The sequence below is a fragment of the Aethalodelphis obliquidens genome, unplaced genomic scaffold (genome assembly GCF_003676395.1).
Source record: "Aethalodelphis obliquidens isolate GAN/ISIS:26980383/991018 unplaced genomic scaffold, ASM367639v1 scaffold66, whole genome shotgun sequence".
NCBI classification, from domain to species: Eukaryota; Metazoa; Chordata; class Mammalia; order Artiodactyla; family Delphinidae; genus Aethalodelphis; species Aethalodelphis obliquidens.
This window is the reverse complement of record NW_020838010.1, coordinates 5,181,742-5,253,830: the sequence shown is the minus strand read 5'-3', so window position 1 is coordinate 5,253,830 and position 72,089 is coordinate 5,181,742. Positions and strand designations below refer to the sequence as shown.

General features: G+C 40.8%; 1 protein-coding gene across 2 annotated transcripts; it reads left to right on the top strand.

Annotated features, from left to right (window-relative positions):
- Positions 1-16,503: 16,503 nt before the first annotated feature.
- Positions 16,504-67,920, top strand: LHFPL1 (LHFPL tetraspan subfamily member 1). Of its 2 annotated transcripts, XM_027089545.1 has the most exons (4): positions 16,504-16,823; positions 24,351-24,746; positions 35,918-36,016; positions 67,531-67,920. In XM_027089545.1, the coding sequence occupies exons 2-4, from the start codon at positions 24,365-24,367 to the stop codon at positions 67,710-67,712; spliced, it is 663 nt and encodes a 220-aa protein (XP_026945346.1). In that variant the 5' UTR covers positions 16,504-16,823; positions 24,351-24,364; the 3' UTR covers positions 67,713-67,920. The 2 variants fall into 2 exon arrangements, with proteins under 2 accessions (XP_026945346.1, XP_026945345.1); XM_027089544.1 differs by lacking the exon at positions 16,504-16,823 and having other exon boundaries at positions 24,225-24,746.
- The last annotated feature ends 4,169 nt before the right edge of the window (positions 67,921-72,089 follow it).

The following is a 72,089-nucleotide window of genomic DNA, read 5'->3' as shown; positions in this document are numbered from 1 at the left end:
TATATACTCTACACTTTTTATACCTTGATGTATATATTGAAAGCTCAATTTTTATAGAAATTACATAGAGTAAGAAAAAGAGCACCTGGAGACTGGATATGTGGGAATTTCACAAAGGGAAGATCAGGTCACATGGATCATGTATCAGTTGCCTTCTTAGGAATCATGAAGAAAAGCTGATGCAAGCTTCAGTTAAAGGTACAGTCCATCTGTGAGTCAAAAATTTGATTGTCATCTCTTATTCTGGGCTAAAATGGAAGCTCTGAAGAGGCAGCTGTTGCTTTGTGTAACAACCCACATTTTAATGATTTCTAGCCAAGCTCGGACCAGATGACCTTCAGGACAATTGGCCCATTAATCAGCAGGATGCCTCATGATTATTTGATGTCATTCAGCTCTTTATTTTCACACAAAACTCTATTATTAGCCTTGTTTCTATCAAAGAGCCACAGGCACAAAGCCAGCTATGGTCAACCTGAATATTTGCATTTATAGGAAGATGTTGTTCTGCAAAGGATGGAAGTCAGTGAGAACTAAAGCTGGCTGTGGTATGAGGGATAAAATTGGAAGTGCATGTCATTGGTAGACTGATAGCTTCAGCAGCTAGTTTTCCTGCCACTGCCCTGGCTTGTAAGTGGTCTTCCCTATAGACAGTGCTCTCAGAGATTGCTTTGAAGAGCTCAGGAAGTAGCCTTGGAAGCTAAGTACTCAGATGTGGGTAACGAGGTTCATTCTGAAAGCAGAGTCTTATGTCAGTTCAGAGGACTTGAGTTTCAGAAAAGTTGATTACAGATCTAGCAAGAATTCTCATTTTATACTTTTCATTCTTCCTCACAGGAAAAACTTAAAAGACCTCCACAAGCCTTGACCACAGCCAACTCTGGATTTTAAGGTCACAGAGCACTCTTGGCAAAAGATGAGATGAAGGAGGTTCAAAGGGTTGAGAGTCCTTTATGCTCCATTCTATTTCAGTGGTAAGAAATATCAGAGACCCTTACAAAAGGACTTGAGTTGTTGAAGCACCATCTCATTGGTCAGAACAGAGGAGCAGTGGGAGGTTTTAGAGAAATGGCCTTATGAATGTACAGGCAAGACACTCTGATAATCTACCAACCTCCTTCTCTGAGGGGGGCTAACCAGACCCCTGGACAACTATATAGAACTTGCTCTTTAGTTCACTAATTTATGGGAAAAAATAAAAAAAAAGTCTTAGTAGCACACACCTAACTTCTAGAAGGAACTCAAGTCACCCATTCTCACTCCACAGGAGGATGCCTGAAGGGAGATAGTGCAATGTGGGTAGCTAAAAGTAAGGGCTATGATGTAAATGGTAGGCAAAAGAGAACAAGGATGACCATAAAAATATCAGACAAAATAGACTTTAAGTCAAAAGCTGTTCCAAGAGACAAAGAAGGACATTGTATAATGATAAATGGGTCAATTCAGCAAGAAAATATAGTAATTATAAATATTTATGCACCAACTTCAGAGCTTCAAAATAAATTTTGATAGAATTGAAGATAGAAATAGATAATAGTACAATATTAGTAGATTTGAATACCCACTTTCAATAATGTATAGAAAAATCAGAAGATGAATAAGGAAACAGAGGACTTGAACAACACCATAGACCAGTTAGATCTAATAAACATATGCAGAACATTTCATCCAACAATAGCAGAATATACATTCCCCTCAGGTACACGTGGAACATACTCCAGGATAGACATAAGTTAGGCCACAAAACAAGTCTTAATCAAAAAGATTGAAATCGTACAATGTATCTTTTCTGATCACAATGGAATGAAAGTAGAAATCAAGAGCAGAAGGAAAACTGGAAAATCCACAAATATGTGGAAATTAAACAATACATTCTTAAACAACCAATAGGTCAAAAAAGAAGTCACAGGAGAAATTAGAAAATACCTTGAGACAAATGAAATGAAAACACAACATACCAAAATTTATATGATGCAACAAAAGCAATGATTAGAGGGAAGTTTATAGCTGTAAATGTGTACATAAAAAAGATCTCAAATCAACAATCTAACATTGCATATCAAGAAATTGGGATAGATTGGGAGTTTGGTATTGACATATACACACTGCTATATTTAAAATAGATAACCAACAATGAACTACTGTAAAAAAATAAATAAATGAAAACACGTTGACCCTAAAGGGATATAAAAAATAAATAAATTGAGAAAAAACAAACAAGCAAAAAAAAAGAAATTATAAGAAGGAAAACAAAATAAATCCAAAGCTAGGAGAAGGAAGAAAATAATAAAGATTAGCACAGAGACAAATAAAATAGAGAACAGAAAAATAATAGAACAAGTCAATTAAATGAAGTGTTTGCTTTTTCAAAAGATCAACAAAATTGACTAACCTTTAGCTAGCTTAACTTAGAAACAAAGAAGATTTAACTAACTAAAATCAGAAATAAGAGAGGAGAGATTACAAGTGATAGCAGAGAAAAAAAGCTTATAAAATAATACTCTGAACAATTATGTACCAAAAAATTGGATAACCTAGAAAAAAAGATAAATTCCTAGAAACACACAGCCTACCAAGACTGAATAATGAAAAAATAACAAATCTGAACTTACTGAATACAAGTTAGAAATTACAATCAGTAATTAAAAACTTCCAAAAACAAAAGCCCAAGACCAGATGGCTTCACTGCAAATTTCTACCAAATATTTAAAGAAGAATTAATACCAATCTTCCTGAAACTCTTCTGAAAAACAGAAATAGAAGGAATACTTCTAAGGTCATTCTATGAGGTCAGTATTACCTTGATATCAAAGCCAAACAAAAACATTACAAGAAAAAAAAATAGACCAACATCTCTGATGAATATTGATGCAAGAATTCTCAACAAAATAGTAGCAAACCAAATTCCACGGCACATTAAAAGGATTATACATCATGATCAAGTGGAATTTATTCCTTGAATGCAAAGATGGTTCAACATACACAAATCAATAAATGTAATACAACACATTAGCATTATGAGTGACAACACATACATGATTATCTCAATGCAGAAAAAGCATTTGACAAGAACCAATATCCTCTTATGATAAAAGCACTCAATAAACCAGGAATAGAAGTAAACTACCTCAAAATAATAAAGACTATATATGAAAAGCTCACAGCTAACATCATACTTAATGGTGAAAACTGAAAGCTTTTCCTCTAAGATCAGCAATAAGGCATGGATGCCCACTCTCACCACTTCTATCCGACATAGTACTGGAAGTTCTAGTCAGAGCAGTTAAGCAATAAGAATAAGTAAAAGGCATCCAAATCAGAAGGGTGAAGTAAAATAATCCCTGTTTGTAGATGACATGATTTTAAATGTAGAAAACCCTAAAGATTCCACACAAAAAAACTGTTAGAAATAATAAACTATTTCAGCAAAGTTGTTGGATACAAAATCAACATGCAAAAGTATGTTGCATTTTTATACACTAACAAACAATCCATAAATGCAACTAAGAAAACAATTCCATTTACAATAGCATCAAAAATAATAAAATACTAGGGCTTCCCTGGTGGCGCAGTGGTTGAGAGTCTGCCTGCCGATGCAGGGGACGTGGGTTCGTGCCCCTGTCTGGGAAGATCCCACACGCTGTGGAGCAGCTGAGCCCGTGAGCCATGACCACTGAGCCTGCACATCGGGAGCCTGTGCTCTGCAACGGGAGAGGCCACAACAGTGAGAGGCCCGCATACCACAAAAAAAATAAAAATAAAAATAAAATAAAATACTTAAGAATAAACCTAACCATGGAGTTGAAAGACTTACACACTGAAAACAACAAAACAGTGGTGAAAAAAATTTTTAAAGGCAAAAATAAATGGAAAGACAGCCATGTTCATGGATTGTAAGACTTAATATTGTTAAGATGTCCACATTACCCACAGCAATCTACAGATTCAATGCAATTTTTATCAAAATCCCCATAGCAATTTTGCAGAAAAGGAGTCAAAGAAGTTCATTATATATTGTAGTTATTAACCTTTTAGCAGATGTATGATGTGCAAATATTTTTCCCCTTCCATAGGTAGCATTTTCACCCTGTTGTTTGTGTCCTTTGATGTACAAAAGTTGCTAAGTTTGATGTAGTCCCATTTGTCTAAAAATAGACAAAATTTTTTTTTCTATTTTTTTCTATTTTTCTGCAAAAATGCAGAAAAAATTATCCTAAAATTCATACGGAATTTCAAGGGATCCCAAATAGCAAAACAATTTTGGAAAAGTACAAAGTTGGAGGCCTCACACTTCCTGATTTTAAAACATAATACAAAGCCACAGCAATCAAAACAGTGTGTTACTGACATAAAGACAGGCATATAGACAGATGGAATAGAATATAGAGCCTAGAAATAAAACCTCATGTGTATGGTGAAATGATCTTTGACAAGGGTCCCAACACCACTCAATGGGGACAGGATAGTCTCTTCAACAACTGTATTTGGAAAACTGAGTATCCACATGAAAAAGAATGAAGTTATACACTTATCTTACACTATATACAAAAATTAATTAAAAACGGATTAAAGACCTAAGCATAAGACCCCAAACTATAAAACTGCTAGAATAAAATATAGGGGAAATCTTCATGACATTGGATTTGGTGATGATTTATTATACATGACACTAAGAGCAAAACAGTCAAATGGGACTACATCAAACTTAACAAGTTTTGTACATTGAAGGACACAATCAAAACAGAGTGAAAAATCAAACTTTAGAGTGGGAGAAAATATTTGCAAATCATATGTCTGCTAAGGGGTTAATATCAATAATATATAATTAACTCCTAAAACTCAAAAATATCAAATAACCCAATTTAAAAAATGAGCAAAGTACCTGAATAGACACTCTTTCAATGATGACATACAGGTGGCCAACAAGCATGTAAAAAGTTGCTAAACATTTCTAATTATAAGAGAAATGCAAATCAAAACCATAATGAGATATTACTTCACACTCATTAGGACGGCTACTATTAAGAAAAACAAACAGAAAGTAACAAGTGTTGGTAAGGATGTGAAGAAATCTGGACCATTGTGCACCATTGGTGGGACTGTAAAATGTTACAACCACTATAAAAAACATTATGGAGCTTCCTCAAAAAATTGAAAATAGAATTACTATATGATTTAACAATCTTCTAGGAATATATCCAAAAGAATTGAAAGCAGGATCTTGAAGAGATATTTTCATACCTGAGTTCATAGCACTATTCACAATAGCCAGGAGGTGCAAGCAGCCCAAATGTCCTTCAACAGATAAATGGATAAACAAAATGTGGTATATACATTGCTATAGACTGAATGTTTGTGTCCCCACCCACCAAATTCTTATGCTAAATCCTAATTCCCAATATAATGGTATTTGGAGGTGGAGGCTTTGGGGGGTGATTAGGTCATGGGTGGAACTCTTACGAATGGGATTAGTGCCTTTATATAAGAGACCCTAAAGAGCTTCATTGCCCTTTCTTTCAAGTGAAGACACAGCAAGAAGATGGCCATCTATGAACCAGGAAGTGGGCCCTCACCAGAGACTAAATCTGCTAGCACCTTGATCTTGGACTTCCTAGCCTCCAGAACTGTGAGAAATAAATATCTGTTGTTTAAGCCACCCAGTTTATGGTACTGTATTTTGTTATAGCAGCTTTAACAGACTAAGACATACATATAGTGGAATATTATTCAGCCTTAAAAAGGAAGGAAATCTTGTCACATGATACAACATGAATGAACCTTGAAAGCAGCATGCTCAGTGAAATAAGCCAGTAACAAAAACAGACATATTGTAGAAATACACTTACATAAGCTATCTAAACTAATCAAATTTATAGAAATAGAAAGTAGAGTGATGATTAATAGGGGTTTTGGGGAGGAGAAAGGGAAGTTTTTGTTTAACTGGTATAGAGCTTCAGTTTTGCAAAATGAAAAAGTTCTGGAGATCTTTTGCACAGCAATGTGAAAATACTTAACACTGTTAAACTGTACACTTGAAAATGGTTAAGATGGAAATTGTTACTTAAGTGTTTTTACCATAACTCTTTTAAAAAACCTTTAAAAAGTCAAGGGCTCTGAGATCTGACTGACTGAAAGTGGATATTGGCTTCAGTATTTTCATGAGCTGAGAGATCTAGGACAAGTTTGTTCTAGCTATGTTTCAGTACTTCCAATTATAAAAAAGAGGATAACACAGTATCTCCTACACAAGGTTGCTGTCCGGATCTAATGAGATAAACTATGTAAAAGCACTTACCACAGTGCTTACTAGATAGTAAGTGCTTAGTATTTTTAGCAATGATTGCTATCTAAGGACACCTTTAAGCTACAGTTCTAGAGTAAAGTTGTTTATGTGATGAGGGAAACCATGCCTGAACTCTGATGACCAACATACACTTCTCTTTTCTCACAGACCTTAAAGGGTCAGAGAAGCAGCACCATGAATGTGTACAGACAGGTCGTTTCTAATAACTCTGCCTATCTCCTTTAAAGCAGCCAGCTACACCTCTGGTTGACCAAAATGTTGTCTATTTAGCCCACTAAATTTACCAGAGAAAGAATAAAAGGTGTTAGGAGCATACTCCTAACTTCTAGAAGGATCTCAATGCCCCCTCTTCTAACACCACAAAGAGGAGCACTCCTGGGGGTCAGAGGAGGCAGGGTAGTATGATGTGGAGCTTAAGAGCAAGTTTAGATTGACAGAACTTTGGTACTCTTTCTTATCTATGAAATCTTAGGCAAGGATTTCACCCAGCTATGCCTCAGTTTCCTCTGTTGTCAAATTGGGGATACAAATGTGTAAAATCCTCACTGGATTGTTGTGTGGATCAAATGAGATAACCTATATGAATTTATCTAACATAATGCCTGGCACAGAGTAAGCATTTAATAAAGTGTAGCTGTTAATGTTAGCAAGGGGTTCCTTGAGCCACAGTTCCGGACAGTAGAGCTTTTGATGTTATGCAGTTGGAACCATTAAACTTCCATGTCCTTGGAACAAGCATACTGTATCCTCTCTCCATTACTTTCAATTGGGGAAAGCATTCTCTTTCCCCAAGTTAGAGGGTTCTCTGATCTTTGATTTTAGAGACCTTGGGTCTAGCACAGAGAGGCCAAAGAAGCTGCTCAGCCTACATTTATCATTATAAGCTTTAGATCTGCATGAAACCTTAGGACGATGGTATCCTCAGGTAATTTACATCTCTGCCCCTTCTATCACTTTCCCTCACTATTGTCCTATAACAGCCTGCTTTTTTGTGATTACAGCTTTTTGGTATATAATTCACATACCATTCAATTCACTCATTTAAAATGATTTTCAGTATAAACACAGAGCTGTGACACTGACACCTTCACCATTATCTAGTTATGGAATATTTCATCATTCCTAAAAGAAACAATGCATATTGAGTAATCACTCCTCCATCCCCTCCCCCCAGCCCCTAGCAAACAATAATCTTCTTTCTGTCTCTATAAATTTGCCTATTCTGGACATTTCATATAAATGAAATCATATTATATATGATCTTTTGTGTCTGGCTTATTTCATTCAGCATAATGACATCCATGTGTCAGAATTTCATTCCTTTTATAGGTGTTTAATATTCCATTGATGGCTATAACACAATTTGCTTATCTATTCATCAATTGATGGATAGCTGGGTTATTTAAACCTTTTGGCAACTATGAAAAGTGCTGCTGTGAATATTCATGCACAATTTTTTAATACTTGTTTTTATTTTTGGGGGGGAGTCATATAGGTAGGAGTAGAATTGCTGGATTATATGATGACTATGTGTTTAACTTTTTTGAGGAATTGCTAAGCTCTTTTCCATGGCAGCTGCATGATTTTACATTCACACCAGCTTATTGACGATTTACATATTTTCTTTGGAGAAATATTTACTCAAGTCCTTTGCCCATTTTAAAATTAGGTTGTTTGTCTTTTTGTTGTTGAGTTGTAAGTGTTCTTTATATATTCTGAATACTAGGCCCTTACCAGATATATGATTTGTAAACATTTCCCTCCATTCCGTGGGTTGTCTTCTCACTTTCTTTTTCTTTCTTTCTTTTTTTTTTTTTTGAACCCAGGCCCCCTGCAGTGGAAGCACAGAGTCCTAACCACTGGACAGCCAGGGAACTCCCTCTTCTCACTAACTTGATTGTATCCTTTGATGCACAAAAGTTTTTAATTCTGATGAAGTCCAGTTTATTTTTTCCTTTGTTGCTTGTGTTTTTGGTGTCATATCTAAGACACAGTGCATAACCCAAGGTCAAGAAGGTTTATGTTTAAGTATTCTTCTATGAATTTTATGCTCTTTGCTCTTATATTTAGATATTTAATCCATTTTGGGTTCATTTTTGTTTATGGTATGACGTGAAGTAGGGGTTCAACTTCTGTCTTTTGCATATGGACATCCAGTTGTCCTTAACCTGCTTTCAATTCCTTAAATACTCCGAGCATTTTTATGACTTAAAGCCTCTTAATTTTCTGTGTCCTCTGCCTCTACTTTCCCTCTGGGGAAGATTTTTACCTTGGCTCTTTGCATGCCTGGCTCCTTCTGATCTTTCATGTCTTGACAAATACCAGCTCGGAGCCTCTCCCAACTACTTCATCTAAACTAAAGTTGCCCTTATTCCCACCCCAACACCCTTTCTTATGATCAAATTTTATTTTTGCTTTAGACCTTATCATTCTACTTCATTAATTGTTCACTTTTTAAAAAATATCTTCCTCACTAGAATGTGAGCTTGGTGAGAGCAAGGGCCTTCTCTGTCTGATACAATTTATCACTGTATTTCCAGTGCCTTATACATAACAAATGGTCAACAATTCATTGTAGAATGAACAGAATGGTTCCATCAGTAGTATAATACTGACAACAATGTCCTCCAAGTCATTTTGGAACTTAATAAATGATCTGTTTCCACTGTGGATGAGGCTGGTTTTTAATTTTCTAAAATATTTCCCTAGATAGGAAAATTAAGTTCTGGGAAGGATATAAGTGACTCCCCAAGATCAAACAGAGAGTCTTTTATTTGTGGAGTGATTCCCAGAGCATTAATTTAGCTTGTGGTATCCCACAAGAGTAAAGGAAAAAGGCACAGGAGACTGTTCAAGGTCAAATCCAAGGTGCTTGAACCTGCTTTCAGCCTCCCTGCCATTCCTCGAAATTTCTCTAAACTCAAAAAAGAAAACCAGGTGGTACCAGAGTTGGTGGCTCTTTGCCAAGCACAGCAAGCATCAGCTACTGAGTGGCCCCTTAAAACTCATTAAAAATGAAAGAGACTTGTTAAACAAGCTGGAAATACTGTCGCATTTGAGTGAGATTGGCTTCTCACAGCTCATCCCTGGTTACCTCCAGACAATGGTTGGTCGATAAAGCACTTAACACTGAAGGATTTTTAACCGCTGTCTGCCTCAACCTCCATATCCCCACATCCTTCCTGAGCCAGTTCTTCCTGAGCCAGCTCTTGTTCTTGAGAGGTTGTGGTGTGTGGGAAACAGGATGGTAAGGGAAGGACTGAGCAATTTGTGTCTCCTTCATAGGTCCTTGTCTCTTTACCCATCCTTTAAATGTGGGGATAACCTTTATCAGGGTTATTCATGTCCTTGGCCATAATGTTTGACAAACATCTTGGTCTTGTAATCCACTCTTAGGGCTTGTGTCTTCCACACTTGAACTCTCAGTCCAGAACTTCCCTCTGAGCACCAGACTCATATAACTATTTACTATGTACTAGGATGTTCCAGAGATGCTTCTAACCTAATAGCCAAGCTGAACTCAATTATTCCCTGCTCTTCACTGTCCATCACCAAAGAGAAGGGGTGTAGGGAGGTCACACTGCAATTTGCCTTTATTCTTATTTTAATAAAGGCTATCTGCATGTACCTGGTTTCTCAAAGTAGAAATGTAGGGTTCATGCCATATTTCTTCCTTTCCCTCATACCCGTTTTGGCCCCTCCCCTCTTTTCCCATGCAACCTGTCTTCTGTCTCCAAGTGTTTTCCTGAATATGTCATCTTAGAGTTCTGTGGCTTTGGGAAAATCGTTTAACATTTCTAAGCCCCAGTTTTCTGCCCTGAAAATGGAGATAATGTCTACTTCATAAGGCTGTTGTGAGGATCAACTTTACTATTCAAATTTAAGGGTCAGGTACTAAGTAAAAGGCAAGTCCTGCTTGCAAAGATTAGGCAATGTTTGCTCCAAATGCCCAGCAAATATCCATGACGACAGCCTTATGGGCAGTTCTAGATAGAAGTCATTTTAGAATCACAGATGTGCCTATGATGTCCCCAGAAAGCAGAATTACATCCCAGGAAGAGAATGAACAAAGTTTTTTTGGCTGCCAGTTGTATTTTATCCACAGCTAACAAGAAAACATGGTATATAGTGCAGGTCACTAGGCAAATGCTCAGATATGCCCCGGGGGTGATTTTACCCCAGTACCCAAATACTTACCCAGAGAACAAAGCCAAGGTTCATAGAGAAGGGCCTTTCTTATTGTGTGGTCCTTCCTTCCTGCAGCTGTTGCTTCATGGGATTTTGTGGGCAAGTAGTCTGGCCCGTAGCACTGTCTCCACTGGCCAGCCACTAGCCCTGTCAGATTACCCCTGTGGAAAAGGCTGTTGTGTATTTCCTGAGCTCTACATCTCATTTCCTGAGCATTTTTTGGTTATCCTGTAACCCTCAGTTTTCCTTCAGCCTCTAAGCCAGCACTGAACTGGCAGGAGGTACACTTATCCTTTCAGCTCTTTTAATGTCCTTCTGTAGTGTGATTGCTCAGGTGTTTTGGGGCAGCCTGGCTGGCTACACCATTCAGCAAGGCCAGGAAAGGGTAGTAATGCTGTGATAACCAATTAAATGCCCAGAAACAAATCTTTGTGAGTGAGGTCCCCAAACTGACAAAACTCTGTGACTTGCTTCAGGAATCAGAGGCAAGGATAGCAAGGATTTCTTGGTTCTGGAATGCTGCTTCTTGTTTCACTGAAACTCATAACCCAGTTAGAGTATCCTTTGGGAAATGAATCAGGGTGGTTTAGAAAATCAGTTATGCTACCAGAGGCCACTCTCCCACATGGTTTGGCCAACTGTGAAGATAGGGGTCTTAGTGCTAGGAAGGCTTCAAAAGACACTGATGGCTTTGTGGTAAGAGAGGTGAGGTGGAGAAGGAGAGAGGAAATACTGTTGAGAGACTTGGGAGGAGACCGTTTGTTCTTTCAGCTGTGTGGACCATCATTTAGGACATTGCCCTAGGAATAGAATTCTAGTCAAACTTTGATTAACTGGAGCATGAGAAAGTGGACCTTCTGTTCCTAGGCAAATCAATCTCATAATTAGTCAGCAGTGGGGTACCTTGAATGCAGGGGCCAAAAGGGAAATGAAAAGTGAAGTTTGGCTGTTGTAAATGCAAGATGATCTCCGAGAGAAGATGAAAGCTTTTGAGGAAGACCTGGGGCCTGGAAATGCTAATATTACAAATTTTTATACTTTAAAAGAAGACAGTTTCCAAATATAAATCAGATAATCCTTTAAACCACACAGTGTCTTCCCATTGCTCTGAGCTGGGCAGATCAGAAAGGCGGGTCAAGGGTCAAAGACTGGTGAGGATAATGACTTAGACTAGGTCAAGGCAGCTTAAGTGATAAAGTAGTAAATCTCAGGCCTAAGTAATAAACCTCAGTTTACTACTAACAAATCTGTGAACAATAGTACATCAGAAACCCTGAGATAAAAATAGGAGATGATGGTCACTGTTTCCTTGTAGCTGCTCCTGTTTTCACAGAAGTACGTATGAAGTTGTGTGGTCTTAGCCATGGTACTTAAAAAGAAATCCTATAAATCCCTGCATGATCTGCCCTCTGCTTACCTCTCCAGCCTTACCTGGTACCACTCTTTCTTGGTTCACCATGTTCCAGCCCCATTGGCCTTTCTGTTCCTTAACATGCCAAGATCCTCCCCTCCTCAGAGCCTTTGAATTTACAGTTTTCACCCAACTTCTTCCAGCTCTTCTCTTGCTTCTCATCCTTCAACTTTTAAGCTCCAAGCCTCACCAGAGAAGCTTTCCCTAATTCCTCTATTTAAGGTAGGTCTCCCTCAACCTCATTACTCTATCAATATCACTATTTTTTTAATTACTCAATATTCATCACTGTCCATTATTATCATGTTTGTTTGTTCGTTTAATCTTTTGCATCTCTTTGAGTAGAATGTAAAAATCATAAAGGATCCTGTCTATCTTCTTAACTCTTGTGTTTCCAGCACCTAACACAGAGCCTGGCACATGTTAGAAATTAATAAGTAATTGTTGGCAGGTTGCCCTTCTCCAAGAGGGAAACAATCAGCATGGGTGATGGATCCTCCTCACCTAATATATAGGACTTTTGAAAATAAAAGTAAGACTCAAAAGAATTTCATTTAATATGTTGACAAATTTTCTCCTTTTTTTTTTTTTTTTTTTTTTTTGCGGTACGCGGGTCTCTCACTGTTGCGGCCTCTCCCGCTGCGGAGCACAGGCTCCGGACGCGCAGGCTCAGCGGCCATGGCTCACAGGTCTAGCTGCTCCGCAGCATGTGGGATCTTCCCGGACCGGGGCACGAACCCGTGTCCCCTGCATCGGCAGGCGGACTCTCAACCACTGCGCCACCAGGGAAACCCCATATTTTTTCTTTTTGAAAGTTAATTTCAATATAAATATGCTTACAGAAAGATGCTCATAGTGGTTAATATAGTGTAATTTAGTTTAATTTACACTGCACAATTTGGACTAAAAGTATGTTACATTTTAAAGTTTTTCTTTAAAAAGGGATTGCGATCTGTTTTTTTTAATCTATTATAAATATAATAAAGATACTATCTCAAAAGTTGTTAAAGCAGGCAACAAGATCTATGAACAATTTATCTTTGCTTTACTTCTTAATAATACACACATTGCACTCTAACGGCTTTAAGTTGGGGCAGCAAAATATTTTTGAAATGTTTCAGTGCAAACTAACATAGTGTATAGAGAGTGGGGAGAAGTCTGTGTGCAACACATAAACAACTATAATAGCTATAGTATTTTGGTTAGTATTGTTTATAGCTTATAAATCTACACAAACCAAGACTGAAGTAATTCCTTGAATCTGAGTTCCAGTAGTGTGCTGGAATTGGATTGTACAAGCTCACGAGAGTAGACTGTGTGTATGTCTTCCCAACTCCACTTTCATTGACTTCAAGTTGGTAGCTTGAAATTGGCCATGGTGGGAGTATTTACAACACAGCGATCAGCAAATGCCACCAATCAGGGCTCTCTTGCTCCCCTGCCATGTGAAGCCAGTTATTAAATATTTACCTGCACACCACATCACACACATAAGGTCATCCTCTGAGCTGAATAAGGACATTCACCAAAAGAGTTGTCAGTTCTAAGTTTTATACAAAAAAGAAATATATAAGTTTCATCTCTAGGTTTTCAGTCTAGAACTGAAACTATAGTATAAGCAAGGTGTACATTCCATATTCAACCTGCATGGGTGACAGGTCATGGAGTCTATGTGGTTTTAAATTTGTAAGCACATAGTGCAAATTCTCCAAAGTTCAAGGGCAATGGGACTCTGGAAATAAATGGTCCCTTCCTGTAAGACTAGAACAAAACATAGAGCCATATTAATAAGAAAGTTAAAAAAAAACAAAAACAAGGAGCCCCCAAAGAAGAAGCAGCTCTGACAAAAGAGGAATAAATAAGTTAAGTTATACGCTAATAAGTATGAGGTTTGTTTTGGGGGTGATGAGAATGTTCTGGAATTAGATAGTGGTGATGGAGTGTACAACTTTGTGAATATACTAAGAAAACCATATTCTATATTTCAAAAGGGTGAACCTCATGGTATGTGACTTATATCTCAATAAAATGGTCAGTTAAAAAAACTTAAGGCATATTGGAGAAACACATAAACACAGGTTCAAAGGATAGACAGTTAACAGAGAAATACATTTTCACAAGCTTACCGAATATTTGGTTTATACTGATCTCTAGTGCGTTGTTAACTTCACAGATTCTAAAGGACTGGCAAGGGTTGACTGGCACCTTAACAAAGCTGAAAGCAAACAGCACTTTTCTTTATTTCACTTTCCCTTCCTCCTTTTTCAATGCCTTTCTCATAACAATTAACTTAATGTCTCTACTATAATCTATCGGTGTGGGTCTAAACCAGTGGTCAGCATTTTTTTGTGTGTGTGTAAATAGCCAAAGGGTAAATATTTTAGGCTTTGTGGAGCATAAGATCTTTGTCACAACTCTTCAACTTTGCAGTTGTAGCATGAAAACAGCCATAGATGGTACATAAATGAATAAGTTGTGGCTCTATGCCAATAAAACTATAAAAACAGGCAGCCTATTGGATTTGGTGCATAGCATAGGCTCTGGCTTGCTGACCCCTTGTCTAGACTGCAAAATGTCGTGGGAGTGTTGATTTTGCTTGGGAAATTCTACTGTATAGAGCAGTGTTTTGCGAACTAGGAGTGGGGGGTGGGGATATGTATCAGAATCACCTATCACCATATCTTGTCTTTGCAGGATCTCTTATTCCATACTGATCAAAGGCAGAATGTAGGTATTCCCTGGGTCCTTGACCAATGCCTATTTTAGCATTATTAAAATATTATATATCATCCTATCCCTTAAATAAATAACAAGAAGTGTTCCCTTCTCAATCCTTCCCATATGATCTTCTGGAAGCAGGGCTGAAAAGCATTTTTAGATGAAAATATATCAAGAGCCACAAGACACCAGCAATTTTTTTTCTGAGACCACTATCAACTGTTAAATTAACAGAAAGCAAAACTTTATCCAATAAATTTGATCATTATTTAGCATACATTTCAGTTTCCATAGTATTTACTTAAGGAAACTGGAGGCACAGGGAAAAGAGGATAAAAAGAGGTAAGTAAAAATGAGCTCTTAGTGTTGTAAATAGGGGTCAGTTACCCAAATGTCAGGTGTAGCCACTAAGCAAAAGGCAATATTTATCAGTGCATAGAGTGGAATCACTATCTTTCTGATGACAAAATTTTCATCCATGTTTCACACACAGTTATTATGTGTCTGTTAATACTGACTTATTTTTAATGAGAGAGGGTCTAGCATTTCTACTTTTTTTTTTTTTTCTTTTGCGGTACGCGGGCCTCTCACTGTTGTGGCCTCTCCCGCTGAGGAGCTCAGGTTCCGGACGCGCAGGCTCGGCGGCCACGGTTCACGGGCCCAGCCACTCCGCGGCATGTGGGATTTTCGCGGACCGGGGCATGAACCCATGTCCCCTGCATCGGCAGGCGAACTCTCAACCACTGCGCCACCAGGGAAGCCCGTAGCATTTCTTTTTATATATCCCTATATCTGAAGCCATCGTTTTTAAGGGGACACGATCAGGGAGATTATAAAACTTATATCGGGAGCTTATATTGCTGAACGTCTGACATTCCACCTATGGGGTCATCTCTTCCTCCCCCAGAAAAGGACATAGTAAGCCATTATTACAGATGGGAATGTGGTTTATCAGTGTGTTGGGGCAGAAAAAAATGGTTAGAAACTACTGATGGAAAGTAGGCATAGAAGAATATAAGGCTTTATCACTGATAAAAGAGAGGATGCCTGCAGGAAAAAACTTCAGCAACTGTATTAAATTATCAGGGTACAATGAATGTGCTAAACTGCTGGTTCATTTACTCTCATATTTTGAATTGTTACCACTAAATGCTAGATAACAAACCTGATAACCTTCACTGCATTCTGAGAAGGCAAGTGGACCATTATGGAAGCGAAGATGTTTTGGATCAGTCTAGTATGCTCTATTAAGTTAAGTTAACTACCATTCCTTCTTCTAACTCATTTTGTTCAGCAAAGTTCCCTGTTCACAAGGCAACTCAGAGGCAAAATGAGACATATATGCAAAAAACTAATACAAGGTAGAAGGTAATAAGTTTACCAAAATAAATATGGAGTGCCAGGGACATTATAGGTGGGAGAGATGACATCAGGTTGGAGCAGAGTGTTAGGCAAAGCTCCATTAATCTCCAGTCTTCTCAGCTCTTTTCTCTAACACAAAAACAGTTATTGGTGCTGTGGGATAAGTGAGACACTGACTTTTGGTAGTACTGTTATTTTTTAAAAGGTATTGTTAAGCTTTTTCAATGTGTGATTTTAAGTTTCTGAAATGTAAACTTGTCATATCTTTGAGCCATAGGTTGCTCTGTGGGAGCACCTTCCCTATCACATAGTGGAAATCAGTTTGGGAAAAAGAGGTTATTCTGTCTTACTCCCTTCAGGCATGTGTCTTCTGAGTTGTTTCCAGCCACATTAGGTGCTACCTAATATACATGGTGAGATTATTTAGGGCTTTGGAAGTTAGGGAGAACCTCTATTCCTCAGCAGGCATTTGGGTAACAGGTGAGGAAGTGAGATAGATATGCAGTTCAAGTGTGGGCAGGCACACACACACACACTCACACACTCACACACAGCTAACTTGGCAGCTGTGAGGATGGAGGTGGAGGACTCAGTGCCCGCTAAGCTACTTCAAGTACCTGCATGTCTGAGGCTGACTTTGAAGCCTCCAGCGTGTTTGGAGTTAATTCCCATTAGGTTGGACTCCGCCCCTCTCTCCCAAAGGTAAAGCAAGATTTTCAGGCATCACTGCAAAGAGCAGCTGGGATTCCCATCCCCTTCTGACAAGCTGTAAGGAGAAGTTGTTTCTCAGATTTGAGTCCGAAGAGAGGAAACAAGTCAATCAGCCTTCGTGGTCAGAAGGTAAATTTGCAACTTGGGCCAAATGCAATTGAAACAGCTGGATAAGAAACTGTTTGCTCTCCCCTTGCTCAACCCCCCCTTCTCCCCTTCCTTTCTCAGGCTTCCTGTCCTTTCATCTCACAGCTCAGAGAATCTGTTTTCTTCCCAAAGGCAGCCTGGTGCATTTTTACTTCCTCAAGTCTGTTGTTTGCACAGAGGCTAAGAGGAATCAGGGCTGAATTCCTATTTCATACTGACATGGTGTGAAGACCTAAGGGTTAAATGCTAGTTGGTTTCCTCAGGAGAGTTGGTAATTTGAGGAGAGGAAGTCCATGTCTCTGGGAGTGGAGGGAAGGATTTTGTTCTGACCTATCTATTGAAATAAAAGTGGATTGGGTTTGCTGATATGCTGGGTTGATCTCTTAGACTTGCCTAAATTGGGGTTATGGTACTAAAATGGGGTGCTGGGGTTAAACTGAAATGCAGATGTTAAAGTGAGTTGGGCTGGAAATAAAAGATTGCATTAGCTCAGTAAATATTTGAGTTCCTACTGTGTGCCAAAGCATGACGATTTCCAGAAAAACCTGAAATAGTTTAACTATAAATCCATTCTTGAAAGGAACACTGGGCCAAATGATTCTGTTTTGTGGTGGGAAACAGAAAACAGAAAGAAGTCTAGGGGTGAGGAGAAATCACTGAAAGACTGGTTAGCAGAGAAAGGGGAGAGGTATGATATTCTACTTCTTGGGTGACTTTGAGTCTTCTCTATTACTTATGGGAGAATGGAGTCTTCTCTGATAGGTGGGGGAATGAGCACCTATCCTGGTGTTAGGTATACATAGCACAGATGTTACTTCACTTGAACTTTATGTTCCATCATCTCCATTTTATAGATGAAACTAAAACTTAGAGGTTTTAATTGATCCTTTCAAGTTCATATAACCTGCAAGGGGCAGACCTTAGGACCCTATCCCAGATCTGGATTCTAAAATCTGGACTCTTGTCCATTAAAAGAGTATTTCTCAATCATTAATTTCCATCAGAATCAATTGAGGATTTTTGAAAAATGCAAATCTCATAAAATTTAATTCAGTGAACCCTAAAAGGATGTCACAGCCTGCATTTTGGACAAGCATCGAAGGTGATTCTGATGCAGAGGCGTTAGGGACCCCATTTTGAAAAACACCCTTCATATGCCAGGCTGCCTCTCATGTCTGCTGAAGTGAGAGGAGAAGCCTTCAGCCCACCTTCTTCCTACACTGGCCAGATTCACTGAATGGGGGAGGTTGGCTATGGTGGCATTTTATTCACTATTGAGGCCATGGGTAGAGGGACTCCTGGGCAACAATAGCAGGCCTGGGGCTATGAACCTAAGCGTGTGAGGAAATGCTTTACCGGTTATTCCATTGTTGATAGGACTTAACAGTGTCTTGCCAGAGCAGGCTGGTTGGAGTAGTGAGATAGGACTCCTAGCCAATCAATTGCTCACTAAAGGTGGTGGCATCGTTCCAGCCAGAATAAGAACTGGGGTGAAGATCTCTAATTGATATGCCACTTTCCAAAGCAGAAGACAAGACAGAGAGCTCAGTGAGCAGTATTTTTTTTTTTTAATTTACAAAGAAGGGAGAAGCTCATATGAAATTTAGGGAAATCATTCCAATTCCCACCTTTCTAACCTCAGACCCAGGAGAAGGGGAATAGCCCAGGACTTGACATGGAGGTTCTTTTTATGGGCTCTCTCTGTCTCTGCCTGGCCAACTTGATTATTTAGAATTGGCCTTCTAGGTTGTTGATGACTTGGTTGGTCCTGTCTCTGCACTCACTCCCTGGCTTCCTGCCTCCTCGTGCCTTACCTGCTTGTGGACATCTTCACCTCAGGATGGAGCAATGCAAATAAATAAATAAACAAACCCAACACAGCTAGTTTTGCTAGTCTTTCTACCCCAGACTAAAAGAGGATGGAAGGAGGGAGAAGGTTTAGAAAGACCATCAGCAAGCAAGAAAGCTGAGGATTTGACAGACAAGACTTAGACTGAAAGCAAGGTCTTCTTAAGCATAGAGTAGAATGGTGGGTGCCAGGGGCTGGAGGGAGGGGGAACGAGGAGTTGTTTCTCAATAGGTTTACATTTCAATTATGCTACACGAATAACTTCTAGAGATCTTCTGTACAGCTTTGTACCTAGAGTTAACAATATGCACTTCAAAATTCATTATGAGGATAGATCTCATGTTAAGTGTTCTTAGCACACACACAAACCCACAAAACAATACAAGGAACTTTTTGAAGTTTATGAATATATTTAATATATTCATGTGGTGATGGTGTTACAGATGTAGGCATATGTCCAAACTCAGAGAGATGTATACATTGAATATGTACAAGTTTTCATATATCAATTATACCTCAATAAAGCTTACAAAAAGTGAGGTCTTCTTCAAGTCACCGGGATGCAAATGGGAAACAAAGTTCTGGGAGTAGATAGATCATGGGATGATTTCAGGCACAGGAGAATCTGGAGACACTCCCATTGTGGAGATGTACAGAGGAGGAGAAACTTCTGGGGAACTCAGGTGGCAGAAAATAAAGAGAGAAATGTTTGGGAAGTGGTCGTAGATTCTTTTTGAGGCTGTGTCTGAAGCAGAAAGATCTAGAATGGTCAGGTTGCTTATATATCCAATTTGATACAATGGCAAGACATTTCTCTGGAGTAGGACTCTATTTACCCATTGGAACCATATGCCTGCTTATTTCCTAAAGTCTCAACACTGAGCATGATGTATCTGTAAAAGGGTTGGCAGGTAGGCTATGCGCACGGTCTAGGGGCATGAGGCGAAAGTCCGTTCATATTCCTTTGCCAACAGAGCTGCTCTTCACAAAGCAGTCCAAAACCGGTAGTGTTGCAGTCACATTTTCCTCAGCAGATGCAAGTCAGAGACTCCCTTTCTGACCACTTCATATTCTGGTCATTAACTCGTTGGCTTCTTTACCTGGACCCTGTTAGCCAAGATAGCACTGTCCTTAACCCAGAAATTGTATGACAAGCTTGAGTGGGAACAAAAGGATTTGAGTCTTTTTCTGTGGGGACTGGGGAGGAGGTAAGGTATTGGAAGAATTTGGTTCGTTTTTCTCCACCAAGAAAAATATAAGAGCAATGTTTCCAGTTTCACTGATACTAACTAAGTGCGTGCCCACATATGAGTAGGTACACATGGGAGTGAAAAGGTGAGAACAAATGATTACAGTCTTGGCAACGAGACACCACAGGGAGAGGTGGAGTGCTCATTTGGGGAGAAAAAGTCTAAAGGTAAGCTACCAGCAATCTGAATTAATCTGTGTTGATGAAGGGCTCTCGTCTGGAGGACAGTGGCCAAGCTGTTCTCTATTCCCTCTGAGGCCCCGACCAAAGGAATTGGCCTTAAGTTGCACCAGAAAACGGTTTAAAATGAGATGTAACAAATGATTTATTGACAGTGAGAATTATCAAGCTACTGAGAAAAATTGTAGAGTTCTCTTCTCTAGAGTTCTTTGAAAGCAATATAGATAACTGTTTGACATGTATGGCTTAGGTGGGTTTCCTGCATCTAACAGGTTGAAATGACCTCTATCCATGAGTCTGTGTTAGAATGACCACTGTATCTTTACCACTAGTCTTTAGTAAAAACAACAAATTTAGAACAGACCTCATACTTCTACCCTGGTTGTTATAACTTTCTGCCAGACTCACTGCATCTCATACAACTGCTCTCAGAAACAGGCATGTGACCCATTTATGAGATAGAGCAACTAAGGGTGAGGGACCATGTAACCAAAGAGAGGGGGTCAATAGCAATCCTATCAATACCTGGTTACTGGACCACTTAGCAGGAGCACCAGGGTGAGTTCTTGGTTTCTGAAATCCAGTGTGGCTCTGTGGCTAGGCATTCCAGGACAGGGAAAAAAAGCGATTGCTACATGAAATACACAAGAGGAATAAAGATAGAGTGAAGTATAGTATTGTGTGTGACTTTTATTAATGTGAATGTAAAGAGACTTGGATAGCCCCTGGGAATGAACTTGGATTGCTTTGGAGGGCTGTCATGAAGGGAGGTTGCTCCATTGCAGGTGGTGCAGTAACTCAAAGCATTTGCGTGAATGCACTTCCCTGTCTGTACATGTGAACATGTAGCAATGTACATGCAGACTCCGCATGGCCCATTGCCTCGTTATCTGGCCACAGGTGAAGCTGGGCCGGGGCTTATTTTGTGAACAGAAAATATTGAGCAACTGGATTCCTGACCTCTCTTGTCTACATGAAGTCAAGCCTATGATTCAGAAAGGTTTACCTTCAAAATATAAAGATTTCATCTCTCCATTACTTAATTCCATGGTCACTTTTAACTTTATATTGTTTAGGTCCTGGAGAGATAACATGAGAAAATTATCTGTGGCAGTGATTCTCAACATGCTGTCCATGGACAGTGCTGACTCTCCACACTTCTAGTCCTAAAGAGAATGACTAACCCATCCAAGTTTGGGACTTTCCTAGTTTCATCCTTGACAGTCCCACATCCTTCAGTCCCAAGTGAACTAGCATGGTTGGACACCCTCATTCTAAATGAAATAAGGACAATGAGTTTTTCCTGAAGTTGAAAGTATTTAAATTCTGAAGGCCAATGAGTTTTTCTAAAGCTAAACCTATTTTATTTAAAAGGAATTTTGTAATCCTGACTTCCTACCTCTTGGCTTCGAAATGCCTTTTTTTTTTAATGAAATTATGGTAATAGTGGTTGGCATTCTTGTAGTTTTTTAAACATCCTGCTTTGTCACAGATGGTGATAACCTTATGTCAGAAGCCCCCCTCCTATTTTAGTATAGTTGTAGGTACCACTCACTGATATGGTCCCTTTCTCTGCCTTAAGCTCTCTGCCCTTCTACTGGCTGTCATACTGGTACTTCTGATCTCAAGGTGATGACATTTGTGGGGGACATATGGGGTTAGTTCTGACTACAAACTTGAAACAGTGAATACCCGGGTCCTAACGGTTACATGCTGCTTAGAGAAAGTGGCCTTCCTCCTACCTTCCCTGTCCTTCCCCTCTAATTCTTTTGCCATCCTTAAACAGTTTTGGCATCATGGGTGGGAAACCACGGAGGCTTTTCATTGAAACAGTTTTGGGGTGATGAGGAAGAATATGGGGGAAAATTGCAGATGAAGGAGAAGTGGGAAATTATGGCTCTCCCATTGAATCACTGTGTAACCTTGGGCAAGTCACTTAGCTTTCTGACCCTCAATTTGCTCATTTGTAAACTGGGGGTACTATTCATACCTTTCTTACCAACCTAAGAAGATTGTTGGGCAGAGCACATGAAATAATGGACTTGGAAGGGAATATGATGCTACAGCCAGCAGCTGTTCATCAGCTTGTTTCCTCTCATCCTCTGGCCTGGGCTTCTTCACGAAGAAGTAAGTTCATAAAAGAGGGCTGCTTGTATCTTCCATAATCTTACATGCTCTAATATAGCAAGCAGAGGCATTGCCTCATTGCGTCCAAGCGTACCTGCTTTCTAACAGCAATTACTCAAAACTAGTTCCACTTCTCCTCCTGTTGGCTTTCAATACCTCATCACATCTTTCTCTCATTCCCTCCACTCCCAGGCATAAAGCCTCATTCCCTGGGGCCCAGCTCAGGGCACTCTCTTCCCAAAGCCTTAACATTCCAAAGTAAGCACCTGCAATTTATGATCTCTGCTCCCTTCCTGCACGAAACACATAGCACACAATACGTATGTATCAGGAGGGGAATTGTGGTGGAGTGAAAAAAGAGCATTATACTAAGAATCAAATAACTGGGCTCTAGTCCGGCCAGTGTACTTCACTAGTTCTTTACCCTTGAGTAAATCATTTCCTCTCCGTATTTCCATCTGTAAAGGGATAGGGCAGGGGGGTGATTAGCTCTGTGTAGTACAAAAGTACTGATCTAGGAATCTGCACATTGGCTTTCTTATTCCACTGTGGCTGCTTGCTAACTTACTCTGCGACTTGGGGAAAATTATTTCCCCCTTTACAAGGGTGTATTCCCCCATATGTAAAACAAGAAGGTTGAATTAGGTGATTCATTAAGATCCCTGCCAGCCTGGAAATTGGATGCTTCTATAAAATGGGTTTCATTAAACAAATATGGATTGCAGTGCCCGCTCTGTGCCAGGTACTGTTTGATGATGGTTATGACAGAGCTTATGGCTGGACAAGGTCCTTGAGACCCTGAGTACAACTGCTGCTTGCTCCTGACAATGTCCCAAACTGGCAATATAGCCAGTTCCTGTAATTCCCGTGCATTCAGTCCCCCACCGCTGAACCCCTCTCCCACCACCTGTAACTTTACGCAGTGGTGATGAATCATGGAGAAGTGTCTGAAACAAACTCCACCGTCTGCTTGCTGGAGATGTTCACAGTGCTGTCAGCAAGCTTCAGTGTGGTCTCTGGCTGCCCTCATTGAGAAACAGGCCAGAAAGCAATGGCAGATTAATGGAGTTGGGAGGGAAGTGGTGGATTTTTGACAGAGGGGTCTGTGAAAACCATCTGTGAGCTGGGCTGAGGAGATTAGATCTAAAAAGACTCTCACTGTCTTGAATCTGAGATGACTTGTTCCAAAAGGCACCTTGAAAGGCCCTTACAGCTATAGATCTATGTTCCTGATGCCAGGCAGGGGGTACATGATCCATTTCAGAGAGATGAGATGCTTTCTTAACTTCATTCAGCAAAGGACCAGGCAGGTTTTCTTAGTAGATAGCCTAGTGTTAGACAACCCTCACTGGTTGGAAAGGTGCCTCCCATTTTGATTTTGGGAAAAAGTGACTGAACAGTGCTCACTCAGTGATAAGCAAAGGGTATGAGACTAGGCACCCCTTATTTTATTTACCCATTTTAACCTAGCTGATGTAGTACTGTGAAAGCCCACATTAATGCTCTCCTGGACATCCTACCAAGGTCAAATGGGCACATCCTCTAACTCCATGGTGAGCTCTCCTTCCCTCTTCTCCCTTGGAGTAGAGGCAGGCCCTGTGAGTTATCTTCCTTCTTTCTTAACTCTCTGAAAACAACTTGGTTCCTGGCCTTCTTGAGATATTGCCTCCTTCCAGGCCTTCATGTCAACAAGGCCATTCCACCAGAAGTTGGGGGCTCTCCAGAGAGCCTTGGTTTGATTCAGACTTCCCTCCTGTCACTTGTTCCATGCTGGATGTCAAGAGCTAAAAGCTGTCTGCTCAGGCTGCATTGGAGTGGGCAGAACAGTCACTAATTCAGTTCTACGCTTTTTCCATGGCAGCCTAGAGACCATAGAACTCTGAATCAGGCGGAAGGAAGGGAAGATGGGAAAAGTGCTGGAGAGCAGAATCCCATAGGGACCCAAATGGTCCTTGAGACAATAATCTTATCCAGAAGTAAGGGCCAAGAAGCACATGACTGAGCCCCAGGACTGGCCAGGCAGATAAAAACTAGGCCAATGGAGCCTACATGATAACTTTCTACATTTGGTGCTGTGACCCAACTCATCTCCCCATCCCCGCAGAGAAACCTGGGACCATGCGGAGCAGCCTGACCCTGGCGGGGACCCTCTGGGCCTTCCTGTCCCTTGTTACCGCTGTGGCCAGTTCTACCAGTTACTTCCTGCCTTACTGGCTCTTTGGATCCCAGCTGGGGAAGCCAGTGTCATTCAGCACATTCCGGAGGTGCAACTACCCTGTGAGGGGAGAGGGGCAGAGTCTGATCATGGTGGAAGAGTGTGGGCGCTATGCCAGCTTCAATGCCATCCCAAGCCTGGCCTGGCAGATGTGCACAGTAGTGACAGGTGCCGGCTGTGCTCTGCTGCTCCTGGTGGCACTGGCTGCTGTCCTAGGCTGCTGCATGGAGGAACTCATCTCCAGAATGATGGGACGTTGCATGGGAGCCGCACAGTTTGTGGGAGGTAAGACGGTGTTGCTGGGATTGGGTAGGTTGGGGAGCTTTGCAGGGGTGTGGGTAGTGGGGATGTTGTCTCATGGGGAAATCCACTCTCAGCTTCTCCCCTTTGTCCATCTCTAGGGCTATGAATGGGGACTCGTTTGAAACACCTAGCCTGGGACTCCCCAAAGTGCAATCTACATCAGGGTTTTATTCTCAGCAAGATTGGCTAGTAGGCAGAGTTGATATCTGGTTTTTTTAGCCCTGATTTTCATCACCTTCTTCTCCCTGCAGAGTGCCCATTGAAGAATATTATCCAGGTCTGCTTTCCAGGGGCAGCAACTTATACTCCAGTATTACTGCTCCAAAATAAACTTGACCTCTAAGATCCCTGATCTCTGGTAGTTATCTCAGAGGACAGTGATCTGATAGACACATACACCCAGGTGTTAATTACTAATAAGAATTTAATGTACAGTCCTCACCAAAAAATACATCTCTAATAGTGAAATGCTAAGTACCAGGCAGACTTCAGGTGACTGCTTATTTGACAGCATCTAAGGCTAGCCCTGTCTAGTAGCCATTAACAGACTATCCAGGTTTCCTGTGGCCCTGACGCACCCTACTTAGCTTTTCCCTCATTCAGCCTCCCTCTAAATTTAATGCAGGAGACCTGGATGCTGGCAGTGTGTGGATGGGCTAGGAAAGAGCAAAATGCAAAAATGGCAGACTGTAGGAAAGCAAGGGGAGCAGTTTAAGCTGAACGGAGAAGAAAAAGCAAGTTTAAGACAGACAGGCAAATGTGTGTGTGAATATGTGAGCTATGTTTTACACCTAGTTGGGGCAGTGGAAAAAAGCGCTGGTAGAACCTATTGCTGAAGTTTGTTGCTGTTGTTCCTAAAGTTGTAGAATCATTATTCATTATCACTGTCACCTCCATTAGCAGCACAGTGTGGGTGCCTGGAGCCAGGAAACTTGGATCCCACGTCTGGCTCTTTCACTAAGTTGCCCTGTGGCTGTAAGCAAATGACAGTGACCTCTCTCTTGTTCACTTCCTTTCTTTCCTTAAATTTGTTCATTGGCAAGATAACCCAGATCCTAATTTTCTTTCTTCTCTCCAATGACTGCATTATGTGGCCTTGGGGTGAGACGTTAGTGATGAGCTAAGACAGTGCTTCTCAACAGGGGCTGATTTCTTACATACCTCATCCCCCACCAGGGGACATTTGGTAAGGTCTTTGACATGTTTTTGGTTATCAAAAATTGGGGAGGGTGCTACTGACAATCAGTGGATAAAGGTGAGGGTTGCTGTTAAATATCCCACAATGCACAAGAACAAGACAGCTGACCACTCCCCAAAACAAAGAAGTATCTGGTCCCAAATGTCAGTGGTGCCAAGGTTGAGAAACACTGAGCTAAGGTATCATGATTTCCTGGCCTTCTTAGGAAAAGCACCAGATTCTCTTTGCTGTGCCAGTTAAGGTGATGTTTTCTGTTTCCCTCTTTCCTTAGACTCATTATGCAAAGTTTGTTTTGTTTTGTTTTTTGTTTTTTACATCTTTATTGGAGTAAAATTGCTTTACAATGGTGTGTTAGTTTCTGCTTTATAACAAAGTGACTCAATTATACATATACAGATGTCCCCATATCTCTTCCCTCTTGCATCTCCCTCCCTCCCACCCTCCCTATCCCACCCCTCTAGGTGGTCACAAAGCACTGAGCTGATCTCCCTGTACTATGCGGCTGCTTCCCACTAGCTATCTATTTTACGTTTGGTAGTGTATATATGTCCATGCCACTCTCTCACTTCGTCCCAGCTTACCCTTCCCCCTCCCCATATCCTCAAGTCCAGTCTCTAGTAGGTCTGTGTCTTTATTCCCATCTTACCCCTAGGTTATTCATGACAATTTTTTTTCTTAGATTCCATATATGTGTGTTAGCATACAGTATTTGTCTTTCTCTTTCTGACTTACTTCACTCTGTATGACAGACTCTAGGTCCATCCACCTCACTACAAACAACTCAATTTTGTTTCTTTTTATGGCTGAGTAATACTCCATTGTATATATGTGCCACATCTTCTTTATCCATTCATCCAATGATGGACACTTAGGTTGCTTCCAGCTCCTGGCTATTGTAAATAGAGCTGCAATGAACATTTTGGTACATGACTTTTTTTTGAATTATGGTTTTCTCAGGGTATATGCCCAGTAGTGGGATTGCTGGCTCATATGGTAGTTCTATTTGTAGTTTTTTAAGGAACCTCCATACTGTTCTCCATAGTGGCTGTACCAATTCACATTCCCACCAGCAGTACAAGAGTGTTCCCTTTTCTCCACATCCTCTCCAGCATTTATTTTGTCTAGTTTTTTTGATGATGGCCATTCTACCGGTGTGAGATGATATCTCACTGTAGTTTTGATTTGCATTTCTCTAATGATTAATGATGTTGACCATTTTTTCATGTGTTTGTTGGCAATCTGCATATCTTCTTTGGAGAAGTGTCTATTTAGGTCTTCTGCCCATTTTTGGATTGGGTTGTTTGTTTTTTTGTTATTGAGCCACATGAGCTGCTTGTAAATTTTGGAGATCAATCCTTTGTCAGTTGCTTCATTTGCAAATATTTTCTCCCATTCTGAGGGTTGTCTTTTGGTCTTGTTTATGGTTTCCTTTGCTGTGCAAAAGCTTTTAAGTTGCATTAGATCCCATTTGTTTATTTTTGGTTTTATTTCCATTTCTCTAGGAGGTGGGTCAAAAAGGATCTTGCTGTGATTTATGTCATAGAGTGTTCTGCCTCTGTTTTCCTCTAAGAGTTTGATAGTTTCTGGCCTTACATTTAGGTCTTTAATCCATTTTGAGCTTATTTTTGTGTATGGTGTTAGGGAGTGTTCTAACCTCATACTTTTAAATGTACCTGTCCAGTTTTCCCAGCACCACTTATTGAAGAGGCTGTCCTTTCTCTACTGTACATTCCTGCCTCCTTTATCAAAGATAAGGTGACCATATGTGCATGGGTTTATCTCTGGGCTTTCGATCCTGTTCCATTGATCTATCTTTCTGTTTTTGTGCCAGTGCCATACTGTCTTGATTACTGTAGCTTTGTAGTATAGTCCGAAGTCAGGGAACCTGATTCCTCCAGCTCCATTTTTTGTTCTCAAGATTGCTTTGGCTATTCAGGGTCTTTTGTGTTTCTATACAAACTGTGAAATTTTTTGTTCTAGTTCTGTGAAAAATGCCAGTGGTAGTTTGATAGGGATTGCATTGAATCTGTAGATTGCTTTGGGTAGTAGAGTCATTTTCACAATGTTGATTCTTCCAATCCAAGAACATGGTATATCTCTCCATCTATTTGTATCATCTTTAATTTCTTTCATCAGTGTCTTATAGTTTTCTGCATACAGGTCTTTTGTCTCCCTAGGTAGGTTTATTCCTACATATTTTATTCTTTTTGTTGCAGTGGTAAATGGGAATGTTTTCTTAATTTCACTTTCAGATTTTTCATCATTAGTGTATAGGAATGCCAGAAATTTCTATGCATTAATTTTGTATCCTGCTATTTTACCAAATTCATTGATTAGCTCTAGTAGTTTTCTGGTAGCATCCTTAGGATTCTCTATGTATAGTATCATGTCATCTGCCAACAGTGACAGCTTTACTTCTTCTTTTCCGATTTGGATTCCTTTTATTTCCTTTTCTTCTCTGATTGCTGTGGCTAAAACTTCCAAAACTATGTTGAATAGGAGTGTTGAGAGTGGGCAACCTTGTCTTGTTCCTTATCTTAGTGGAAATGGTTTCAGTTTTTCACCATTGAGGATGATGCTGGCTGTGGGTTTGTCATATATGGCCTTTATTATGTTGAGGAAAGCTCCCTCTATGCCTACTTTCTGCAGGGTTTTTATCATAAATGGGTGTTGAATTTTGTTGAAAGCTTTCTCTACATCTATTGAGATGATCATATGGTTTTTCTCCTATTTGAATTCACATTCTAACCTCCCTTATCTCTGAATAATCCCACTCTTTAGCTACTAATGATTTTCTGGCCACATTGGAAAGTCATTGGATTAATTTCTCTCTTCCGCTTCAAAACCATGGTACAGAACCAGTTATTAAGGCTGGTTTAAGCCTATGACTTTATCTCCCTTTGGAGGCTCCACAGATATTACAAATGAACCTTAAGTCGGCTCACCTTTCACCTGCATTCTTGGGCTTACTATGGCTAGCTCGGTACTTCTATGGGCACATTATTTCAGGAAGTGACACTTAGCTGACAGGTGAAAGGGGTGCTCCTTACAACGCATATTTATAGCCCCAGAGCCCAGTTCAGTGCCTGGCACAGAGCAGGTATTCAGTAATGGTAGAAAGAATGAACATATGGTTAAGGCAATGTTAGTGTATTTTGGGATAAGTTGGTCATGTGAAAGCTGGGTTCATTCACATCCTTTGCTTTTTTTCCAGGCTTCCATTCAAAGGCATTAGCACCCTGAGTTCTCTTCTCTTCTGACTTGAGAGTGATAACTTAGCTTCACTTGCTTTTCTAAGAATTTCCAGCAGAGGGTGAACAGGGACTAACTGTTAGGAATCAGAACGTCAGTAGCAATAGCCTCCATCTGACTCCAAGCATTAACACTGGCTCCTACACCCACCTTGCCTCCTATCTTAGGCTTGAGTGGTGAGACTTTCACAAAATGTTTATGGTTCTCCATATAATACATTTTGGTTGATCTCACTTTCTAGGTCCAGAAACTCAAAGGAAATTGTTGAAGGGAGATGTGGGTAGGTAATGGAGATTTAGACACTCATGGACTGAGTGGGGGAGAGCTTTAATTGAGCAGCAGATATAATACAGTGGCAATAGAAACATCAGTATCATGTTAATCTCATATGATTCTATTTTATATTCCCCATCAACCATTGCTCATAGGAACATAGTCACAGTGTTTACACTTAGATGGGGGTCATTAAAGTTCAAGAATAAAATGCCATTTGACAGTACTCATGGAAAGAATCAAGATCCAAGGTGTGCCACAAGGGTTATCCCTGGGGATATTGGACAGATTGCTAAATTTATACAGCTTCCCCGCCTGTAATACCAGCCAACTAAGTGTCGTTCTCATTTCCTTTTTAGAAACTGGTGCCTGTCAAAGTTGCATCAGATGTGAAGGAATGGTGAAGGCTGCTTGAATGTATCATATTTTCTAGGCACCCCTTGGCATACAATCATTATCCAAGGTTCTTCAGAGATCTTGGTGTCTCACTCCTCAGAGATGGGCTTTGCTTGTGGCAGAAAGCCAAGCCTGAACAGCATTTTGAGCTCCGTGGATAAAAGACATAAGAGAAAGAGCTGTGAGGGTTAAGTTTAAGCTTGTTGTTCAGCAGAGGGAAATTGATTTTGTTGCTCCAGGCCTGGCTGCTTCTCGGCAGCTAGCGCATTAACCAAAATACATCAGGGGGAAGAGCCATTTTTTTTCAGGTCTGGTTTATCTCTGCCAGACCCCAAACCACTGAAGAGATGGAGGATCCATTAAGAACTACTCCCTCCCCCTGCCTGACTTTTGTTCCCCCATTTGGCGGCTGCCCACAGAGATGAGTGGTGGGAAGTGGGAGAGACAGGAAGAAATAAAGAGCTGCTGGCCTGAGTCATACTCAGCAAGGTGACCTGATGGGACCCTTGGGTCCCATTTGCTCCACCTGCAGCTGATCCAGCTGGACAAGTGTAGGTCCAGAGAGCCTTCCACTGGGACCTTCATGCCCTCCTCTAACCGGTGAAGGAAACATCTGGCCAGGAGATTATTTCAACCCTGGGGATGCTGAGGTTTCTAACCAGCTGGCCCCCAGTCCCTGAGAACAAGGTCATTATTTACATTCCCCTGTGTATACATATGCAAGATGCTTGTGAATTATCCTCTACCTTCAGTGAGAGCTAACCAAAGAAGAAATAAGTGAGAAGTAAATATAAGGAACTCTTGGCAAGAAAAAGTGTAAGATCTTGGATCAGGTTCCTTGAGGGAGGCCAAGAATCTTTCTAGATCAGGGAATGTATCAGAATCACATGGAGTGCTTAAAAAATGTGGACCCAACTCTCCAGTCCTCTTTCCCATACTGATACACACAGCAACAGGTGGAAGGCTGCATGTTTTGGAAGATCTCTCCAGTGACTCTGATGTGTTCCCTTTCCCCAACCCAAGTGAGAACTACGACTCTGGACTTTTTTTTTTTTTTTTTTTTTTGGTTAAGCAGATGGAATTCAACACACTCAGACAGGCACTAATGATTTTCTCCATGGAAGGTCCTAATGCTACATGCTTCAAGCTGAATGAAAGTTGCCACTGGAGACGGATCACTGAGAACTTGATTCAAGGAAAGGGTGCTGTTTTCTAAAAACCATTATCTTCTCTGGAAACCAAGCATTTCCTGGAAAGTCTTCCAAAGTTTCATCAGGCATAATTTAACTTAGCCTTACCATGCTGAACAAGGATTATAAAAGTGGCTTTCTGTTTCGCAAATGGTATTTAAAGAAGTTAACCTACTAACAAAAACTCATGTAGCAAATTTGAAGCAGAACAGAGACTGTGGTCCAGGGTTTCTGACTCTCAGCCCTGGGCTTTATGCACTGATGTCATTGATTTTTCTTTTTCCGTTTGGAGAAGAAATTCTATCACAATGTTTTTCAGAGTGGTCCATGAAGCCCTTGTATAAGAAATTGCCTGGGGTGCTTGTTAAATACAGATACCTTAGTGCCTTTCCAAGCCTACCCAATCAGAACTGATGCCTGGCACTCTGCATTTTACACGGCCTCTCATGCTGATTTATTTTTGAAAGCATAGTATGAAATATTTCAGATATGTGCACTATACAGCTTAAGAAATAGAATATTACCAATGTTGTTGAAATCTCCTTCATACCCTGATAGTATTCTCTTGTTCCCACAGCAAAGTTAACTACTGTCTTGGATTTGTTATTTATCATTTCCCAACATGATTCCAGTACACACTAACATTTGAAAACCTCTGCTCAGTTTTGTTCATAGTGTTGCTTTTTTCTGAAATTCTGTTTTCTTCCATCTCTGCCTGTAAATCTCTCTCTCTCAAAGGCCAGGTCAAATGCAGCCTCTCTGTGAAGCCTCTCCTGATGTACTTTAGAAATCTCTAGCAGAGGTGAACTGTTTTATAACTCTGAGAGAGAATATGCAGTGAAATGAATAGCAGAGTTGAGTGGGAGTGTTCCCTGGGAAGGGAAAGCTGAGATATAGCTGGACGGCAGACATAAATTTTCCACTATGTTTGAGTTGAAGTTGCTATAAGAGCAATAAATTGAACAAATTAATAACAAATTAACCCATACTAGACTTCTGCTCAGGGTAGTAAATTCAAACTACCAAATAGCCATACTTGGACAGATATTTGGGAGTGGGGTGTGAAGTGTAACAAGATGGCTGCCCACCCAACAGTTGCACTTGTGAATGGGAGGTTGTGGTGGACAAAGGAGGTTGATAACACCCAGCTGAGGAGACTTTCCCTGCCCGGAGACAAAAACTAGGCATCTACCTAATTGAGAATGTGGGAGATGGTTATACAGCTGTTGCGATATGGGGAAGCAGTCATTCTGGCAGCAGGGGAAGATTGAGGGCAGCTGGAATGTAGCAGCAGAGAGGGTTCTGAGGTCTGTCCGAGACTGTGCGCCCAAAGGTTTGTACTGGCGTTGAGGTTGCCACAAGGGCTGAACCCGAGCAAAGTGTCTAACTCTAGGCCTCTGTTTGGTCAGAGCAAGGAATGAAAACTATAGCAACCGTGTTTCAGGAGGACGCTTGGTACGTTTTGTGATAGGGGATTCTTGTGGAAGGAGCAGTTGAGGAAGGGAAGGAAGATGGCAGCCCACTGGTCACCTGCACATGTTCAGTGGTGGAGTAAGGGTGGTAACACACTCTAAAGGGCTTTCCCTTTCTAGAGGCAGGTGCAGTTGGGACAGACTTCTCCATGGGGCGTATGTGTCTGGAGGGGCAGTAAAACCTGTAGTTAGGAATGGCATGTAGAAAAGTAGAAGCCAGGGCTACAGCTCATACATGGCAGGGCTGGGATTTAAACTAATTTTCTCTGCCCCCAGAGCTCCTGCTTTTAATATTTTTAGTGGTGTTTTTCTTAAGTGTTGGTGCCAGAACCTGAAGCATCAGCATCACTAGGGTGCTTTTGAAAGACATATTCCTGGGCTACAATTACTGGATCAAATATCTGTGGGTAAAGTTCAAGAATCTACATTTTAAATAAGCCCCCAGTCTTCCAGAAGGTGGCAGAGCCTGTCAATGGAAAATGACTTCTATGTTGCTATTTGAAGCCCATCTTCATATCCCAAATTCATTAGAACTGTTGGGGACAAATATAATTGAGGATAAATTATCCTGTGACTTCATTTTAAAATAACACATCTTCTAGGACAAATGTAATGAATCTTCTGTCAGTTACAGGTCCAATGTCTCCGTGAAGTATGTTTACAACCTACTGTGCTCACCTGTCTAAAAGGCAGGAGGGAGGATAGGGGATGGGAGGTGTGGTAGGGCAGGTTGGGCAGAGCACGGAGCCACATGCGCTGGGGCAAAACACATACCTGGGCAGAGATTCCTGGTCTCTGGCCTGGTGCCTGTGAAAAATTGCAAGGTAACAACTCCAAGCAGGCAGCTTTTAAGTCAAGCCCTGTCTTTAGGGGGACTGAAAAAGGTGAAAGGTTCCTCCTGCCGTGTCAGGAAAGGCACTTAGCCAGCACAAGCTCCTGCTTGAGAAGTCAGAGCTCATGCCAGTCCCAGGGATCTGAATGTGGAGGTTAGAATACAGAACTGCTGTTCTTTTACGAACTTGTGTTCTTTTCTTCCTAGTCTGTGTGGGAAAGCTCACCTTTTATTAACTCTTGTCTCAAAGGGTACACACTGAAAGCAGGAAAAGGCTGAGGTTTTGTTTCCAATTTTGTCCTTAACCCATTGTACATACTCTGGGCTTACATACTCTGGCTCATACCTCCTCATATCCTATGATTTCAGTTTATCTGTGGTGAGAAAAAATAGGAGTGTTGTTCCATTGCCACTGGATAAATTCCAGAGCCTAGAAAAGTCTTTTGAGTGACCAGTTTCACTTCCTTTAAGACTATCAGACAGATAAGAGTGTCTTCTAATTTTAAGCATTCCACTGAAGGGAATTTCTAACCTTAATTAGTCACTCTTTTGGTTTCTAAACCCTCTCTCACCGTCAGAAAGTTCTCTCTGTTTTCCTATTTCAACTTTTCTTGGTTTTTCTTTAGGTCCTTGTCTTTTTCTCTGGCCTCACTGAGTATTGAGAACAGCTGGTTGCCATGTTGCTGACAAGCTTAGCGAGTACTTTGAGATCTTCCAAAAGGCTGCAGCTGAAGGCAAAGTGGGCTTATTAGCTTCTCAGAGTGTATATGGAGTCTTCCTCGGTGAGGAAAGAGAAACGAAGGTGAGGCTGGCAGTCCCTGGGGCAGCTTGCTTTTCACGGTCCGAAACCTTTCTGTAACCTCTAACTATGCCACCCAGTCATCATTAGTCAAATATCTGCTTTGTGGAGGCTCTGTGTCATGTGTTAGGTTCTGCATCCACACTCAGGGCGGGTGACCTTCCTATGAACTTTGGTGTAGTACTCAAGTATAGCGTTCTTGTAGTTAGGCTCTCTTGGCTGTAAGCAGCAGAGACTTGCTTGAGTTCTCCAATGAAAAGGGGACTTATTATAACACAAGAAAAATGGAACTGGAAAGCCATTGGGAAGGACTAGATTCTCTAGCTCTTTCAGGAGCAGTATGGAGTTTTCCCCTCATGATGTATCTGCTTCCTGCCTCTCTATTCTCTTATTTTACCAATCGGTTTCCTCAGCTTACCCAGAATTGATGTCTATTCATAAGTTTGGACTGAACTTGGCTTTAGCTTGACACACACTTGATTTTGCCTCCTGGTGTTTTTTCCTAACTTCTGCTCCATCTGCTAACTAGCTCAGCTTCTCCATGTTTCTTTTCTTTTTAAAAAATATTTATTATTTATTTGGTTGCACTGGGTCTTAGTTGCGGCAGGCTGACTCCTTAGTTGTGGCGTGCTGATTCTCAGTTGCGGCATGCATGTGGGATATAGTTCCCTGATCAGGGATCGAAACTGAGCCCCCTGCATTGGGAGTGTGGAGTCTTAACCACTGCGTCACCAGGGAAGTCCAGCATCTGTGTTTCTTGATTAAAATTTCCAGAAACAAAAATCTGGCCCAGCTCTTCTCTTCAGAGCACGATATGATGTCATCCATTACTGGCCAGCCAATGAATTTGGTTGCTTTTGTGTCAGATGCCAATGCTTAGTTCAATCCATGGTCGCCAAAGGCAACGGAGAGGTGATCATAGGTTATAAAATGTAAACCTAGGCAGTAAACAAGAGCTGTGGATGAGGCAGTTGTCCTTAAAAGACAGTGTCAGCAAGCAGACCCAGATTTGTATCTCTGGTCAGAAGAGTAAGGTTATCACTAAGATCACATAGATTTTCCCTGTAGTAACCAAATGACCTAAACAAAATGGAGGTGAAGGCAAGGGGCACAGTGGAAGGTTCTGGAAGCCAAAGAAAGTAGGAATGCTTAGCATGAAGCTGGGATGGTTTCTCAGAAGAAGGAAGTGTTTCTGGAAGAGGGAGTCTGGTGCCCTGCTCACCGGGAGAAGCCTAGATAACGTGGATGCTTTCTGTAGATCCCAGTCTGGCAGCTGAATTCAAGCTACAGAAGTCATGACCTACCTTTGACTAGTAAGGACTGACTTGACTCTTAGAAAAGGATGAATTGTAGGAAAGAGTAGCAGCCCCTACCTTTTTATTCTTTGTAAATCAGACCAAGATAGAAGAGGAGTCTGGTTGGAGAGGCCAATTCAGCTTTGTAAGTCATTGGCAAAAACATTTTGGCTGTGAAAAGCATACTGGCCTGTCTCAATCCCCAATACTGTCCTTTCTTTGTGAGTTGTCCCCTCCACTATCTACTGCAACTCACCACCTCTGGCACAGCAAAGAAATCCTGTTGAGTTGGTAGTGTCATAGACATTTAGGGTAAAAGGGGAAAGGTAAGCTCTGAGTGGAGGAGGGAGAATTTGAGCTGAGCTAATTCAGAGGGAATGTTGGGATGATAGAAGACCTGTTATATTTTTTCTACCTGTGTGTATGCTTTTATTTTTTTTTTCCAGGACTGCTGATAAGCTCAGGCTGTGCATTATACCCCTTGGGATGGAATAGCCCAGAGATAATGCAAACATGTGGGAATGTCTCCAATCAATTTCAGTTAGGTAAGGTGCCCTGTGCAGGATGGTGGTGATGGCTCAGCGGGAATCTGTTTTTCAAAGCGCTCTTGGAGGTGCCTGTGCTTGCTCGTGGTGCTTGCCTGAGTCTCTCACTATGTTAGCTTGTGGGAAGTGGTGGATTGGTCAGACTTATGTGGCCTTGCTAATTTACAAGGGTTGAACATAAATTCTACTTCTTTAACCATATCTCTCCACACTCTTTATGTAATTTTACCCAGAGTCCTGCGACCGATTTGGGACAACCCTATCTACAGAGGGATTCCTAATGCTTGGAGACTGCTAATCCGTCATCCTCTGAATAAATACTAGTCCCTGTTGTATATCCTTCTAGGCACTATTTTCCAAATACAAATCAATAGTATCTCTTCTCGCTCCCCACTGAGGTTATAACAAGAGGTAATTTGCTTTACATCATGCATTAGGAACCTAGGTTAAACACTGGGAACTGTTACTGGCATTTTTACATTGTTACTGGCATGTTAATGACAAGAGGTGTTAAATATTAAAATGGGTGACAGAAGTAGCTCTGGGCTCTTCTGTGGTTACCAACTTCACTGAGAATGGCTTAAGTTCATTATTGTGAATTGGGAATAGACTGGACTCTCCCTGGAAGATTTCAAAATATTTGTCCAACCTACCATGATGGAAGAGAATAGGAGGAGAAATGTCCAGGTCTCCTTGAGTATCCTCAGTTGAAGGAGAGGATTTTGGAACAATGAGGCCACCCATTCCCTATAGCTTATGCTCCAATACTTCCCTTTTTTCTCTGTGGCCTTAGATTGTTTTTTGAGTCTCACCTGACTCATTTTTGGAGGAAGGAGCTGTTTACTCTACAAACATAACATAACGGAAGGGCTATATAGAAGACATGACAAATGTAGACCCCAGCATGTTCAGTGTTCCTGGCTCAGGGCAGGGCTGACTGGTAAATATAATTCTGCCATAGGTGAAGGAATGAATAAATACTTGGCAGGTGCTGGGTTGTTAGTCCTATAATTCTACTTTTCTAAAATAACAGCTTTATTGATATATAATTCACATGCCATAAAATTTGCCCTTTTAAAGTGTACAATTAGTGGGTTTTAGTATATTCACAAGGTTGTGCAATCATCACCACTATCCAATTGCAGAATATTTTCATCACCCCAAAATGAAACCCCTTACCCATTAGCAGCCACTCCTCATTCCTCCCTGTACCCAGCCCCCAGAAACCACCATCAATTTAGATTTACCTGTTCTAGACATTTCAGATAAATGCAATCATATTATAATATGGGGCTTTTTGTGTCTGCCTCCTTTTACTTAGCATGATGTTTTCAAAGTTCATCCATGTTGTAGCACGTATCAGTACTTCTGCCTTTCATGGCTGAATAATTCTCCATTGTATAGATATAAAATATTTTATCCACTCATCAGTTGATGGATACTTGGGTTTTTCTACTTTGGGGATATTATGAATAATACTGCTATAAAAACTTGTGTATAGGGCTTCCCTGGTGGCGCAGTGGTTGAGAGTCCACCTGCCGATGCAGGGGACACGGGTTCGTGCCCTGGTCCAGGAAGATCCCACATGCCGCAGAGCGGCTAGGCCCATAAGCCATGGCCGCTGAGCCAGCATGTCCGGAGCCTGTGCTCCGCAACGAGAGAGGCCACGACAGTGAGAGGCCCACATAACGCAAAAAAAAAAAAAAAAAAAAAAAAAAAAAAAAAAAAAAAAAAAAAAACTTGTGTATACATTTTTGTTTGAAAATATATTTTTATTTCTCTTGGGTATGTATCTAGGTAGGTGTGGAATTGCTGGGACAAATGGTGACACTATATTTAAGACTTCTGAGGACACTTCAGGCTGTTTTCCAAAGTGAAAACATCACTTTGGAAACTGCATCATTTTACATTTCCATCAGCAATGTATAAGGGTTCCCATTTTCCAAAATCTTCACCAATACTTATTTTACATTTATTAAATTATAGCCATCCCTATGTGTGTGAAATGATATCTCATTGTGATTTTAATTTGTGTTTCCCTGATGATTGATTTTGTTGAGCATCTTTTCATTTACTTATTGGCCATTTCTATATATTCTTTGAAGAAATATCTATTCAAATCTTTTGCTGATTTTTAACTGGGCTATTTGCCCTTTTTTGTTGAGTTGTAAGAGTTCTTAATGTATTCTAGACACTAGACCCCTTTCAGTTATATGATTTGCAAGTACTTTTTCTCATTCTGTGGGTTGTATTTTCACTTTCTTGATGACATCTTTTGAAATACAAAATTATTTAATTTTGATGAAATCCACTTTTATCTATTTTTTCTCTTGTTGCTTGTGCTGTTGGTATCAGATCTAGGAATACAGTATTGTCAAATCTAAAGTCATGAAGACTGTTTTGGCTACTCTGGGTCCCTTGCATTTACATGTGGATTTTAGGTTCAGCTTGTCAATTTCTGCAAAAAATCAGTTGGGATTTTGATAGAGGTTGGATCAGTTTGGAGTGTATTGCCTCTTTAGCAATATTAAGTTTTCCAGCTCATTGAACACAAGACGATGTTCCAGTGAGTTAAGTTATCTTTAACCTCGTTTGATGATATTTTGTAGTTTTCATTATATAAGCCTTGCAATTTGTTGGGTGACATATATCCCTAAGTATTGTTTTGATTATATTGTAAATGGAATTGCTTTCTTAATTTTATTTTTGGATCACTCATTGTTAGTGTATAGAAATACAAATAATTTTTCTGTATTGACCTTATATCCTGCAAACTTGCTGAACTCCTTTACTAATTCTAATGAACTTTTAGTAGATTACTTAGGATTTATTATATACAAGATCACATGATCTGAGAAGAGAAATAGTTTTACGTCTTCCTTTCCAATCTTTTCCTTGTGTAATAGCCCTGGCTAGAACCTCTAGGACAATGTTGAATAGAACTCGTCAGAGTTTTCTATTCAACATCCTTGTCATATCCCTGATCTTAGGGGTAAAGCATTCAGTTTTTCACCACTAAGTAAGAAGTTGGCTAGGCTGTTTTCATAGATGGCTTTTATTAGGTTTGAGAAAGTTCCTTTCTATCTATTCTTAGTGTAAGTGTATTCATCACGAAAAGGTGCTGGATTTTGTCAAATGCTTTTTCTACACCTACTGAGATGATCATATGTATTTTATTGATTTTCATATGTTAAACCAACCTTGAATTTTTGGGATAAATCACAGTTGGTCATGGTGTATAATCCATTTTATATGTTGCTGGATTCGGTTTGCCATATTTTGTTGAAGATTTTTGCATCTATATTTATTAGGAATATTAGTCTGTAGATTTCTTTCTTGTGATGTGTTGATTGGATTTTGGTATGAGGATAATATTTTTCTAATAAAATGAGTGGCTACTTTTATTAATGTAAAATGCCAGAGTGAAAAACTGGAGATGTCATTTGCATGTAGTCGTATGGCAGTTTTCTGCATCAATCACCACCTCCAAGGACCTAGTTCCCAAATGGGCAATCTTGTGTTTGGCTGCCTCTGTCCCAAGTTGACGGGCTTCAATTGTGTTTACCACAGGATCATTACTTTTCTCTTCCTTCATTTACTCAGGTTTTTTTTTTTCCTTTGGTTACTGTTTCCCTCTCCACTGCATTCTTCTCCTTTATTTACCCTTCTCTCCTACACCATATATTTGCCTAAGGGCTCTAGCTCCCCTCTCCTTAGTGCACTGGACACTGTGTTGTTCTGTGAATCTGTAGAGGTGAAGGAATTGAAGAATCCTGCTTGAGTGAAGCCCTCCTAGTTCCTTTTTTGAATCACTGTCACATCCTTCCAACTCGCTGTGTCTCTTATTCCTCTGAAGCCCACATTTGCTGCCCATATTCTCCAATTGCATGCCTGTATATTAGCACCTTTCTGGTTAGTACTGAAAAAATGAGATAACCTGTGCCATTCCTGACCCATTTCTAGTCAGCTGCCCAAACATACAGGACAATGACAACTCTATTAACAGTTGTTCCCTTGCAGTATAGAGGTGCTAGGAGCAGCAGTAAAACTTGTAGTAGAATTAAAAAGAAATCTTTCATGATGTGATGGGAATGCCAAGGTTGTGAATACCAAGATTTGGGGATGCCAATGCTAGAAGTATAGCCTTTCTCCTTAGACCTTTCTTTAATACCCTGGAGATTCTGGCAGTGTGGAAGCATCCTCACACACCTTAGATATTAAGAGGATATATGAATGAAATAGGAGAAAAGTACTGAGTGTCCAGTGTATAGGCCTTTGTTCCCTTTTCCTTGAGAGGCAGCATGGTATACTGAAAGATCATAGAGTTTGGAGTCAAAGATCTCGGTTGGTATCCAGGCTCTGCCATCTTTGTAGTTGTATGGGGTTAAAATATCTATGTCTCAGTTTCCTTCTCTGTAAAATGGAGGATGCTAATAATACCCATATCAGTTCTGTTGTTACGGTGAAATAAGAAAAAGTATATTGAAGTATCTAACACAGGGTTTGACTTAAAATAGATGAGGGGCTTCCTTAATAGACAGCAGAGAAGAATGTGCTGGGGGGTAGACTGTCAAATGATGGCATTACTTTGATTCTGCTGTAGGCTCTGTACCCTCCTATGTGCTCTGTATTTTGGGAAGGGAGAGACACAGAGCCAAGAAAGACATGGACCCTACCTGAGCTTCGTACCCTGAGTGGCTTGAGAGAGGTGAAGGGGATAGGGAGGACAATAGAAGCAGGCATTGCCAGTCAGGGAAGTTGATTCTTAGAGTAAGTAGATTTCTCACTCTGATACTTTGAATGGCATCCTGCAGCCTCCAGTATGAAAGGGTAACCCTCATGTCTTCAACTCCTCTTTCCCTAGGCTTCCCAGTCAAGTTATCCTAAACCATCCACAGTTATGATTTTTAGTCCTAGCCTGAATTATCAAAGATATGACTTGTATTAAGACAGCAATCTTGATATCTGTGTTGCATTAGAGATAGCCACAAATGCTTTGATACTCTTCTCATATAGAGGCCAAGTCAATCTCTACCCTCTATCCTCCGAATCTGGGCTGGCCTACCTACAACTGCTTTAATCAATACAGTATGGCAGAAGTAACATCAAGTTTATTCTAGGCCTAACATCTAAAGAACCTGTAGTTTCCATGTTGGTTTCTTGGAGCTCTGAGCCATCATATAAAAAAAAATCTGACTACTCTGCTGGAGACCACATGGAAAGTCCTGGAGATAATTGGAGACAGAGAGGCCCAGTTGAGTCCAAACTTCCAGCCAAGGCACCAGACATATGAGTGAAGCAGTCCTGGACCCTCCACACTAGCCATATGAATACCACTGAATGACCCTTTTTGATCCCAATTGCACTAGAAGTATTGCTCAGCTGAGCCCTGACCAAATTGTGACTGACAGATTTATGAAATATAATAAAATGATTGTTGTTTTAAGCTGCTATGTTCTGGGAGTGGTTTGTTATACAATAATAGACAACCAGAAAAATGTCAATTCATATACATGAATACAAAATTTAAATACAAAATTTAAATACAAAATTTAAGATTATTATTTTTAATCAAAAGTAATTTATGTATGTGACAAAATAAAACAGTACACAAAGGTTGAACATGCAAAGTAAGTCTTTTTCCTGACACCAATACCATTCCCCAAAGAGACCATTACATTCCTTTTGTATCTCTCCAGAATTTTTCATAAATGTAAAAATATGTGTTTCTATGCATATCTTTATTTTGTCCAACCAAATGTATCTATCTAACTATCTAGCTATCCATACTGTTCTGCACTTTGCATTTTCCACTAACCAATATCTCTTGAAGAGCTATTAACATTTATAGATCTCCAGCCTATGTTTTAGACACACCCTAATTTTTCCATTGTAGGAATAGCATAAATTCCACGAGGGCAGGGATATTTGTCTGTGAGATTAAGTAACTTGCCTAAGGTCACTCAGCTGGTAGAATGGCAGAGCCGGGATTCAAATTCTAGAAACCTGGTCTAGGTAACACCATCCAATAGAAGTTTCTGCAGTGATGGAAATATTCTGCGTCTTGCTGTCCAATGTGTTAGCCACAAGCCACGTGTTGTTGGTGAGTGGTTGAAATGTTAGGTTTGTGGGACTGAATTTTTAATTTGATTTTATTAATCTAAATTTTAATAAATATTAATGTATTTAGTTTTATGAATGTAATTTATTTTATTTTATTAATTTAAATGTCATAGTCACAATGTGACCAGTGGCTACCATTTTGGACAGCAGGGCTTGAGAGTCTGTGCTCTTAGCCGCTATGCTCCTCTGTAGAGAAGAAAGAGCCTATTGAGGAGACACAGAAGGAGTAGCCAGAGGGATGTAAAGAAAATGAAGAGTGTGGTGTCACAAAAGCCAAGAGAAAGAGAGTATGTCAAAAAAAGAAAGGGGCATGGTCAATTGTGTTTAATGCTGCTGCAAGTTGCTGGTTGGGGATAGAGAAGTGGCCATTGGAGTCAGCCAGACGAAGGGACCCAGAGGAGCAGTTTTGGATTTATAGATATTAGAGGTATTATGAGATGAGGAAATGAATGCAGTACGTGCCGACAATTCTTTCAAAAAGTTTTGCTATGAAGGAGAGCAGAGAAACTGTGTAGTAACTGAAGGAGAATGTGGGATGAAGAGAGGCTTTTACTAAGATGACCAAATAGTTGAATGATGATGGTAATGATCCTATAGTGGAGAGAGATTGATGCAGAATAGCAAGGTCCTTGACAAAGTGAAGGTGTAATGAGCAGGACCCGTGAACAGAGATTTCAGTTGATTTCAACTGATTTCCTATACACATATTTCAGCTTCACTGTGATTTTCAAAATTCTCTTAGATCTATAAAACTATTAGAGCATTCCTTCATATCCAAAGACCTATAAGCATTGGATACACAAATGAGCCCCACTGAGAATTTAGAGAAGCTAAATACTTCTAATGGCACATAGCTGTTTTCAAGCAAGCTTATAAAACCATTGTGTTATCAGGAGCACATAATTCTAAGGTAAGGTCTCTACCTTATCAATGGATCACATTAGCAACATGTTCTCCTGAATATGATCTAATCTGATCCTTTAAAGTACATGCATAGCAGATGGTAGTATGCCCATTTTATAATGAGGAAACCCTGAAATATGGAGAGGTACAGTGATTTGTGTAAGGTCACACAGCAAGTTAAAGGCAGAACTGTGAGTAGAGCCTTATCTCCTAATTCACTGTCCTATGTGTGCTACAATGACTTTTTTCCTCTCTGTTGGTGAGGGTGTATCTTGAGTCATTTGAGAATTTTTTTCCTTAAGATATGCTTTAGCTCTATTGTTTTCAGAAACAAATGTCTGAAACATCATGGAAAGTACCCAGTATTGCATCCTGTCTTCCCCCACCCTCACCACCTGCGCTCAGCCTGAGTTCCCTGTCAATCTTTTAGTATAATCAGAGTACAAATAAATAAGGCAGTGGCTGGACGTGATGGGATTCTCAAAGAGTTCCTCAGTGGAATGAATATGTGTGGGAAATTTTAAAGTGCCTCTAGATTTGACTTGCACTAATAAAGGAACCTAAATTGCCCAGCAAAACTTGATCATAGAAGAAAGATATAAAGATGTGTAGAAAAGTTTTTGTGTTCCACGTTCTAAGACCATATGCAGTCTACCTAGGGCCTCTCTCTGGTCTTGTGGGATATCTACTCCTTATGTGTGTCTTATCTCAGTCTTTCTTCCTGAGATAAGGAGACTGTGTGTGTTTTTTGGGGGGAGTGTCAGATAAATGATCTGAAGGGGGTGGGGAAGATACAGATCTCAAAACAAAAACTTACAGTTACAAAAGGAATCTCAGACCCCTTGCCCACCAAAAGTTTGAACTCTTTCTTTCCAATGCCTCTCCTGTTTCTAGGATCTCGTCTCCTGTCTCTCAGTCCATCTTCCAGGTTCCCTGCCATCCCAGTCCTCCCCCAGTGCCTGCTCTACATCCTGCCCCCCCCCCCAGAAATTCACTTACCTGGCTCTTACCCACAAGATTCATCAGTTAAGTTTAGGTAATTGACTCTCTTTCTTCTTTTTCTTCATTTAAAGAAGAAATTAACTTGTATGGAACCACAAAAGGCCCCAAATAACCAAAGTAATCTTGAGAATGAAGAACAAAGCCAGAGGCATCACACTTCCTGATTTCAAACCATATTACAAAGTTATAGTAGTCAAAACAGTATAGTATTGGGCTTAAAAACAGACACATAGATCAGTAGAAGAGAATACAGAGCTCAGAAATAAACCCACACAAATATGGTCAATTAATCTATGACAAAGGAAACAAGAATATACAATGGGAAAATGATAGTCTCTTCAATAAATGGTATTGGGGAAAATTGACAGCCCCATGCAAAAGAATGAAACTGGACCACTATCTTACACCATACACAAAAATTAAAATGGGTTAAAGACTTTAACATAAAACCTGAAACCATAAAACTCCTAGCAGAAAACATAGGCAGTAAGCTCCCTGACATGAATCTTGGCAATGATTTTTTTGGATTTTACACCAAAAACAAAGGCAACATAAGCAAAAATAAACAAGTGGAACTACATCAAACTAAACAGCTTTTGCATAGCAAAGGAAACCATCAACAAAATGAAAAGGCAACCTACCAAATGGAAGAAAATATATGCAAATCATATATCAGATAAGGTGCTAATATCCAAAATATATACAGAAGTCATATAAATCCATAGCAAAAAAAATCAAACAATCTGATTTAAAAATGGTGACAGGATCCAAATAGACATTTTTTCCAAAAAAAGGCATACAGATGACAGATGTCCAACAGGTACATGAAAAAGTGTTCAACATCACTAAGTATCAAAGAAATGCAAATGAAAACCATAGTGACATATCACCTCACACCTGTCAGAATGGCTATCATCAAAAAGACTACAAACGATAAATGCTGGAGAGGGTGTGGAGAAAAGGGAATCCTCTTGCACTGTTGGTGGGAATGTAAATTGATACAGCCACTATGGAGAACAATATGGATGTTCCTTAAAAAACTAAAAATAGAGCTACCATATGACCCAGCAATCCCACTACTGGGCATATACCCTGAGAAAACCATAATTCAAAAAGAGTCATGTACCAAAATGTTCATTGCAGCTCTATTTACAATAGTCAGGACATGGAAGCAACCTAAGTGTCCATCAACAGATGAATGGATAAAGAAGATGTGGCACATATATACAATGGAATATTACTCAGCCATAAAAAGAAATGAAATTGAGTTATCTGTAGTGAGGTGGATGGACCTAGAGTCTGTCATACAGAGTGAAGTAAGTCAGAAAGAGAAAAACAAATACTGTATGCTAACACATATATATAGAATATAAAAAAAAAAAGGTCATGAAGAACCTAGGGGCAATACGGGAATAAAGACACAGACCTACTAGAGAATGGACTTGAGGATACAGGGAGGGGGAAGGGTAAGCTGGGACAAAGTGAGAGAGTGTCATGGACATATATACACTACCAAACGTAAAATAGATAGCTAGTGGGAAGCAGCCACATAGCAGAGGGAGATCAGCTTGGTGCTTTGTGACCACCTGGAGGGGTGGGATAGGGAGGGTGGGAGGGAGAGAGATGCAAGAGGGAAGAGATATGGGGACATATGTATATGTATAACTGATTCACTTTGTTATAAAGCAGAAACTAACACACCATTGTAAAGCAATTATACTCCAATAAAGATGTTTAAATATATATATATATATATATATTTAAGGAATAAGAAGTGTTAGCAAGGATGTGAAGGAAAGAGGACACCTGTACATTGCTGGTGGGAATGTAAATTGGTGCAGCCACTATGGAAAACAGTATGGAGGTTCCTCAAAAAATTAAAAATAGAACTACCAGATGATCTAGCAATTCCACTTCTGGGTATTTATCCAAAGAAAACAAAAGCACTAACTCGAAAAGATATATGCACCCCTATATTCATTGCAGAATTATTTTCCGTAGCCAAGACATAGAAACAACCTATATGTCCATTGATGAATGAATGGATAAAGAAACTGTGGATATATAGACAATGGAACATTATTCATCCACAGAAAACAAGGAAATATTGCCATTTACAACAACATGGATGGACCTTGAGGGCATTATGCTAAGTGAAATAAGTCAGACAGACAAAGACAAATACTGTATGATCTGAGAAAAACAACCAACAACAAAAGAAAAAAACAAACAAACTCACAGATACAGAGAATAGGTTGGTGGTTGCCAGAGGCAGAGAGTGGGGATTAAGTGAAATGGGTAAAAGGAGTCAAAAGTCACAAACTTCTGGTTATAAAATATATAAGTACTGGGGATGTAATGCACAGCATGGTGACTATAGTTAATAATACTCTATTGTATATTTGAAAGTTGCTAAAAGAGTAGATCTTAAAAGTTCTCATTGTAAGAAAAAAATGTATAACTATGTGTGGTGATGGATATTAACTAGACTTATTGTCATGATCATTTCACAATATATGCATATAGTGAATCATACATATTGTACACCTGAAATTAATATAATGTCATATGTCAATTATATCTCAATTAAAAATAAGAAATTAACAAATATTTTAAAGAGAAAAAATAAACAATAATCATGAACTTGAACTGAAAGCTACAATGGGAGGGACCTTGTAGATCAATCAGTGGTCTCATTTATAGCTACTGAGACCCAATAAGCACAGTGACTATCTCAATTCCCCACTAGGGACTTGGGGCTAGCTCACTGACTCTCACGCACACTGAGATGTTGCTCAATGGCAATCCAATATCTGTTTGTTGAATAAATCACCTATTCAGTAACAAGGGGAAAGTCAGACAAAGGCTCCCAGCAATGGCCAAGTGCCAACTTTCCCACACTTTAATTTGATTAAGTAAATGAAAGATTTAAGCTGAGAAAGTTGTTTCGTTGATGGTTGTTAACTGAACTCTAGACATCAAATGAAGATTTCATGGACTTGATCCCACACAAATGAATCTATCTCGGTTCAACATTAAATGGATGCATTTAACTCCACATTCTAGTTACTTCACCAAGCCTTTAATTGGCCTCACCAAGAATGGGAGCCAGGGAAGAACCCATGGGAGGATTGCCTAGTGGTAAGAGTGGGCTTTATCATAGCTACACCCTTAGTTCTGTGACCTTGGGCAAGTTTTTCAGCATTTGGAGCTTATTGCTACTTCCTGGGTTGTTGTGTGGATCAAATGACATCACACATGCAAAACCCCTAGTCCAGGGTTTGGTATATAGTAACTGGTCAACATGTGTTGTCTGGTATTATCATTATAATGATACCGATTGTTGAAACGAAAAGGTCCCCAGTACTTTAGTTTTCAGAAAAAAGCAAGGAACCACTTGTACATAGCATGATGAATAACAACACAGGCTAATATAGAAAAACCTGGGTTCAGATGTGAGCCCAGCCACTTACTATTTGTGCATCTTCGGGCACGCTACTCAGCCTCTCTGCATTTCCGTTAATGGGGTGGATAAAAATATTTTTCTCCCTAAGGTTATTGAGAAGATTAAGTGAAGTAAGACACACCTAAAAATATTTAGCACACTAGGTTGCACTAAATGTAACCTGTTGTTAGTAGGTACTCAGCCCAGTTCTCAAGAGCCTCTTTGGAGAGGATGCCCCAGGCTTGACTTCTGGGAGGGAGGGAGGGAGAGACCTACTCAACTTGACAAAGGCCCACAACAGAGGCTACCTAAAGGCCTTGTGTATGTGCCCTGTGTTTCCTCTCTCAGAGGCCCATTTCCTTTTTTCTCCCAACATTTCCTTTCATTCTTGCCAGTTCAAAGCCTTTTATGGTGACTCGGGGTTTGGCCTTTATGGGTTCAGTTTACAGGCGTTTCCTGTTACCTTTCCTCTCTGTCAGTTTCCTTCTTCATGGACGTTTTCTTGTGCTCACCAGAGCATAATAAAACAGCTTAATACATTCTCATGTCCACAGAGGGGCAGCAGAGTGTGGTAGAAACAGCCCTCGCCTGGGTATCAGAACAGCTGGGTTTTAATTTTCCTAAGCTTGCTTGGGCATGTCACTTTCCCACTCTGAGCCTTGGTTCCCCCGTTTTTACATAGAGAGCATTGGACTAGACTGATGAACAAATAGAGGCCACAGATACCTACCTAACTCCCTGTCGTGACCTACCTACCTTTGTGGTGAGGCCCTTGATCTAATTTCATATTTATTTTGTTCTTAAAAACCAGAAGGATAGTGAAGAAATAAACCAGTCTTCTTAAGGCAACCCTCCTAGAGGATAGGAGCCTTTTAGTATCACTCACCCATGCGGTGGGGCTAGGGATTAGCCAAAGGGCTTGCCAGAAGCAACTCATTCATTGGGCAACATCAGCTAGAATGCCCTGGGCAGCCAATCCTTCTGGAAAACTTACGGCTCAGGTGTTGCTTAAGGTTTTTCAGTTGCCCTCCTAGCCTAAACAGAGAGAAGTCTCCACCCAGAGGAGAAGCTGGGCTAAGCTGGAGGAGGGAATCAGTGGGTGAGGGAGCAACTTAATTCAACTGCAGATCCCTGGTGCCTGGCACACTTTTGGCACTCTCTAAATGTTGCATTGAGTGGAATGAACAAATTGTAGGGTGGCTCTGTTGCCATCTTACTGTGTGACCATAGCCAAGTCATTTCAGTTCTTTATTTTTTGTGTGTTTTAATTGGAATACATTTGGTATATAGCATTGTATAAATATAAGCTGTACAACATGTTAGTTTGATACATTTATATATTGTAATATGATCATTAGCACCTATATTACATTATGTAATTATAATTTCTTTGTAGTGGTTGGAATAATTATGTTCTAGTCTCTTAGCAAGTTTGGTGATTATCATACAATATTGTTTTCTATATTTACTGTAATGTGCATTAGATCTCTAGGGCTTATCTAGTACTTGTTGCAATGTTTGTATCCTTAAACATCTATTCTCTCACCCCGCAGCCCCTGATAACCACCATTTTATTCTCTGTTTTTTACGAGTTTGGCTTTTTTAGATTCTACATACAGATTTCAGCTCTTTCGACCTATTTCCCCATGACTAAAGTGAGGATGATTTTATCTACCTTCAGAGATTGTTTTGGCCATGAAATGACAAAGTTTACATGAACGTGCTTGATGAAAAAAATGCCCAACAGGTGTAAGGGGTAAAAAATGAGAAAGCTGATCTACCATTAACTTCCTCCTCCCTATCATTTCAGTAGCTAAAAATTCAGTGCTAGTTTTCTCACTGACCATCTCCTGTTAAAAAGAGAGAAGGACTCAGGGCTTCCCTGGTGGCGCAGTGGTTGAAGAGTCCGTCTACCGATACAGGGTGACACGGGTTCGTGCCCCGGTCCGGGAAGGTCCCACATGCCGCGAAGCAGCTGGGCCAGTGAGCCATGGCCGCTGAGCCTGCGCGTCCGGAGCCTGTGCTCCGCAACGGGAGAGGCCACAGCAGTGAGAGGCCCACGTACCGAAAAAAAAAAAAAATAGAGAAGAACTTAAAGTAATGAGACTCTATACATCACATGGAATGCTAAACTATTTTTATTTTGAATAGAAAAAATAATGGTGTTTATAAACATTTCAGTCTTTCCTGAAATTCCCCATATGAGAGGAGGGTGCATACCCCTGGAGTAGTGGATCCCTAAGGTGACTTCCAGCTTGGTGACTCCAGAGGGAGGCAAGGCTCTAAAAAGGCCTCAAGGGCAGGTCCTCAGCTTTACTTGGCCTTATTTCCGCACCCAGTGTCCCGCAGAGGGTCTAGTGGGCTCACTGACTGAAACAGTGAAGGCAGAATTGTGAACCAGTTGTCTATACATCAGACCACCACGCGATGGCAGTAAAGTCAGGCAGATTCATTCTGTTCTGTTTCTTTCTCGGTCCTGCCTGGTCCTCAGGTCAAAGAACGTGATTCACGCTTAATTTCCTTGCTTCCATTTCCTCCACACAATTTCCTTCTATAAACGTCAGCATCAGCTTTCTTTGTTCCCCTCACCTTTAGTGAGTGAGTGTCTTTCCCTGTCTATTCTGGGATGATACTAACTCCTAAGCCTCTGTTTTAAAATCAGAAATCATTTTTTAATTGGAGGTGTTAATACTGCAGCAACCATTTCACAGGGCTCTTGTGAAGATAAAATGAAATGATATATACCTAAAACATTTAGTACAGGGTCTGTACTCAATAAATGTTAACAATAACTGCTATTATAATTACTGTTATTATTTTTATAGTTTAGACTGACCCAGAAGTTTCTTTTTTTAAGTAAAACGAAATGGGTTTCAAAGTCAGGAGCCAGAAAGAAAACCAGGGACAACTCCTTCACATCCTAGGAGCAATTCTCTGGCTAAATTAATGTTACAGGGGTGAAAATATATGTCTCTGTGTTGTTTCATATGACTTTTTCGAACCATCTTCACCAAGCCCCATCCAGGTGAATTGAGAAGAATCGCATCAGACGTATCTTTCAAGCACTGCATCGAGCTAGGTAGGTCCCAGTAAATGTTGATTCCCTTCTACTTTTCATCTAAAAGCTAGACCAGTTTGGGCTCATGATACGGTCTGATTCAGGTGGCTTCCCACTGTGCTCTGCATCAAAATCGTTTGGGCCCTCTCCTCAGAGACAGTGATTCTGTAGGCATGGAGTAGGGCCTAGGAATCCGAATTGTAAAGTTCTCCCCAGACATTTTTGGGAACTGGTGGACTAGTTGAAAAGTGTTTAGCTGAGAGAAAAAGGAGCTGAGAAGTACTGATCATTCTAGGTGCCATGCTAAGTGCTTTATATGTGTCATCTCATTTGATCTTCACAGCTACCCTGAGAGGTAGGTGGTGTCACTTCTATTTTACCCATGGGGGACCTGAAACTCAGAAAGGTTAAATGACTTGCCTAGAGGTTTAGTCTATAAATGACAGGGCATGGTTTCAAATGCAGTTCCTTGTAACCCTCATCCCAGGCCCTTCTCCCTGCACCACATGACTTACCGAGCACACATGTGCCTGGTCCTGTCTCTACCCTCTGACTAAGTGGGAACCTTGGTCAAACACTTCATCTGGCTGCTCATTTGCTTCCTTATAACAATATTTCTGTCTCTGGCTGCGAGTTGATAAATGAATAATATAAATGAAAAAGGACTAAATAAAATAATGGATGGAAAAATTACCTTGTAAAATGGTGAAGTGCTATACACATATTGTATTATTTGTGGCATTGGTTATTGCTCAGGGAACTTGGGTCCCAGGAAAGTCTCTATGGTGTAGATACATCTGTTGACCAATGGAGCATGGAGAGAAACAGCTGATGTTCAATGCTGGCGTTGCTGATACGGGGTAAAGTCAATGGCTGGAATGAGGGTGCATTCATTCCTGAGTTCTGAGGTAGGTTAGCTTGCCAGGTCTGGCCTTTTAACGCTCGTAAGTTTTTGAATAGTATGTCAAAAATAGATAACAGTCACTCAATAAGCATATTCTGGACACTTACTATATACAAGCTGCTAAATGGACAACTGTACATAATTCATAGAATTCAAGAATACAGTCTTCAAGGAGCTTGTAGTTTATTTGAGGAGGCATGATATATATATACATATACATACATATATATATGTGTATATATATATAAAACAACGGACATCTAACAAATACAACCATAATAATCAGTCATCCCAAACCAGTCAGTCATCAGAAGGAATAAATACTGCTAGCAAAGGCATACAATGAGAACTCTATAATCTGTCTTCTTTCCCTTAGTATCAGTTATCTGGATAACAGACAACAGTTCCTGACTCTCTCTCTCTGTTCCTCAAGTTACTGCACACTGCTGCCTTGCTCTGTGGCCTAAGTGGCTTTTCAAAAGGGCAAATCTGATGTCATTCTCATTTTTTAGCAATGGTTCCCCATTGCCTTCAGGATAAAGTCCAGACTCCTTAGCATGGTCTATGGGGACCCTGGCCATCATTTCCATCACCACTCAAGCTGCTTTTGCCCAGTCACCCTGAAAATACCATGTTCCTTCAAACTTTTGCAACCTTTCATGTGTTCTTCCCTTGTTAGAAATACCTTTTTCCCCTTCCTCACCTACCTAACTTTTTACTTTTTCTTCAAAACTCTCTGATCCCTTGAAACTGGATTTGATGCCCCTCATCTGTATCCTTATATCACTCTATGCTATAACACTTGTCACACCAATACTCTGTTTAGTTGTTCCACGTCTGTCTCTGGTGCCCTTTCACTCATCTGGTTTGTTGATCTTACATATCTGAGAACAACATGTTTAAAGTACTTAACACAGTGCCTGGCACATAGATGCATTTGACCAATATTGGCTATTTCTATTCCAGTTACAGACTTAATTAGCTGAGAAAATTCAAATGGATGCAAGAAGAGGTCTATTGAGCAGATGTTAGAGAAGAGGGGCCAGTTTTTTAGAGGTCAAGTATCCTAGAGAGCTCATGCTGAGTCAGAGAGGTCCAATACTTGATTAGATATTTTTTTTAAACCTATCTCTTCGGGGAGAGTATGTGTTAGTCTGTTTGGGTTCCTATAGAGACACCAAAGACTGGGTAGCTTATAAACAACAGAATGTTTATCTCACAGTTCTGGATGCTGGGCAGTCCGAGATCAATGTGTCTGGTAAGGAAATGCTTCCTGATTTCATACAGGGCCATCTTCTCTCTGTGTCTTCACACGGAAGAAGGGGGCAAGGGAGCTGTCTGAGGTCTCTTTTATAAGGGAACTAATCCCATTCATTAAGGCTCTGCCCTCAGGACCTAATCACCTCCCAAAGCCTCCACCTCCAAATACTATCACACTGGGCGTTAGCATTTAACATATGAATGGGGGGAACGCGGACTTTTAGTCCATGGCAGTTCCCAAAGATCTTCTGAGGAGCTGCTCCAAGGGTAGTTGATGGGCAGTATGAAGGACAACACAGAGTGACATGGAGGTTTTTTTCAGGGGCAAGTAGGAGTCAATCTTGGAAAAGATCCAGTAGCATAATTTAAATTGGCCTGAGACATAATTCCTCCCCCTCACCCCCAGTGGAATAAAAAGATGAGCAGAGTAGCTAAACCTCAGGCTAGTTATGCAAGAAATGATATAAGTAGGAAAGGCAGGCTGGCAAAGTATGAAGTTAAGTCAGAAACAAATGCTCAGTAGTGGTGAGGAAGATTTCAGTAAAAGGATTCAATTTGTTTAGCAGAAGTTTGTGTAAGAGAGAGAACAAAATCAATCAAATCAGGGCATCTCTGTCACCATGAGGATTTGACACTTTACTGAGTGAGTGCTACCCTGACTTTCTAGCAAGTGCCCTGGTCTGCCCTTACCCTTTAGAGCATTGGGTTTGACCAAGACAGAGTTGGCAACTCACAATGTCCTGCCTCCCTAGCAGACCTGACTGAGCCAGCCAAATAGTGGCTACTAGCAATAATATGGTTACCTGAACTACTGAAGTTTTCAGAGGAGTTTGTTTGTTTGTTTGTTTGGTTTGTGGTTTGTTTGTTTCCTTCTTCTCTGGCAAGGGAGCCTGATAGGCTCCTGGAATCTTCAGTAGGTTCTGCGCCTCCAGTCTGGGCTCTTCCTGACACTCATATCCAGCCTAGAGAGTGAGAAGAGAGCCCATTCTCATGGATTTGGCTATCTTTTTACTGGGGTCTGTGGTGGGTGTGGAGGGAAGGGTATTCGGCAATTACCTTTGAATTCATTGGCTTTGTTTTATCATTAACAATTATTCATCTGTACTGAATCTAGAAAGTTCTCTGCTCATTTAGCTTGGCCTTGGCTTGGCTACATTGAAAATGTTTTTGTGCTGCTACCTATGTAGACCTTAAAGTCAGCAGGATTTCTCGGAACAGATGGGACCACCAGCCTCTTCCAAAACCCTGCTGTCTGCTTAGCACTAAATTCAGGTCCCTGTGGCAAAAAATATGTTGAATAAGCAAATAGCAACCTGCCCTCTTCCTCACCACGCCCCCCCCCCTCCCCGCACCAACCATGCACACCAAACAGCAAGCGGTGGTGGGTTGGAGCTCTGGTTTCATAAGCTTAGATGGTGCCACAGTAATGGGAGCAGCACCTGGTTTTTCTGAGCTGGGTCTGCTTTGGAAAAAATAGGACTCTCATTAGGAAGAGGTCTGTTGAAGAGCTCAATCTCTTTAATCTCTTCACTCCTCAGTGTGTCTCGTGTTCTCGAGTGTTCTAGTCTTCTAATATTATCTCCACAAACTCCCCCTGCCTTTATTCTCATCCTCTTCCACCTACTGCATTGACCCTCCTTTAGTCTCTTTCTCTCCTTTGATCTCTCTCTAGTCCTTCCCCTCTCGATCTACTCTGTAGAATTCCAAAGGAACCTTGGGTGTCTCTCTGTAGCTGAGTATCTTGCCCTCAGGGCCAGTGCAGTCAGCCTGATTTGATATGATGAAGGCTGTGAAGGCCCCCCAGGTGGCTCCCAGACAGACATCAGGCATATCTCGTATCTATCCTGTCCCTCTGCTCTGGGTGCTGAGGTCGAGGGCAATATGCTGGTTCCCACTGCAGGTCCTCCTCTGTCCATGTGGTCACTCCTTCCCTTATCTTGCTTCTCTAAGGCTAGAGTAGTGTCTCTCAAATTCCCTGATTATTGGAGTATCTTAGATGAAAAGAACAGATGTTAATATGGTACTCTCTGCATTCTACCTCAACCACCTCCGGACATCCTGACTCCATGAGTTCCTAGAATTTGTATCTCATCTTTGTATAGGAATTCAGTCTTCTCTCTACACCCTTGGGCTGTTTACCTCCTTAAAACAGCTTTATTCCTTCTTGCCCTACCCCAAGGCTTGCTTCTATCAGCCTCTTCCCTACCACACTAATATCTTTGGCTTTTACCACTGATCCCAAGCCACAAGTAAGCCTTTTTCTGGAGTATTAGCTCTCAGAACTTGACTTTTGGCCACTCTTGCATCAAATCAAAACTTCATGTATCTGAAAATTCCATTACATTTCATCTAGCCATAGTCAGTTTTCAAGGTGTTAGTGGTTGTTATTATTCTTTCTATATCCCTGCTTCTCTGTCTCCTCCTCCAACCTTTCAGGAGCCTAGAATTCCATCAGATGATTCTCTAAAATGTAAGACTTGAGAAACCCCAAAGACAGACTTACCTCACTCTTGTTTTTAATTAAGACTTTAATAAAAGAGTTTAAGGTTCACAGCGAAATTGAGGGGAAAGTACAGAGATTTCCCATATGCCCCCTGCTCCCACATATGCACAATCTCTCACATTATCGACATCCTCCACCAGAATGGTACAACTGATGAAGCTACACTGACACATCATAATCATTCAAAGTCAATAGTTTACACTATGGCTCATTCTTGGTGTTGTACCTTCTATAGGTTTGGGCAAATGTATAATGACATGCGTCCATCATTACAGTATTTATCATACAGAGTATTTTCACTGCTCTAACAGTCCCCTGTGCTCTGCCTATTCATTCCTCCCTACATACCTCCAACCACTGATCCTTTCACTCTCTCCATAGTTTTTCCTTTTCCAGAATGTCATATAGCTGGAGTTGTACAGTATGTAGTCTTTTGGGAATGGCTTCTTTCACTTAGTAATATGCATTTAAGGTTCCCCCATGTCTTTTCATGGCTTGAGAGCTCATTTCAGCACTGAATAATATTCCATTGTCTGGATGTACCACTGTTTATGTATCCATTTACCTAATGAAGGACATCTTGGTTGCTTCCAAGTTTTGGCAATGATGGATAAAGTTGCTGTAAACATCTGTGTGCAGGTTTTTGTGTGGGCATAAGTTTTCAACTCATTTGGGTAAATACCAAGTAGCATGATGGCTGGATCATATGGTATGAATATGTTTAGTTTTGTAAGAAACAGTCAAACTGTCTTCCAAAATGGGCGCACTCTCGTTTTATGCCTTTCCCCTCTTCCTTCAAGGAGGACTCTTTTCTTTGGATTACTTCTCTGGCATTTATGGCTTCTGAGCTAGAACTATGACCATGCCTCCTGCAGAGAAATATTCTCTGTCAGACTCATTCTTACTCTAATTCCCAACTCTGACACCCACACCAATGTTGGACCCCACAAATAGCATTGGCTTGTGGCTAACCCTTCCCACTAATGAACCATTGACAGCTGGCCAGACACCAAGTCCCTGAAGAGCATAGGACTGGGGCTCTAGGGGGAGGGTCAGTTTAAGTAGCAGACAGTGATAATTTGTTCTCTAAACAGCAGAGATATAATAAGATAACTTAATGCTAAATCAAAGGAAATAGAGTCAAACTCCAAGCCAATTTGATTTGCAACTTGGAATAAAAGCAACGTGTCTTGATTTAAATGTCAGGCCCACTGCTGAGTGATGATTTAATAACTTTTATGAGGGATCTTGTCACAGCAAATTCAACACTGGAATAGAATGACTCACAGATAGGGTGTTAGAAATGATACAGAAGAGCACAAAAAGGAACAGGCTTATCTCAGGGCTTATCCAAAAGCTTTGCGTAAAGCTAATCTGCAGTTAGGACCTTTTCTCTCCCCCATCCACCCAATCTTTCTCTTCACAGACACCTATGCATGTATGTAGACACAATCCCCAGGTGTGATGTCAGCTCACTGAAGTATTTTCTGGGGACACAGGTCCTTGAACAATTCTAGCATGGAATTGCATTCAGTGCATTCTATCTAAAAGGCAAGGCAGCAGTGAGCCTGGTTATTTCTGAAGAGGATCTCAAAACCTCATCTGGTCCTATTGCTCTATCTTTACACAGGTACTTAATTATTTTCTCTCATTTTAAGGGCAAGAGAGCTGAGATCCAGTAGGGTTAAGAGATTTCTTCAAAGAAAGAAACGTCATATATCTCTTGACTCCCAGGGAATTTGTAGGTCCTTCTCAATACCTTGTGAGATCTCTCTCCTTGACCTTCTCCAGCCTCCCTGGGCTAGCACACTAGAATGCTCAAGGCTGACCAGGCCCCACTTTCAGCCAGCTTCCCAGGTCAGTAAGGAAACATGCACAGCTGTTCTTAAGGGAGAAGGATCCATTCTGCTTTGGTAATCTTTCAGTCACTAAGATTCGTTTTGGAGGTAATTCGAAGTATAAACATGTGGTGTTTGCCTAAATGATGGTTGATAAACCTTGAAAATATTAACATTTTTGGCCAGATCATTTTTTGTTGTGGGAGGCTGCTTTGTGTATTGTTGGATGTGTCAACAGCATCCCTGGCCTCTGGTTAACCGGTCCCTGCCTGTAGCATAAAACTACCTCCAATCCCTTTTACACAGAGCTTTTAGGTTAATCTTCCCAAACTGTACATCCAACTCAGTGGTTCTTAATGGAAAGCAATCCACCCCCTACCCTGACCCCACACCTCCACCCCCAGGGACATCTGTTTGGCAATGTCTGTCAATATTTTTGGTTTCCAGTGGTGGAGGGGTAATTTGCAGACATCCAGTAGGTGGAGGTCAGGGTGTTACAATGCACAAAACAACACTCCCCCCCCCCCCGATTACAACAAAGAATTTTTTGGCCTAAAATGTCAATAGTGCCAAGGTTGAGAAGCCTTGCTGTATCATATCATTCTCTGATCAGAAACTTTCCATTGTTCTCCACTCCTTGTGGGAAAGATGACAGATTTCATGGTCCTTCCTGGTCTAGATTCAACTTATTATTTGCCATCTACAGCTTCTTTTCTGAAACATGTGATCTGCTTTCTCGCTTATATAACTTTGCTCACACCAACTTCTCCCCCTGCACAGAATGCCCACGTCCCACTATTAAAGTCTGGTTGAAATGCTATCTCCTCTATAAAGTCCTATCTGAGCCTGAATCCTCTCAGCTACAAATAATTCTTTCCCTGGATGTTACTGGACTATTTTACTCAGATGTCTCTTAAAGCATTTATCACATTCATAGTAGAATGGAAAATTTGAATTAAAAGTTGCTTTTAGAAATCTCTCCAGTAAAATTCCCTTCACTTTAAGAAAAGGAAATTGAGACCAAGAAAGGTGGAGTGATTAGTTGAAGGTATCATACTGTCTCATAAAACTTGGACCATAGTAATTTGTATCCTTGACTCCACTCTCCTGGCATGGTTGAAACGGATGACCATGGACTTAGTCTTGGCATTCAAATCTCAACTCTGACATTCGTAAGTTGGTAAAGTAATTTACCTTTCTGAGATTCGGTTTCCTCAGCTCTGAATGGAAATAATTATGGCTGTTGTGAGAATCAAATAAGATGGTGTATTCAGAATGTATGGCACATAGTAGGTACTTGATAAATATTTGTCAGATGAATAGAAGGATCAACTATACTTCAAGGAATAGAAGTTAGGGATTGGTGATGGTCCATGGGACTTCACTAAAAGGTGATTGGAGGTAAAGTGTGGTAGTTCATTGCCACTACTCCCTACATTTGCATCCTTCCATAGAAAACATGAGTTCCTCTGTAAGCCATCAGACCAGTGTCCAAGCTTTCTGTGGAGTAGGTGAGTAATGACAGCAGCTCTCAACTTGGAAATGTAGTCCTTAAAAGGTTTGCTTTTTTTTTTCCCTTTTGCAATGCTAGTCATGTAACATCTCTCTTCCCTCAAGCAGATAACAGGTAGGGTTGTAGGGAGAGGACTGGGTAGAAGATATATTTCCTCTGTTTCTCTTTGGTTTCCTGTGTGGCAGCAGCCTTGGCCTTAGATGCTGTTCAGTGGCCTAATAGGCATCTCTGTGAGAGGAAACTCTGCACTTGGGGTGGCAAAGGGGGCACTTTGGTGTTGGTTCCTAGCCCAGTGATACCTGGTTCTGACTTGACTTCAATAAGGTTTATTAAGGCCTTTCTAGCTAGCTCTTCATTCTTGAGCTGCCCACTGTGTCAGCTTTCTTCCTGCTCAGGGCTTTGGAGTAATGGCATGCTATGCATTTATTCCTTTCATTTACAGAAACAAGTCTTTCCCTGGTCCCAGGGTGCATGTACCTAATAGAAAAAGCCCTGCTGCTCCAGTTGGGGGATGAACTGACAGGCAACTGAAGAAACAGAATGAGACTTCTGATGCCTCTCTAGACTAGACTGGGAGCATGCCAGAGAGGAGGAAGCTTCCCAACAGTGGGCCCACCCCAAGAGCTAGCGCCTGTCTACTCTGCTATGTGAGCACAGGAGAATTTTGTTGGAGGAGGCTAGGAGAGAAGCTCAGGTGAGCCTATTGCAAATTGATTTAGGAGCTCCCTCTTTAGAGCTTACAGGTTAAGTGTCCTATAAGAGGAAAATGGCTTTTGGGAGTATGAGGAAAAGAGTAGAGGGCAGAGAACCAGATTGAAAGTAAAGATACTTGGTCTGGATCCCTGCCTCTAACCTCTGCTTCTGAGAGGGTTCCTAGGGCTTTTGATTGAGCCTCACATTCTTGTCTGTGAAGTGGGTGCAATACAGCCTGTAGCCTTCCTTCCAAGGATTGTAAAAGTTGAAGGTTTGCCCATCTCTAGAATTTTCACTCTGTGATACACAAAGCATTATATAAAACCTCCTACTTTTACTGAGTGAGTGAGTCAGTGTCTAAAAGGAGGTATGACAAGGTTGGTGGGGGGGAATCCAGATCTATTGGCTGCTTGCTTCAACATCTTATTTTTCAGTTCACTCTTCCCAGAGTTCCACTATTATTATTCACGTTGAGGTTACTTTGTAGATAGTTGGATTCCTTTCTTTAAGAAGGCTTCTCTTTCGGATTTACCCCCTCTCTCTGAAGATTGCATTGTTTCAATAGCTACTGTTGTTGCTCTCACCATGAGTTTGGGTGGGGCTATGGGACTTTAGGAAATCATATGACTGCCTAAGTCTATTGGTAAAGTACCATCTCCTCTGAAGAACTAAGATTTGACACTTGCCATGGGAGAGTATAAGGAATTCATTAATTCATTCAGGTACAGAAGGAAAGGTACACTGTACTAATGAGGACTTTTGATGGAATTTGACTTAGGGATGTCAAGCAAGGCTTCACTAAGGAATTAATGATTGAGTTGAGCTCTGAAGAATGGTTGAACATTCACTAGGCAAAGAGAGTGGTGGGAAGTGTATGTGTACATGTGTACATGCACTAAGCATTTTAGGCAAAGGGAACAGAATGTGCATAGGCCTTATAGCACATTTCAGAAGCAAATAGAATAGCTGATTTTATAATTTTAATTCAAAATTTAAGTCATAAGTTTGGGTGTTAAGGGTTAAAAATGCAAGTGTATCCATCTTTTTTTTTTTAAACATCTTTATTGGAGTATAATTGCTTTACAATGGTGTGTTAGTTTCTGCTTCACAACAAAATGAATCAGTTATATATATACATATGTTCCCATATCTCTTCCCGCTTGCATCTCCCTCCCTCCCACCCTCCCTATCCCACCCCTCCAGGCGGTCACAAAGCACCAAGCTGATCTCCCTGTGCTATGCGGCTGCTTCCCACTAGCTATCTACCTTACATTTGGTAGTGTATATATGTCCGTGCCTCTCTCTCGCTTTGTCACAGCTTACCCTTCCCCCTCCCCATATCCTCAAGTCCATTCTCTAGTAGGTCTGTGTCTTTATTCCCGTTTTACCCCTAGGTTCTATCTTTGAAGTATTGTTAGGCTAAATCGTACTGAGCACCCAGTGTTGACAGAGCATGGGAGTGTTATCAAGAAAGAAACAAATACATTCACTCTGTTGAGCCAACAATCTGGAAGGGGGTAAAGAGTAGGTGAAAACTGCATGATATAAAAATCTTCCTTCCAACATTTTGCCTAACAAGTACACCTACATAAGGGGTATATAGATGAATTCCTGGAGGGCTACTTGGTTGAGGTGACTCGAGCCCACTGGGGTTAGTCAGGGAAGACTTCCTGGAGGTGCTGAGTCCTGAAGAGTATTCTGAGGAAGATATGAATTGGTGAATAAGAGGAAAGAAGATGTTTATGTCAGGAGAGACAGCATGAGTGATGACTTGGTGGTAGAAAGATTATTTCTGAGGTAGGAAATTTGGGATAAATTAGCCTGGCCCTAATGAAAAAGCAAAGCAGCCTGACTTCGGGGCATCTTAGACTCTTTATATAACATGGCAACCAGACAATTAAAAGAAGGAAAATTAGGTTCCCTGGGAACCATGTGAAGAGAAATAATTGGTTATTGAAAAATAAATTGTCATGAGGGGAGATCAATCAAGATGGTGGAGTGAGAGGACATGAGGCTCACCTCCCCCCATACAAACATCAAAAATGCATCCATATGGGGAAAAATTCTCGCTGAAAATCATCTGGAAACTGGCAGAAGGACTCCTGCACAACCAAGTCTGTACAAAAGATACACATGTAATTGGGTAGGAAGGGAAGAAAAGTGATCGGGTCAGGACCTACATCCCTGGGAAGGGACTCAGAGGAAAAGGGAGAATGCAAAGATGGAGACCCAACTTGAGGATTGACCAGTGAGAGACACAGATTGTGTGCCCCAGTCCCGGGGTCTTATGCATAGGAGACAAGCCACCTTGGCTGGTTGGAAAACCAAAGGGACTAGCAGGAGGGCTAGTGGGAAGCCTGGACTCTGTTCTTGAGGAGCATGTGCTTGTGTATGCATGCTTGCTTGCCCCCTAAGCGGGGCAGAGAGAGGTCTGCTCTGGTGGCTGCCGAGTTTCCCACAACTGCCCCACTGCTTCCCAGCCCAAGCTAAACAAACACTCCAGCCCCACCCACTCCACATCATAGTGCAGCACTGGATCTGGGGCAGCCACAAGTGAGGAGAAGAATTGACCACGGGATACAGAGGTGATCAGGTCTCAGGGCAGAAGCTCGGTGGAACAGCAGTGGCTGGAACAGCAGTGGCTACCATTGGCGCTTACTCAAGCAGTGCATCAGAAGCAGCCTAGACATCTGATGGTGGCCATTCCACTATAGCTCACCCCCAAGTATACACTGACAGTTCACATGGGCCCTGCCTGTCTTGTGGTGTGGCTCCACAACGAGGTATGGGTGGCAGCTATGAGAGACAAAGGGGACTTGCACCTGAGGCTGTGTCTGAGGAGAGAGAGGAAACAATTGCAGGCGCCTGTACAGGCAGCACATCGGAGACAGTTTGGATCTCTATCTGTGGCTGACTTGAGCAGAGAGCCTGCACAGGGCCCCTTTGCTTCAGCACTCCCCACCTCTGGGGCAAGGATCCTAGTTTGGGGAGAGGGGAAAAGACACACATAAAGGCAACAGAGCCAGCTTGGGCTCAAACTTCAGGGCTTCTGCTCCAGCAACATGGGATCAGATCCCACCCTTGATAGGGTGGTGACAGCCACTGAGCAGAGGGGAAGTCCCACCTCACACTGGCTCCAGCTCTAGCCCCTCCATCTCCAGCCCAAACACATGGAGATGAAGCAACATGCTACTAAAAAACAATGGGTTGGGACTTCCCTGGTGGTCCAGTGGTTAAGACTCTGAACTCCCAATGGAGGGGGCACAGGTTCGATCCGTGGTCAGGGAACTAAGATCCCGCATGCCACACAGCTCAGCAAAAAAAAAAAAAAAAAAAGTGTCAATGAAGAAATCAAAGAGTAAATCAGAAAACACCTTGAGACAAATGAAAGTGGAAACACAACACTCCAAAATCTATGAGATGCAGCAAAAGCAGTTCTAAGAGGGAAGTTTATAGCAACAAAGGCCTTCCTCAAGAAAAAAGAGAAATCTCAATTAAACAACCTAACCTACCACTAAAGGAATTAGAAAAAGAACAAACAAACAAAAAAAAGCCCAAATTCAGCAGAGGAAGGAAATAATAAAGATCAGAGAGGAAATAATTAAATAAAGATTAAAAAATAGAAAAGATCAATGAAACCCAGACCTATTTTTTGAAAAGATAAACAAAACTGATAAAATTTGTTCACCAAGAATAAAAGAGAGAAGGCCCAGGTAAACAAAATAAAAAATGAAAGAGGAGAAATAACAACTGATACCACAGAGATACAAAAAATAATGAGAATATTATGAATAGTTATATGCCAACAAATTAGACAGCCTAGAAGAAAGAAAATTTCTAGAAACATACAACCTGCCAAGATTGAATCAAGAAAAAACAGATAATTTGAACAGACTGATCACTAGTAATCAAATTGAATTTGTAATTTAAAAACTCCCTGCAAACAAAAGTCCAGGACTTGATGGCTTCACATAGGAATTCTATTGTATCAAACATACAAAGTAAAATGATACCTATCCTTCTCAAACTATTCATAAAATTGAAGAGGAGGGAACACTCCCTGATTCGTTCTATGAAGTCACCATTACCCTGATACCAAAAGCAAACAAAGATACTAAAAAAAAAAGAAAATTATAGACCAATATCTTTATGAACATAGATGCAAAAATCCTCAACAAAATATCAGCAAACCAAATTCAACAATATATAAAAAGTATCATACACTGTGATCAAGTGGGATTTATTCCAGGGATGCAAGAACGCTACAATATTCACAAATCATTCAATGTGATACATGAATTAATAAAAGAAAGGATAAATATCACATGATCAGCTCAAAAGATGCAGAAAAAAGTTTGACAAAATTCAATATCCATTCATGATAAAAATTCTCATCAAAGTGGGTATAGAGTGAACGTATCTCAGTATAATAAAGATCATTTATAGCAAACCCACAACTAACATCATACTCAACAGTGAAAAGCTGAAATCCTTTCCTTTAAATTCAGGAACAAGCCAAGGATGCCCACTCTTGTCACTTCTATTTAACATAGTATTGGAAGTCCTAGCCACAGCAATCAGACAAGAAAAAGAAATTAAAAGCATCCAAATTGGAACGAAGAAGTAAAACTGTCACTACTTACAGATGACATGATACAACGTAGAGATAACCCTAAAGTCTCCACCAGAAAACAATTAGAACTAATAAGTGAATTCTATAAAGTTGCAGGATATGAGATTAATATACAGAAATCTGTTGCTTTTCTATACGTTGTTAAAGAACTATCAGAAAAAGAAAGTAAAAAAAATCAGTTTTAAAATTGCATCAAAAAGAATAAAATACTTAGGAATAGACTTAACCAAAGAGGTTAAAGACCTATACTCTGAAAGCTATAAAACATTGATGAAGGAAATAGAAGATGAAACAAAGAAATGGAAACCTATTTCATGCTCTTGAATTAGAAGAATTAATATTGCTAAAATGGCAATACCACAGAAAGAAAGAAATCTACAGATTTAATGCAATCCCTATTAAAATACCCATGATATTTTTCACCGAGCTAGAACACATAAACCTAAAATTCATATGGAACTACAAAAGACTCCAAATTGCCAAAGCAATCTTCAGAAAAAAGAACAAACCTGGAGGTATAACCCTCCCAGATTTCAGGCTATACTATAAAGCTACAATAATCAAAACAGCATGGTACTGGCACAAAAACAGACACATAGATTAATGGAAGAGAATAGAGTGCCCAGAAATAAACCCACACACTTATGGTCAATTAATTTATGACAAAGGAGGCAAGAGTATACAACAGTCTCTTTAATAAATGGTGCTGGCCTCTATTTACAATAGCCAGGACATGGAAGCAACCTAAGTGTCCATCAACAGATGAGTGGATAAAGAAGATGTGGCACATATATACAATGTAATATTAGCCATAAAAAGAAACGAAATTGAGTCATTTGTAGTGAGGTGGTTGGACCTAGAGTCTGTCATACAGAGTGAAGTAAGTCAGAAAGAGAAAAACAAATACCGTATGCTAACACATATATATGGAATCTAAGAAAAAAAAAAAGGTCATGAGGAACCTAGGGGCAATACGGGAATAAAGACACAGACCTACTAGAGAATGGAGTTGAGGATACAGGGAGGGGGAAGGGTAAGCTGGGACAAAGTGAGAGAGTGGCATGGACATACATACACTACCAAACATAAAATAGATAGCTAGTGGGAAGCAGCCACATAGCACAGGGAGATCAGCTCGGTGCTTTGTGACCACCTAGCGGGGTGGGATAGGGAGGGTAGGAGGGAGGGAGATGAAAGAGGGAAGAGATATGGGGATATATGTACATGTATAACTGAGTCACTTTGTTATAAAGCAGAAACTAACACACCATTGTAAAGCAATTATACTCCAATAAAGATGTTAAAAAAAAACCTAATCTACTCAGTAACTTATAACAAATGTCTTGTGATCTTGTTTTGAGAATAAAGAGATGTAAACTGTTAAAAAAAAAACTGGTGCTGGGAAAACTGGACTGCTACATGTAAAACAGTAAGATTTCCTCATACCATATACAAAAATAAACTCAAAATGGGATAAAAATCTAAATGTAAGACCTGAAACCATAAAATTCCTAGGAGAGAACATAGGTAAAACACTCTTTGACATAAATTGTAGCAATGTCTTTTTTGTATCTGTCTCCCAAGGCAAAAGAAATAAAAAGCAAAACTAAGCAAATGGGACCTAATTAAATTTAAAAGCTTTGGCCCAGCAAAGGAAACTATCAACAAAATAAAAAGACAACCTATGAAATGGAGGAAAGTATTTGCAAATGATATGGCCTGCAAGTGGTTAATATCCAAAATATACAAATAACTCATATAACTTAATATCATAAAAAGGAACAACCCAGTCAAAATTGTACAGAAGATCTGAATAGACATTTTCCCAAAGAAGACATACAGATGGCCAACAGGCACATGAAAATATGCTCAATATTGCTAATTATCAGAGAAATTCAAGTCAAACAAAAAATGAGACATCACCTCACACCTGTCAGAATGGCTATCATCAAAAAGTCTACAAATAACAAATGTTAGTGAGGACACAGAGAAAAAGGAACACTTGTACTCTGTTGGTGGGAATATAAATTGTTCTAGACACTATGGAAAACAGTTTGGAGAGTCCTCAAAAAACTACTATATGACCCAGCAATTCCACTCCTGGGTATATATCAGGAAAAAACAAAAACACTAGTTCGAAAAGATACGTGCACCCCAATGTTCATAGCAGCACTATTTATACTCCATCATAAAAAAGAATGAAATTCTGCCATTTGAAGATACATGGATGGACTTAGAGAATATTATGCTTAGTGGTTTGTCAGACAGAGAAAGACAAATACTGTATGGTATCACTTATATGTGGAATCTAAAATAATAATACAAATGAACGTACATGCAAAACAGAAACAGACTCACAGATATGGAATACCAACTTCGTTACCAGTGGGGAGAGGAAAGGGGGGAGAGACAAGGCAGGGGTATGGGATTAAGAGATACACACTACTGTGTATAAAATAGAGAAGCAACAGGATATATTCTATAGCACAGGGGATTATAGCCATTATCTTATAATAACTTTTAATGGAGTATAATCTGTAAAAATACTGAGTCACTATGCTGTACACCTGAAACTAATATAATCTTGGAAATCAACTATACTTCAATTAAAAAAAGTACATTGTCATGAAGATCAGTCTTGACATCCCCACCTGACTGACTATAGTCAGGACTCACTTTCTGCAAGACTGTGAGGTAGGTGAAAGTCACTGCCCACCTTTTTTTCTCAGAATTCCTTTGCAATTTTGTATCACTGGACATCTACTCCAATTTCTGGAGTCCTATTTGCTTAAGCACTTGATTTTAGCAGTTATTTATTACTCTGATCCCTTGTAATATAATAGCTTTCTTTCTTTGGGCATTGACCTTTTCTGACGGATCTCTGAAAAAACTCAAACACTTCAAAGGAAAGAATCTACCTCTGGTAGAATGAATGATAAGTTGTGGGGTGGATATTTTTGAGCAGGTGACCTTTCCCATTATCCTTCAAACTGAAACTACCCCTTAGAAGCTTGGCCTTGATTCCCATGCATATTTCCTCCCTGGATGTTGAAAAATTAGGTTAGGATAGAGACACGTGGTACGGAGCAAGGGATTTGATTTTGCCTGCAAATTTCCTGATGATACAGGATATAGTTCTCTGAAAACAGTCCATGAACTGTAATATATCAGTGTGGTTAAAACTGTGGAGCTTCAGAGTCAAGATGAGCCAGGGTTTATATCCCGACCCTACCACTTTCTGTGTGATTTTTCACAATTAACTTAACCTGTGCCTTGGTTGCCTCATCTTGTATAAAACAGGGATAATAAGAGTAGCTAGCTCATATAGTTACTATAATGATCAATGAAATATATGTCTAAAGAGCTTAGCATAGTTCTTGACACTTGATCAAGTTGTTCTTGTCATCACTGTCATTAGCATCACCACCACTGCCACCACCAACATCACCCCCAGGTTCCTACTGTAACAGAATAAAATTTTATAACCTCTTGCTAAAGCTAATACCAGCCATCAGCAAGGGAGGAAAGAGTAAGCCCACCCGCATTCACTGCTTCCTACTCTCACTTTAAACCTAACGTCTCAAAGAGAACGTATGAGAAGACACTCTAACCCTCATGTCTCTGTCCCTGTTTCCACAGGTACCTGTCGGCTTGGCTGGGCATACTACTGTGCTGGAGGTGGCGCAGCTGCGGCCATGTTGATCTGCACCTGGCTCTCTTGCTTTGCTGGAAGACACCCCAAGCCTGTCATGTTGGTGGAGAGCATCATGAGGAACACCAATTCTTATGCCATGGAGCTTGACCACTGCCTCAAACCTTGAGCTTTAGCAGAAGATTGGAGAGGGTGGGAAAGAGGAGGGAAGGGAGCCTTGAAAAGAGGTACTAAGACGAGGCCAGTTCCTACCCACTTGCCAGTAGTGTAACCCAGTGTTTGCATGCTTTTTAACTCCCCAGTCATTCATTTTCGGTTTCCCTTAAACCAGTGGGTCAGTGGCTCTTTACAAAATTCATCAACAATAATTCTCAGACTTCCCTGGCGGTCCAGTGGTTAAGACTTCGTGCTTCCAATGCAGGGGGCACGGGTTCGATGCCTGGTCGGGGAACTAAGATCCTACGGTGTGGCCAAAAAAAAAGAACAATAATTCTCTCTAATGTTTACCTAGCTGGTGAGTGCCCACTAGCCCCCAACTCCCAAAGTGCTCCTTCATACAAAATGATAAGACAGATCCTCAGTTGAGAGGTAACTGCACAGTCAAGCAGCTCGTCAGAGCTCTACAGCTCCTATCACTTACCCCAAAGCTTAAAGTTTGGGTAAAAACACTTGTGCATGAAGGGGCCATGAGATGGACAGGGATGGTTCCTACCACTCCATTCCTTTGGTCATCCCCTGATACTTATTGCCATCTCCAAACATCTATGGAGTGCCACTGCCCCAATTTTTGTGACTTTCTCAGGACTATACCTTGACTCGTCCTCTTTTTTCCTGTTTTTCTTCCTTGCCGGTTGTGAGCAAGCTTATGGGGAGGGTGACTCCCAATGGGGAAAACACTAATCAAGGATGCTTGCATATAGTCTAAGACCCCTTCCTCATAATGCTTTAGAATATTCATAAAAGTTCATTTTGTGTTCTGGCTGGGTGACTCGCATCACAATAGTGGCAAGTATTCCCTAGTCCCTTATAGATACAGAAATGGTGTTCATCAAATGTTCTGAGCAGAGACTAGCATTTGTTGTGTGCTCAATAAACACAAATTCAGAATGATGATGACAAGGATGTTTCTGCTGGTTCCTTACTGAAATTCCTATTAGAGTTCATTTTTATTGACAAGGAAATCCACAGTGGCCTTTTGCCCCTATAGTCATTCCTAGCATGATACACATTTCTCCACTTGTTTCAAAGACTATTCATCAAGTGCTTTCCCTTCCATCCGGGGTGAATTAGACATAAAAGAACAGAGTCCTGATGTCACCTAAGGCTGATGTATTTTTAGGCTTGGCCTCCATCCCATCTGTGCTCAAGGCTGATGGATGGTGTAGAAGAACTTGGTGTCTCTCAGGGACAGAATTTGTCTCCCCCACTCCTCCCTAATTAATTCAGGCTAGCTCTATTGCTCCATAACTATAGCTTTAGGGAGTAGGGAAGGCCTGTGACACAAAAGGCCAGCTCATCTCTTTCTATTCTTAATCACTCCAGAGTGGTTTCGGTACAGCCCGATACAGCCCTACCTGGAAGGAGAGAAATGGCAAAAAATGTTCTCATTAGTTATATGCCATCCCAAGAAGGGTCAGGGTCCATATATCGGCCTTATGCAGGTAAGTGAATTCAAGCATACACTCCATTCATGAGCTCATTCATTCATTTAATCACTCATTCAGGACACACTTTTTGAATATCCTACTGTATGCCACATTCTGTGCTAAGCACTGGGGGAAAAAAAGATACAGTTTCTCACCCTAAAAGTGACAGGGTATTGACAGACATGTAGATAAATATTGCCAAACAGTGTGTTACATGCTACCAAGTGAAGGGCTGGGGGCTAAAGGATCACATAGAGGGGCTATTAAACCAACTTGGGGTGAAGGGGTTCATGGGAAAGATTTCTAGAAAAGATGATGCCTAAGATGAGTCTGAGAGATGAATAGGGGGAGTTAGTCAGCAAAGGCTAAGTGTGTACCATACAAGGGAATGTGGAAAGCAGGGCATGGAGACATGAGAAAACACGACCCCATCACAAGAATGATGAACAGAGGTGTGAAAAGGGAGGAGGCAGAAGCTGAAGCTGAAAAGGGAAATACCAATGGGATCTTCTACACTAGGGTAAGGAGTTTGGATTTTATCCTAAAGGAGGGCCATTGAAAGGGAAGTGATGTGAACATATTTGTGTTTCAAAGATCAGTTTGACTAATGTGAGGAGAATGGAAGAAAATAGGGAGAGACTATAGATATTTCAATAATCTAGGTATAAGAAAATCAAGTCCTGAATTAAGATAGTGACTGTGGAGCTGGAGCAAATGGATGAATTTGAAAGAAGATATTTAGAATATTTTGTTACATACCAGAATTAACATATCTTATTAATAATTTTATACTGAGTAAATGTTGAAATGATAATATTTTGGGTATATTGGGTTAAATAGAGCATATTAAAATTTCAAAAAGATATCTAGGAAGTAGATCCCATGGTACTTGATGTCTAATGGATATGGTAGGTGAGGACAAGTGAAAATTTTGGCATGATCGCTCTGAGATGTGGGCTATCACCGAGATGGGGAATACCGTAGGAATAACAGATAGTAAGGAACTGATGATCCGATTCATGTCAAGTATTATCTTCCCCATGGAACTGGATTAAGTGTTTAAGGTAAAGCAAGTTGAACATATCTCACTGGGAGGAAAGCAATGTAATTAGGTTTGCAGCATCCCCTCTCCCCAAGACAGATGACTAAGAACAGGTAAAACAAAAATGGAACCGGCTCAAACTTCATTTTTATTGTGTAGGCACAATAATGCAACCTTAATTTAGGAGAGCTCAATGTATGGAGAATATGTCAGGTGTTTGAGGAAATGCAGATCAGTCTCTTTCGAAAAGGCAATCGGATCAGGTGATCTTTCTTCTCAGGGTAGGGAACCTTCTGGAATTCTGCGGGATAGGATTTGTGAAAGTGATATAAGCGTTTAAGTCAGGGTATTGGCAGGAAAGAGATGGTATACTCAAGGGGTTTTCCTAGCTGAGCTTAATGAAGGGGCTATTTATGGTGGTGTGGGTAAAATTCAGGTAATCTACAGTGATGGTGAGGCATACAGAGGCGATGCATGGCGGGGAGCTGTTATCACCCCAAAGACTGAAGGGACAAGGGGAAGTAACTGTGTTATTGGAACCCAACAAGAGCTGTAGCCATGCAAGAAGGGCTGCCTGATAGGAGCTGTGTCTTTAGGTAGCACAGTGTGAACTCTGCCCAAATGTAACACAGCTAGGAGGCAGACAGGAGCACAAAATCTTTATCTCCCTCTCTTCCCGCTCTCTGATCTCCTCCCAATGCTCACCATTAGCCAGACCCAGCCAGATGCCAGCTGGCAAAAAAGGCTGTTGCTACAGTCCATTGAGGTCAGCCTCCTTTGTCACAGAGCATGGAGTAGAAGGGCAGAGAATGGACCTTGCGGGTGTGAGCGGCAAATGGAAAATAACAGCTCAGTGAGTTTTCTCAGCTCCCGTTGCTACCATTCCCTTACACATTGCTTCCCGGGAAGTCAATGCTTTGCTGCCCTCCATGGCCCAGATACCTGAACACACTGTAAAGTAGTTATACCCTAGAGAGGAGACTGAGCAGGAAGGGGTTAATTTAAAAGAACCATTTTAAATGACTGTCACCTTGTATAAGGTATTAGTTGGCATGTTTCCTCTCCTCTTCCAGGGAAAGGGGAGAGGATTTAAAAGGGACTTTTTTTTCCTGTGAAGAAACCAGGCCTGCAGGGGCTTATATTCAAAGAGGGATCCAGCCCCTTGTTCAATTTGAATTTAAATTCCTCCCTGCCTGTGTCTGGTTTCTTTCCTGCCAAGCCTTGTTTTTGCATAGATGTCTGACTAGCCTATTTTTTTTCCCCTGTGGCCTAGAGCAGACTCTGGGAAGCTAAGTCTGCCTCCTCTGGCTGCTGTTAAGCAGAGAGGAAGGAGAGCCCATGGGTCGGGGGAGGACTGAAGGAGCAAAGTGAGGATCTCAGAGACGGTGGTCTGTCCCATGCCAGGCTGGCTGGCCTGCTCCCCGCCTGTGCACACAGGTCGGTTGCTTAACCATGGGTCCTTTCTGACTCTTGGAACCACTTAGATCTTGTGTGTAGAGGGGTGAGAGGTGGGAGGCTATTCACCCAGGCTAGCTCAAAGCAAACGGATTATTTCTTAAGAGTCTATTTAGCAGGATATTCCTTCAGGAAAGAATGTCAGATGGACAGCACTCACCCATTTGGCATGTCTCTCTGTCTGTAGGGTTACAATTTCTCCACCTTGGGTGGCCCTTGGTATACTGAAAGTGTCAAGTCATCCAGGTCTGTCTTGAGTGATGCCTTCTCCCTAATGTCACCTCTCATTATCCCTGTTCCCAGAGCAGTAGCTGCCGCCATTGATTTTCACATGCTGATGACTTCCAGGCAGTGGGTTCCCGCCTTGCAAGGACGTGTGCCCTGAACCAATATGGACAGGCTC

Bases quoted from the DNA above. Each gene is read 5' to 3' on its own strand.
- LHFPL1 (XM_027089544.1), top strand. From the start codon at position 24,296: ATGATAACTTTCTACATTTGGTGCTGTGACCCAACTCATCTCCCCATC. The intron at 24,747-35,917 runs GTAAGACGGTGT...TTTTTTTTCCAG, and splicing joins AGCCGCACAGTTTGTGGGAG to GACTGCTGATAAGCTCAGGC. The intron at 36,017-67,530 runs GTAAGGTGCCCT...CTGTTTCCACAG, and splicing joins CTCCAATCAATTTCAGTTAG to GTACCTGTCGGCTTGGCTGG.